General features: G+C 42.1%; 1 protein-coding gene across 2 annotated transcripts; it reads left to right on the top strand.

Annotated features, from left to right (window-relative positions):
- The first annotated feature begins 25,204 nt into the window (after window positions 1-25,204).
- On the top strand, window positions 25,205-70,760 carry LOC106607867 (protein cornichon homolog 3-like). 2 transcript variants are annotated; one of them, XM_045720890.1, is made up of 7 exons: window positions 25,205-25,752; window positions 39,926-39,994; window positions 44,547-44,594; window positions 62,994-63,106; window positions 67,378-67,521; window positions 68,262-68,310; window positions 70,667-70,760. In XM_045720890.1, exons 1-6 carry the CDS (start codon window positions 25,675-25,677, stop codon window positions 68,275-68,277), a joined length of 468 nt encoding a protein of 155 aa, XP_045576846.1. In that variant the 5' UTR covers window positions 25,205-25,674; the 3' UTR covers window positions 68,278-68,310; window positions 70,667-70,760. The 2 variants fall into 2 exon arrangements, with proteins under 2 accessions (XP_045576846.1, XP_014060792.1); XM_014205317.2 differs by lacking the exon at window positions 68,262-68,310.
- Window positions 70,761-72,089: the final 1,329 nt, after the last annotated feature.

The raw sequence follows: 72,089 nt of genomic DNA, 5'->3' as shown, positions 1-72,089 counted from the left end.
GGATCTGGGCCTGGTCGGGTGTCCATAGTATATCCCTCACGTCCGACTCATTGAAGAAGAACCCCTTGTCCAACTTGAGGTGAGTAATCCCAGTTCTGATGTCTAGAAGCTCTTTTCGGTCATAAGAGACGGTAGCAGCAACACTATGTACAAAACAAGTTATGAACAATGCGAAAAAACAAACAAAATAGCACGGTTGGTTAAGAGCCAATAAGACGGCTGCCCTACCCTCTGGCATCGTCTTTAAGACCGAGTCTGCGTCTCTCAAATAGATAGGCAGACAATTTAATAAAAATGTAACTCTATAGGAAAAACCCTGCCTCCAGATGTTTGCTTAGAAATTATTGGGACAATAAGGAGGCCTGCATCTTGTGACTGTAGTGTACATGTAGGTATGTATAGCAGGACCAAATCGGAGAGATACTGTAGGTAGGAGCAAGTCCATGCAATGCTTGTAGGTAAGCAGTAAAACCTTGAAATCAGCAAGTACATCACGGGGGCCAATCTTCTTGTTATCCAGGACCTGTATACCAGGTGGTGTCAGAGGAAGCCCCATAAAAATTGCCAACGACTCCAGCTACCCTAGTCTTAGACTGTTCTCTCTGCTACCGCTCGGCAAGCGGTAACGGAGTGCCAAGTCTAGGTCCAAAAGTCTTCTTAACAGCTTCTACCCCCAAGCCAAAGACTGCTGAACATATAATTAAATGGCTACTCGGATAATTAGCATTGGACCCCGCTTTTTTAAATTTTTTTATATAATACAGTTGAAGTTGGAAGTTTACATAAACTTAGGTTGGTGTCATTAAAACTTCTTATGGCTCAAATCCCGTTAACGAGATCGATTTGACAACATCCGATGAATGGCAGAGCGCCAAATTCACAAAACAATTATTACAAATATTTAACTTTCATACATTCACAAGTGCAATACACCAAATTAAAGCTGAACTTCTTGTTAATCTAGCCACCATGTCAGATTTCAAAAAGGCTTTACGGCGAAAGCAAACCATGCGATTATCTGAGGACAGCACCCCATCAAACAAACACAGACAATCATATTTCATCCCGCCAGGCGCGACATAAAACTCAGAAATAACGATATAATTCATGCCTTACCTTTGACGAGCTTCTTCTGTTGGCACTCCAATATGTCCCATAAACATCTCAAATGGTCCTTTTGTTCGATTAATTCTGTCGTTATATATCCAAAATGTCCACCGGTTCCAACTTGCGCAACATGACTACAAAATCTCTCATAAGTTACCTGTGATCTTTGTCCAAACATTTCAAGCAATTTTCCTAATACAACTTTAGGTATTTTTTTACGTAAATAATTGATAAAATTTAAGACGGGATGAACTGCGTTCAATACTGGAGGAAAACAAAGTGGAGCGCGCTTTTCAGGTCACGCGCCTCTATCAAACAGTACACTTCACTCTACCTACGTTCTGAACAGGGCTACTTCTTCATTACACAAAGGAAAAACATCATCCAATTTCTAAAGACTGTTGACATCCAGTGGAAGCGATAGTAACTGCAAGCAACTGCCTTAGAATTCTAGATTCTCAATGAAAAACCATTGAAAAGACAGTGACCTCAAAAAAAAAATCTTGGATGATTTGTTCTCGAGGTTTCGCCTGCCAAATATGTTTTGTTATACTCACAGACATCATTCAAACAGTTTTAGAAACTTTAGAGTGTTTTCTATCCAAATCTATCTATCTATATATCTATATATATATATATATATATCTATATCTATATATATATCTATATATCTATATATCTATATCTATATATCTATATATTATATTTATATATATTATATATATATATTATATATATATTCTATATATATATTAAATATATATATTTAATATATATATTATATATATTTTATATATATATATCTATATCTATATCTATATATATATATATATATATCCTAGCTTCTGGGCACATTTTTCATCCGGATGTGAAAATAGCACCCCCAAGCCATAAGAAGTTAAAGCAAATTTTTTAACCAATCCACAAATTTCTTGTTAACAAACTATAGTTTAGGCAAGTTGTGCATGACACAAGTAATTTTTCCAAAAATTCTTTGCAGACAGGTTATTTCACTTATAATTCACTGTATCACAATTCCAGTGGGTCAGAAGTTTACATACACTAAGTTGACTGTGCCTTTAAACAGCTTGGAAAATTCCAGAAAATTATGTCATGGCTTTAGAAGCCTCTGATAGGCTAACTTACATCACTTGAGTTAATTGGAGATGTACCTGTGGATGTATTTCAAGGTCTACCTTCAAACTCAATGCCTTTTTGGTTGACATCATTTGAAAATCAAAAGAAATCAGCCATGACCTCAGAAAAACAATTGTAGACCTCCACAAGTCTGGTTCATCCTTGGGAGCAATTTTCAAATGCCGGAACTTACCATGTTCATCTGTACAAACAATAGTACGCAAGTATAAACACCACAGGACCATGCACCCGTCATACAGCACAGGAAGGAGACGTGTTCTGTCTCCTAGAGATGAACGTACTTTAGTGCGAAAAGTGCAAATCAATCCCAGAACAATAGCAAAGGACCTTGTGAAGATGCCGGAGGAAACAGGTACAAAAGTATCTATATCCACAGTAAAACGAGTCCTTTATCGACATAACCTGAAAAGCCGCTCAGCAAGGAAGAAGCCACTGCTCCAAAACCGCCATAAAAAAACCCAGACTACGGTTTGCAACTGCACATGGGGACAAAGATCGTACTTTTTGGAGAAATGTCCTCTGGTCTGATGAAACAAAAATAGAAATGTTTGGCCATAATGACCATCGTTATGTTTAGAGGAAAAAGGGGGAGGCTTGCAAGCTGAAGAACACCATCCCAACCATGAAGCACGGGGGTAGCAGCATCATGTTGTGGGGGTGCTTTGCTGCAGGAGGGACTGGTGTACTTCACAAAATAGATGGCATCATGAGGCAGGAAAATTATGTGGATATATTGAAGCAACATCTCAAGACATCAGTCAGGAAGTTAAAGCTTGGTCGCAAATGGGTCTTCCAAATGGACAATGACCCCAAGCATACTTTCAAAGTTGTGGCAAAATGGCTTAAGGACAACAAAGTCAAGGTATTGGAGTGGTCATCCCAAAGCCCTGACCTCAATCCTATAGAAAATGTGTGGGCAGAACTGAAAAAGCGTGTGTGAGCAAGGAGGCCTATAAACCTGACTTAGTTACACCAGCTCTGTCAGGAGGAATGGGCCAAAATTCACCCAACTTACTGTGAGAAGCTTGTGGAAGGCTAACCGACACGTTTGACCCAAGTTAAACAATTTAAAGGAAATGCTACCAAATACTAATTGAGTGTATGTAAACTTCTTACCCACTGGGAATGTGATGATAGAAATAAAAGCTGAAATAATTCATTCTCTCAACTATTATTCTGACATTTCACATTCTTAAAATAAAGTGGTGATGATAACTGACCTAAGACAATACATTTTTTCTAGGATTAAATGTCAGGAATTGTGAAAAACTGAGTTTAAATGTACTTGGCCTAGGTGTATGTAAACCTTTTATCGTTTTGTAATTATTATATTTATTACATTTTTTGAATTATTATAGATTTTTTTAATCACGTTTTAAAACCTTGAAATCAGCCCTAGCCTTAACAGGAAGTCAGTGTAGAGAGGCTAGCACTGGAGTAATATGCTCACATTTTTGGGTTCTTGTCAAGATTCTAGCAGCTGTATTTAGCACTAACTGAGTTTATTTAGTGCTTCATCCAGGTAGCGGGAGAGTAGAGCATTGCAGTAGTCTAATCTAGAAGTGACAAAAGCATGGATGGTCTTTTTTGGATAATTGTTGGACAAAACGTTTTTTGCAATAAAAATATGGAAAATAGCTACCTATTAAATATTCTTGATATGTTCGTCAAAAGAGAGATCAGGGTCCAGAGTAACGCCAAGGTTCTTCACAGTTTTATTTGAGATGACTGTACAACCATCAAGATTAATATGTCAGGTCAAACAGCAGACCTCCTTGTGTCTTGAGACCTAGAACTAGTATCTCTGTTATGTCAGAGTTTAAAAGTAAAACATTTGTTGCTTTCCACTTCCTTATGTCTGAAACGCAGGCTTCCAAAGTAGGCAATTTTGGTGATTCACCATGTTTCATTGAAATGTACAGCTGTGTGTTGTCCACTTAGCAGTGAAAGTTGACATTATGTTTCTGAATGACATCACCAAGAGGTAGAATATATGGTGAAAACAATAGTGGTCCTAAAACGGAACCTTGAGGAACACCGAAACTGATTAATATATATATTTTTCATTTATTAGGATATCCATTTGCCGATGCGAATGGCGACAGCTAGTCTTACCTGACATACAACAAAAAATACATTACAGACAAAAAACTTTACATACATTTAAAAACATTAACGTGTAGTTTGAGTGTGCATATATCAGTTACACATACATGTCAGTATATACACACAACAAGTAGGTCACATGGGGGAGAAACGTTGTTTTATTCATTTTTTTTAAACCAGGTTTGCTGTTCACTTGCACTAAATAAGATGGAAGGGTGTTCCATGCACTGATTGCTCTCTATAATACTGGGGAAAGGGGGATACCTCGTCAATTGTACAACTGAATGCATTCAACTGAAATGTGTCTTCTGCATTGAACCCAACCCCTCTGAATCAGAGAGGTGCGGGGGGTCTGCCATAATCAACATCCACGTCTTTGTCGCCCAGGGAACAGTGGGTTAACTGCCTTGTTCAGGGGCAGAACGACAGATTTGTTTATTTTGTCAGCTCGGGTATTCGATCCAGCAACCTTTCGGTTACTGGACCAAAGCTCTAACCACTAGGCTACCTGCCGCCCCAGGTAGCCTAGTGTATGTATCTTTGAATTTGTTCTGAACCTGGGGACTGTGAAAAGACCCCTGGTGGCATGTCTGGTGGGGTAAGTGTGTGTGTAAGTTGACTATGCAAACAATTTGGAATTTCCAACACATTAATGTCTCTTATAAAAACAAAAAGTGACGCAGTCAGTCTTTCCTCAACTCTTAGCCAAGAGAGACTGGTGTGCATAGTATTAATATTAGCTCTCTGATTACAATGAAGAGCAAGACGTGCCACTCTGTTCTAGACCAGCTGCAGCTTAACTAGGTCTTTCTTTGCAGCACTTGGCCATATGACTGGACAATAATCACGATAAAAATAGAGCCTGGAGGATTTGCTTTGTGGAGTGTGGTGTCAAAAACCTCTTTATTACGGACAGACCTTTCCACATCTTTACAACCATTGAATCTATATGTTTTGACCATGACAGTTTACAATCTAAGGTAACACCAAGTAATTTAGTCTCCTCAACTTGTTCAACAGCCACACCATTCAATACCAAATTCAGCTGATGTCTAGAACTTAAGGAATTATTTTAACCAAATACAATGCTATTAGTTTTAAGAGATCTTCAGGACCAGTTTATTACTGGCCACCCATTTCAAAACAGACTGCAACTCTTTGTTAAGGGTTTCAATTACTGAATAAGCTGTGGTTGCTGATGTTTGAATCATCAGCATACACGGACACACATGCTTTGTTTACTACCAGTGGCAGGTCATTGGTAAAAATAGAAAAGAGTAGAGGGCCTAGAGAGCTGCCTTGCGGTACACCACACTTTACATGTTTGACGTTATATAAAGCTTCCATAAAAAAAACTCAGTTCTATTAGATAGATAGCTCTGAATCCACAATATGGCAAAGGTTGAAAAGCCATAACACATGTTTTCTCAACAACAGATTATTGTCAATAATATCAAAGGCTGCACTGAAATCTAACAGTACAGCTCCCACAATCTTCTTATTATCAGTTTCTTTCAACCAATCATCAGTAATTGTGTCAGTGCGGTACATGTTGAGTGCTCTTCTCTATACGCATGCTGAAAGTCTGTTGTTAATTTGTTAACAGAGAAATAGCATTGTATTTGGTCAAACACCATTTGTTCCAACAGTTTGCTAAGACCTGGCAGCAAGCTGATAGGTCTGCTGTTAGAACCAGTAAAGGCCGCTTTACCACTCTTGGGTAGCGGAAAGAATTTGGCTTCCTTCCAGGACTGAGGACAAAGACTTAGCTCTAGGCTTAGATTAAAGATATGACAGATAGTAGTGGCCATGGAGTCAGCTACCATTCTCAGTAGCTTTCCATCTAAGTTGACAATGCCAGGAGGTTTGTCATTATTGATCAATAAAAATAATTTTTCCATCTCTCCCACACTAACTTTACAAAATTCAAACTTGCAATGCTTTTCTTTCATTATTAGTTTTTTATATGCAAGAGTATGATGGCTCACTGTTCGTTGTTGGCATTTCCTGCCAAAGTTTGCCCATTTTGCCAATAAAGTAATCATTAAAATAATTGCCAACATCAAATGGTTTTGTGATGAATAAGCCATCTGATTCGATGAAAGAAGGAGTTGAATTTGTCTTTCTGCCCATAATTTAATTTGAACTACTCAAGTTTTTTTTGTATCATTGGTCTTGGCTTCATAATACAGTTTCTTCTTCTTTTTGTTGAGTTTAGTCACATCATTTCTAAATTTGCAGTGAGTCAGCCAGTCAGATGTGCAGCCAGACTTATTGGCCAGTTCTTTTGCCCCATGTAACGTGTGCACTAGGAGTCGGAAAGCAAGGACAGGGAGTGAATATTTAATAAACCAACGAACATAGAACAAAACAAGAAACACAAAAAACGTGATGGTACCCCCTCCCTGACGTGTGGCTCTAGCCGCAGGACGACAACCAGAGCGATGTTCCCGGAGACCAGTAGCGGGCAGATCGCTTCTGCTGAGGTGCGGGAAACTGTCGAGCCGGCTAAGGCATGGGAGCCTGATGAACCGTAACGATGGTGACAGGTGTGCGTAATAATAAGTAGACTGGCGACCTCGAGTGCTGGAGAGGGAGTATTTCACCTATACAGTTTTTCAATTCCTCATCAATCCTTGGAGCCTTAACAGTTCAAACAGTATGTTTCTTAATTAACAAGTGCATGTTTATCAATAACTGGAAGAAGCAATTTCATAAATGCATCAAGTGCAGCATCTGGATGCTCCTTATTAATCACATCAGACCAACAAATATTGTTTTCATCATTCACATAAGAGTCACAACAAAATCTTTTGTAGGATCTCTTATACACTAGTTTAGGGCCAGCTCTTGAAACTTTGTTCTAAAGCTGTATCCGTACCCATTGGATGCAGTGATCACAATAGAGTGGCTATATCCAAGAAAGACAAAGTTCTACAGTATTAGTACAACTGTGATCAATACATGTGGATGATCTTGTTCCTGTAATGTTTGTAAACACCCTGGTAGAATGATTTATAACCTGAACCAGATTACAGGGACTGGTTACGGTAAGAAGCTTCCTCTTGAGCGGACAGCTTGATGAAAAACAGTCAATATTCAGGTCCCCCAAAAAGTATCTGTTTACATCACATTCACTTAGTGGCTTATAGCAACACCCCAAAAGAAAAGGCTTTAGATGTGCCAGGTGAATCTGCAGCCACAACAATTCAATAACACTTGACATAAGATCTTCTCTAAGCATTACAGGGATATGGCTCTGAATTTATACAGCAACGCCTCATCCATAAGCATTCATGTCTCTTCTATAGATATTATATCCTTGTATTGCCACTGCTGTATCATCAAATTAATTATCTAAGTGAGTCTCAGAAATAGCTAAAATATGAATGTTATCTGATGTTAGCAAGTTACTGATTTCATTAACCTTATTTCTAAGGCTACATATATTAATATGGGTTATTTTCATCTCTTTCCTGGGTAGCTTATCAGAGATAGACATAATATGGAAAAGAGCAAACAAAGCAATAGAAAAATAATTTGTTGGTGTGTGTGTATGTGCTGCAGTATTGAAGCTGCAAACCCATAGGTTTGGCTCTCTCATCCTTTCCAGGCTTTTGGGAGGGATGGTGAACAATGAGCCTGTCATAGCAGATGTAAGCAATGTCCCCATGCACTCTGGCAGCTTTCATGGCTGGGATGAGTTATTTCCTCTTCTGGCGTACAGCTTCAGTATAGTCCTCATTGAGGAAGATATATACGTTCCTGTCAAGTTCTTGGCTCTTTCCAGAACAGCTACCTTGTCCTTGAACCTCAGGAACTTGACCACTATCGTCCTGGGCCTGTCACCTGGGCCCATGGTGGGGTTTCTAGTCCTGTGGGCGCGCTCCACCTCAATCTTCCATCTTCAGTTTCTCCGAGATCATTTCCCTCACTTTGTCCTCAGACTCTGTCCAGGTCTCATGTGGAGATTCTGCATTTCCGTCCACAACCATGTTGTTCTGCCTTGATTGTCCCTCGAGATAATCTGTTTTCTCTGTCATTGTTATCGTGGATTATTTTATTAGTTGACTAAACAGGTACTTGGACAAAACACTTGAAGCTATTTTCTTGTTGTAACAACTGCTTGTAGAACTATTTGTGTTTGTTATAAAATATCCTTCTCTTGTGACAGAGAGACACCACTGTCCTCAACTGTACTCCCGCCGTCTTTGGTCTTTGTCATGGTAACAACAGTAGGTTATGCTGTTAATCATCGCAGTTCCAGATAGGACAGGTCGCAGGGAAGATTGAAAACAACAACAACAAAAAGCAGGGGTTTACAGTAGACTGCCACAAGCCCAGACAAACCATCCACAAAGACGAACTGATATCTTTCCAACAGATAAGATCTAAACCAAGCAAGAACTTGTGCGTGTAGACCAATTAGGGTTTCCAATCTCACCAAAATAATTAAAAGGTCATTTATCTCCTTTAAGAGTGCAGTCTCAGTACTATGATGGGGTCTAAAACCAGACTGGAGCATTTTGTATACATTATTTGTCTTCAGGAAGGCAGTGAGTTGCTGTGCAACAGCTTTCTCAAAAATGTTTAAGAGGAATGGGAGATTTTATATACAGTAGGCCAATAGTTGTTTTTTATTTACCGGGTCAAGGTTTGGCATTTTCAGGAGAGGCTTTATTACCGCCACCTTTAGTGAGTTTGGTACACATCCGAAGGATAGGGAGCCGTTTATTATGTTCAACTTAGGAGGGCCACGCACAAGAAGTACCTCTTTCAGTAGTTTAGTTGGAATAGGGTCCAGTAGGCAGCTGGAAGGTTTAGAGGCCATGACTATTTTCATGAATGTGTCGGGAGATACAGGATTAAAAAACTTGAGTGTCTCCATTAATCCTAGGTCCTGGCAGTTCTGTGCAGACTCAGGACAACTAAGTTTTGAAGAACTAAGCAGATTCAAAGAGGAGTCCGTAATTTGCTTTCTCAATGATCATGATCTTTTCGTCGAAGAAGTTATTGAATTCATCTCTGTTGAAGTGAAGGCCATTCTCACTTGGGGAATGCTGCTTTTCAGTTACACTATATATACAAAAGTATGTGGACACCCCTTCAAATGAGTGGATTCGGCTATTTCAGCCACACCTGTTTCTGACAGGTGTATACATTGGCAGTTTAATGGCCTTACTGAAGAGCTCAGTGACTTTCAACATGGCACCGTCATAGAATGCCACCTTTCCAATAAGTCAGTTTGTCAAATGTATGCCCTGTTAGAGCTGCCCCGGTCAACTGTAAGTGCTGTTATTGTGAAGTGGAGACGTCTAGGAGAAACAACAGCTCAGCTGCGAAGTGGTAGGCCACACAAGCTCACAGAACGGGACCGCCGAGTGCTGAAGCGCGTAATCTTCTGTCCTCGGTTGCAACACTCACTACCGACTTCCAAACTGCCTCTGGAAGCAACGTCAGCACAAGAACTGTTTAACTTTATTTCCATTGAACATGCCATACAAATAAAGGCATTTTAATTAGTTATATGAAGAGTGCCTTGGTCCTCCTTTATTTTTGATCTAGTGGAAAGCATTAGCACAAGCATTAGCACAAGCATTAGCCTCTGTCTTCAGACTGTCTTCTGTAAACAAGCGCTGTAACATGGAAATGTGGCAGTGAGGGAACCCTAATTAAGAATGTGTACTAATTTAACTTTTTTTTCTTTATTTTTTTTTAGTTCCAAAATGTTTCCAAAACTGTATCGCAAACGAGGTGTTTAGAATGCGCTTCGGTTTAGCATTGGAGCGTCGGTTCATTTCCCCTCAGCTAATCGAAACGGATGTGGAATCATGAGAAGTGCCTACTGTAAGTTTTACATTTTAAATTCATCCATTGAAAAGGTTAAAAAAAACTCCTACAGTATGCAGCACAGGAAGGCATATGCATGTAAGTGTATATGTAAAATAGCTAATGAAGAAGTAAATAAATGAGAACTGCTAAGCTAAATAAGCTGAAAGAAAAGAGGCATGTATGCTGCAGGGGTATTCAAATGCACTGTGGGAGTCTGTAACAATTTATCCAACATGCCCGTGGCCATTGTTCAAACCCAAAGTCATTACCACTAATACAATTATATTGGCCTTATGGCATCTGAAATATCACAACACAACAACATCAAAACAAAACAACATCTATGATTAATGATATACAGTTTGCATAACAATGCAGTCATACGGCAGTCATTTGTATCCACATTACAAATGTGCTGACAACAAACGGTTTCAGTCAGTAACTTAAGATGAGAGGCTTTCACGTTCAGCCCATTGAAAACATTCAAAAATTGATCTGTTTTTAAAGGCAGCCATGAACGGCAGGCTTGCTTGCTGTGATTAAATCCTAATCAATACAACAACAACCTCTAATGAGGTTGCCAACTTTTTAAGTTGTGCAGACTCCTTATTAGCAAATTCTCTGAAAGAAACTCCCTGGCAAACCGTTTTCCAGAGCATGATGGTGTTTGTGAAAAGGTAAACATGCCTTACCTTATGGTCTTGGTCTTACTCTATGAGCAGGAGGCAAAAGATGGGTCAACATCACAGAACAGTTGAAAATATATGGCAAATAGAAATCAAAACTGGATCGTCTTCAGAGATAGATGGGAGGGGTTGAGGTTGCTGAAGGATGGGACTAAAAACAAACAAAATATAACTCTTGTAAATATACTGTGTCTGTAAAATGTCTATAGTATATACAGTATAAGCTGGAAGTAGAAGCCTAAGGAGGCTGAAGAAATTTGGCTTGTCACCAAAAACACTCACAAACTTTTACAGATGCACAATTGAGAGCATCCTTTCGGGCTGTATCACCGCCTGGTACGGCAACTGCTCCGCCCACAACCGTAAGGCTCTCCAGAGGGTAGTGAGGTCTGCACAACACATCACTGGGGGCAAACTACCTGCCCTCCAGGACACCTACACCACCCAATGTCACAGGAAGGCCAAAAAGATCATCAAGGACAACAACCACCTGAGCCACTGCCTGTTCACCCCGCTAACATCCAGAAGGCGAGGTCAGTACAGGTACATCAAAGCTGGGACCGAGAGACTGAAAAACAGCTTCCATCTCAAGGCCATCAGACTGGTAAACAGCCATCACTAACATTGAGTGGCTGCTGCCAACATACTGACTCAAATCTCTAGCCACTTTAATAATTAAAAATTGGATGTAATAAATGTATCACTAGTCACTTTAAACAATGCCACTTTATATCATGTTTACCTACCCTACATTACTCATCTCATATGTATATACTGTACTCTATACCATCTACTGCATCTTGCCTACGCTGTTCGACCATCGCTCATCCATATATTTATATGTACATATTCTTATTCATTCCTTTACACTTGTGTGTATAAGGTAGTTGTTGTGAAGTTGTTAGATTACTTGTTAGATATTACTGCACGGTCGGAACTAGAAGCACAAGAATTTCGCTACATCTGCTAACCATGTGTATGTGACAAATAAAATTTGATTTGATTTGAAGTGTTGTTGTCCATTAGTTTACTCCACATAGGGGAGGGGTGGTAGGGTTAGGGGAAAATAATAAAGGAAAATATATTTAAAATAACATATATTTTATATATATATATATATATATATATGAGGGATTGGCAATGATGCAGATATCTGCAATATTAAAGCTGATCTACCACTTAAAATGGCCTACAAATTTAAAAAAGGATGGGTTTAACCTTTCTGGTTTTATTCATAAACATAATGGAATAGGCTAGTGGAAGTAGTAAATAATCATTCTGGAGAAATAGGCAAAAAACAAACAATGAACAAAAATAAAAATCTAACTGAAGTCAATCCAAAACGGGATAGAATAAGGTTAGGGGTAGGCCCACTATCAAGACAAAGTATAGTCTAACCACATGGATACTCTCCTGTTCAGAGTTTACAGAAGTTTGGCGGTCAGCTCTAGGAAGAGTCTTGGTGGTTTCAAACTTCTTCCATTTAAGAATTATGGAGGTCACTGTGTTCTTGGGGACCTTCAATGCTGCAGAAATGTTTTGGTACACTTCCCCAGATCTGTGCCTTGACACAATCCTGTCTTGGAGCTCTATGGACAATTCCTTTGACCTCATGGCTTGTTTTTTGCTATGACATACACTTTCAACTGTGGGACCTTATGTAGATAGGTGTGTGCCTTTCCAAATCATGTCCAATCAATTGAATTTACAACAGGTTGACTCCAATCAAGTTGTAGAAACATCTCAGGGATGATCAGTGGAAACAGGATGCACCTGAGCTCAATTTCGAGTCTCAAAGCAAAGGGTCTGAATACTTATGTAAATATGTTTTTGCTTTGTCATTATGGGGTCGTGTGTGTAGATTGATGAGTTAAAAAAAAAATAATCCATTTTAGAATAAGGCTGTAACGTAGCAAAATGTGGAAAAGGGGAAGGGGTCTGAATACTTTCCGAATACACTGTATGTGGTAGTGGTAATTTGTGTTATCTAGATCAAGTTTAGTATATGTGGTCTAAAAAGCTGTTGGAGACAATAGGCAGTGTCAGCCTGTGTTACCTTGTCAAGGAATGTTCCCCTGAAACCCTCAAACTCAACTCTGGACCTCGAAGCAAGTTCCACTGCATTTTTTCATCGTTCCCCTCTAATTATGGACTGATTTAGACCTGGGACACCAGGTGTATGCAATTCATTATTAGGTAGAACAGAAAACCAGCAGTCTCCGGACCTCGTAGGGTAAGAGTTGAGTACCCCTGCCGTAGAAACTTTGTCCAAATATTGATTTCATCAGTGCCCGCTGGAGATCTGAAATCAGCTCGCTCAATCTACTGGTCGCTCTCATGACCAAACACCCTTATTTGCGCTACATGCTTCAGTCAATTTGACACTTTTGCTTTTTCCCTGTTCTTTCTATCAAAGTTGAAAAGACATTCTTGCTTGATTGAAAATACATTGAACAACATTGAACATTGTCCTCTTGAACCTACTTACCCTGTCCCAACCCCTCTCGCTACAGCCTCAGCCTCCGCACCTGGTTTCCTGCAACCCACCCAAGCTTCCCCTGGCCTGCACTCCATCTTCCCCCTGTGTTTCAATAAATACCATGGTTACTTCATCCCACTCTCCTCGTCTGAGTCTGCCCTTGGGTTCCCCTGTTCCACTCCGCGTAACATTATGAAATAGTTAAATATAATTAAACTGCTAACTACAGGGTTGATAAATGTGTCAAAGACTATATTGGGTGATTTAAATGTTTATATCTGAAGGGAAACACATGCTGTTTGAAAAACTGGCTGTCAGATAGTCTTGCTATTGGCTACATACAGTGCCTTCAGAAAGTATTTACACCCCTTGACTTTTTCCACATTTTATTGTGTTGCAAAGTGGGATTAAAATGGATATAATGGTCATTTTTGGTCAATTACCTACACAAAATGCTCTGTAATTTCAAAGTACAAGAAAAATTCTAACGTTTATTTAAGAAAATATGAAAAATAAAACACATCTTGATTTGATAAGTGTTCACCCCCCTGAGACAAAACATGTTATTCTTCTTAAAATTCTTCAAACTTTGTCAAGTTGGTTGTCGATCATTACTAGAAAGCCTTTTTCAAGTCTTGCCATAGATTTTCAAGCAGATTTAAGTCAAAACTGTCAAAACTGTAACTACTGTAACTACTACTAGGAACATTTAATGTCGTCTTGATGCGGCCACCACCATGCTTGAAAATAGGAAGAGTGGTTCTCAGTGATGTGTTGGATTTGCCCCAAACATAACGCTTTGTATTCAGGACAAAAAGTTGATTTCTTTGCCACATTTTTTTGCAGTAATACTTAAGTGCATTGTTACAAACAGGATGCATGTTTTGGAATATTTGTATTATGTATCGTTTGATAGTGTACCGTTTGATAGTGTATTAGCACAATGTTGTTGATCCATCTTCAGTTTTCTCATATCACAACCATTCAATTCTGCAACTGTTTTAAAATTCCCGTAGGACTCGTTGAAATCCCTGAGCAGTTTCCTTCCTCTCTGGCAACTGAGTAAGAAAGGACTCCTGTATATTTATAGTGACTGGGTGTGTTGATAAACCATCTAAAGCCGAATTAAGAACTTTATCTTGCTCAAATGGATATTCAGTATCTGCTTTTTTTCTTTTCACACATCTACCAATTGGTGCCTTTCTTTGACAGGCATTGATTGAAAAACCTCCCTATTCTTTGTGGTTGAATCTGTGCTTGATATTCACTACTCGATTGAGGGACCTTACAGAGAATTGTATGTGTGGGGTAGAGAGATGGGGTAGTCATTCAAAAATCATGTTAACCACTATTATTTAACACAGAATGAGTCCTTGCAACTTATTATGTAATTTGTTAAGCACATTTTTACTCCTGAACTTATTTAGGCTTGCCATAACAAAGGGGTTGAATACTTGACTCTCAGCTTTGAATTTTAAATTAATTTCGAAAAATATCTAGAAACAGTTTTACATTATGGGGTATTGGGTGTAGATCATTGACAAAATCTCTATTTAATCAATTTTAAATTCAGGCTGTAACACAACAAAATGTGGAAAAAGTCAAGGGGTGTGAATACTTTTTGAAGGCATTCTAGGTCTATAAACTATCAAATTGTGAAATGTCATTAAACAGCTCACTATAGGGTTGATAAATGTGTCCAAAACCTTTTGGGGTGATTTTCATGTTTATCTATAATGTGAAACCAATACTGATGGTTAAAGGACCTATCAGATAGTGTTTCTGTTGGCTACAGATGTCTATACACTCTTAAATGGGAAAGGGAAAGGGGGATACCTAGTCAATAATACAACTGAATGCATTCAACTGAAACGTGTCTTCCGCATTTAATCCAACCCTCTGAATCAAATGGTGGATATCATTCAACTGTTCTCTATGGTTGATAAATGTCTCCGAGACCATTTAGGTAGATTTTTATGTTGATTTACAAAGTGAAACCCATACAGATGTATACATGGGCCATCAAATAGTGTTTATGTTGGCTCTAGAGGTGTCAATACACTATCAAATGGTAAAATTCACTATGGGGTTAATACATTTGTCAATGTCCATTTGGGGGATTTTTATGAATCATCATTTCTGAAGGGAAATACATGCTGATAGAAAAAGTGTCTTTCAGATAGTGTTTATATTAAAGAGATACTTCAGGAGTCAGATTAACTTGTGGATACCATTTTTATGTCTCTGTACCCAGTATGAAGAAAGTTAGAGGTAGGTTCGCGAGCCAATGCTAACTAGTGTTAGCGCAATGACTGGAAGTCTATGAATATCTACTAACATGCTAGCAGATACCCATTTAGGACAATTTTGAATTTTTAAATTACTTTCTGACCTTAAAATTGCCAGTAGTCCGTCTCTCTTACAAATCCCAGACCTTAATCAGGAGCATCAAAACAACAAATCTGTTCCTAGACTTGTTCTTAAGGTTATAAGGTACTGTAACTGCAGGGTCTCTGGGGAGCTCATCAGAGATGGGGAGGTAGTTAGGGACAGAGTTTGAACTCCTCAGCCTGGAGGCGCTTTAGGCACACGTTTCGTAGCTTAGTGATGGTTGTCCTGAACTTCCTGGTTCCATTAAGATTTTCTGTAAATAAAAGAAACAGGAGAAAGAGAGTAACAACACTGAACACAGCCAATTAACTGTTTGTGTGTTTCATGATCAGTGTCTGGGGCTAACTTTATCCTACTCCTTCTCACCTGCATAAACATATGGCAGTCCTGTGTGAAAGGTGTAAGTGTGATCTGTTTGAAGAACTCGAACACATTGGTCTGTGAGTCGGCCTGCAGAACCATGGCCTGGTAGTGTCAGTTAATGGCTAGAGCCGCACAGAACGGGTTCTTACAGGCCTCATAGAATCAAGCAGTACCAGATCATCTTCCTATGTCAATACAAAATGTAAAAATCTGATATAGCCCCTGTTTCACTTAGCTCGGCCATAAGGTTCCCCCCCCCCATGTGTTTCGGTGTCTATATGACCGATTCTGTTGGACCAAACCATTGAAAATAGTGAGTTGAAATCGCTTGTTGTCAGAGAGGAAGAAAAGTCATCTTTCATCTTTGCTGTTAGTGGCAGGGGGAGGGGCTTGGTGTGTCTGTAAATGGAAAGGTGGGTGCACAGTCACAGCAGAATGATCATAGGAGACAAGACCAAAAAGACAACATGAGTACAAGCGGACATAAAATGCTAATAAAAAAAGAAAAATATATAAAACCTTGATTCTTGCGATACAGGCATTTGGAATATTGTGCAAAAACATACATTCAAATCAAATCAAATGTTATTTGTCACATGCGCCGAATACAGTGAAATGCTTACTTACAAGCCCTTAACCAACAATGCAGTTTTAAGAAAATACTGATAAAGGTAACAAATAATTCAAGAGCAGCAGTAAAATAACAATAGCGAGGCTTCATAAATGTATTTGATATATCGTGCAGTCCTAATTGATATCTCTATAGCCAACAGAAACAATATCTGACTGGCCCTTTAACCATAAGTGTGCATTTCAAATTAAATCTAATCCAATTGTATTGGTCACATACACATGGTTAGGAGATGTTATTGTGAGTGTAGCGAAATGCTTGTGCTTTTAGTTCCGATAGTGCATCAATATCTAACAAGTAATCTAACAATTCCACAACTACCTAATACACAAATCTAAGTAAAGGAATGGAATAAGAATATATACATATACATATATGGATGAGCAATGACAGACCTGCATAGGCAAGATGCATTTAGATGGTATAAAATACAATATATACATATGAGATGAGTAATGCAAGATATGTAAATATTATTAAAGTGGCATTATTAAAGTGACTAGTGATCCATTTATTATAGTGGCCAATGATTTCAAGTCTATGTAGGCAGCAGCCTCTCTGTGTTAGTGATGGCTGTTTACCAGTCTGATGGCCTTGAGATGGAAGCTGTTTTTCAGTCTCTCAGTCCCAGCTTTGATGCACCTGTACTGACCTCGCCTTCTGGATGATAGCGGGGTGAACAGGCAGTGGCTCGGGTGGTTGTTGTCCTTCATGATCTTTTTGGCCTTCCGGTGACTTCGGGTGTTGTAGGTGTCCTGGAGGGCAGGCAGTGTGCCCCCGGTGATGCGTTGTGCAGACTGCACCACCCTCTGGAGAGCCCTGCGGTTGTGGGCGGTGCAGTTGCCGTACCAGGCGGTGATACGGCCCGAGATTGGAGATGAACATGAAAATCACCACAAACGGTCTTTTGACACATTTATCAACCTTATAGTGAGCTGTTTAATTATATTTCACCATTTCATGGTGTATTGACAGCTCTATAGCCAAACGAAGCACTATCTGATAGGCTCTTAACCATCAGTATGGGTTTCACATTGTAGATAAAGAGGAAAATCTACCCAGTGGTCTTTGGCACATTGGATTTGGGTTTTTCATTGGATTTTGCTCTCCTTTTGTCTTTTACAACCCTGCTGTTCACTTGTGTATGAGAACCTCTAGTGGTATAAATTGGCACTGCTGCATTTCAGCATATTTAAAGCAAGATGGAAAGGAAAGAGAGGAGCTCCATCATGAGTCCAGTACATCAAGAGAGTTTTATTCAACTATAAATCAATCAGTCACTACTATTATAATTTGATAATTAGTAATGGAGTTAATCGGATCTTCTCTGTCCTAATCTCTGCCCCCCTGGCGCCGCTCATGTTAGCTTAGCTAGCTAACTTGCTACAGGGTTTGAGACTAACATTTTTCATCACTGTGTCAGAATCGTCCCAAACCAAAGATGAACCATCCCAAATTGATTTGAATGACCTAGGACCTAGGACCTAGGTCATTCAGAGTGATTTAAAAGACTAATAAGAGTAGCCTACTACTGAAGTAGAAAAATGGGGCTGTCAACTGAGCCAGAAATGCACATACAAAAAATATGAATAGCCTAATTTTAATGAGACTTTTAATTAGGAGTAATATCAGGACTCTTGAACAGAGAAACCCTGCGACTGCACACTTCATGGAGGCTCGTCACAACATCAGGTCTCTGAGATACTGTAACGGCCGTTGCAGGGAGTAGACCAAGGCGCAGCGTGGTTAGTACTCATCATGAATTTATTGAAAGGAACACTGAATCAAAAACCAAAGTGCAACAGCTAAACAGTTCTGTCAGGTAAGATAATACTACAAAACAGAAATTAACCACCCACAAAAGACAATGAGAAAACCCCTACATAAATATGGTCTCTAATCAGAGGCAATGAGATTCAGCTGCCTCCAATTAGAGACCAACCCCAAACAATTCCAACATAGAAACAGAAAAACTAGATATTTAAACATAGAAATAGAATAACATAGATCAACCCAAAAACCCTAAAACACACAAAACAAACACCCCCTGCTACGCCCTGACCAAACTATCATAACAAAATGACCCCTTACTGGTCAGGACGTGACAGATACATTGGTATCAAGCATGTTAAGCCTCCAAGAAAAGGGGGAGATAGATGCTAATCTATTACTGAGAAGAGAATTGTATTGGATTCACTGTTTGTCCACCATGTCTCCTAAAGGTCTGAACCAAGAGTTTGATATCAGACCATTTCTTACATGAATATGTTACAATGTAGCGTTGCGTGGGTAAAATCACTGGGGAAGCCAAGACAGAAAAAAAGCCATATTACAACCTATGTGTTGCAATAATTGAGTTGTTTGCTCTATAACTTGTTAGTTTATATGCCTTGCCACCGTGATATATAGGCCTAAGGCCGAGACAATTAAGAAGACACAGTAGCAGAATAAATTCAACCATTTCTTTGTTTCATCACAAAACAGGAGAGCAATGTGTCCAGTGAAGTCAACAAAACAAATTGCATGTAACAAACAGTTACATGACCTACAGCATGATTAAGCAAGTTAATGTTTCCCACATTTTCGGACTACTAAACAACCATTGATTTAGAACCACGGAGAGTTACCGCAAGTCACAAAGAAAACAAGAGCTGCCTCCACTGTTCCAGCACCATTTCCATTTCAACATCATTAAATCACCAATGCTTAGTCTAATATAGTGACTAAAAGATACCAAAAACAATTTAGTCCAGTCAACGTTAGCTAAATATGATGTGGCTGTCCATGGTTCCGATTTGTGTGTGTGTGTGTGTGTGTGTGTGTGTGTGTGTGTGTGTGTGTGTGTGTGTGTGTGTGTGTGTGCGTGCGTGCGTGCGTGCGTGCGTTCGTGCAAGTAGAAAAACATGTTTACCTACCCTACTTGTTGAGAAATGCCAATGCCATCCTCCTCTCACAGTACACGCTTTGTAACGCCCTGGCCATAGAGAGGGGTTTTTGTTCTCTATTTTGGTTAGGCCAGGGTGTTACATGGGTGGGCGTTCTATGTTTATTTTTCTATGTTGGTTTGTTTCTTTGGTTGGCCGTGTGTGGCTCCCAATCAGGAACAGCTGTAGTACGTTGTTGCTGATTGGGAGTCCTACATAGGCAGCCTGTTTTTCCTTTGGGGTTTGTGGGTGATTGTTTTCTGTTTAGAGTATTTCCTGACCGGACTGTTTTGCTGTCGTCTTTTGTTTATTTTTGTAGTGTTCTCTTTTTCAATTAAATTTCAAGATGAACACACGTCCTCCGCTGCACCTTGGTTTCATTACTACGACAGCCGTTACACGCTTTTATGTTATGTTGTCCTTGGCTACCTGGCTAAAATGCTTGCTCGCTGGACTAACTTACCTTTCATGTGCAACGTTAGCTAGTTAACATTAGCCTTCTACATCTAACTACAGATTGAACTTCCATCCTCTCAGTCCAGGGGCACAATGTATGAATTTATGGTTGAATAAGATTCGTTGTTATAATCATTGGCCAATACGGAGAATTAAGTAAAACCACAAGTCCAAATCCCTATCTCCATCCATGGCTAATTTAGGAAAGGGCCCATGTTAGTTAGCTAGCCACTGGAGGATGACAACACAACAAGATGCAACAATTCAAGTTGTTTCAGTCAATAATGTATTTCTCTCGATGCGATGTGATGGGAGTGAAGCCAAATCCAAACTGGCTTCCCTTAACACTTTTTTGGGGTGCACTAGGACCATTCACAGTTGAGCTCACTCAGTTTAGCTCAACGCTGATTGACTATTATTTTATAATTTTTTTAATCATTCAATGCTGCAGGCGCAAACAATGTCATACTCTTTTTTACCAGACAGCATCAGATAGATGGCCTACACAGAGGGGCGCTGTTTCGCTCGCTTAGATGCTTTTCCGGTGAGATCAATTCGCAAGAGGCTAAATGTAAGGAAAATTATGAAAACACAGAGAGACAAAATATACATTATTTCAATGTTTTTGGGGGGAAGCCTGCCTTCCCTTGGCATCCATGAATACACACCACTGTTGTTACATTGATTTCTCTTGCCATCCAGGTCTCCACTTGGTTACTTTGCACATATGTATACGTTAGGTTATCTGTGCCCATCTCATTGATTTCAAATGATTAGAGGTACACAAGTTGTTTTTGAAATAGGTCACTGTAATTATATCTACAGCCACCATGTGTCCTGTGTATAAAGCATAAATCATAGTCCACAGATGCTAGCTAGGACGGGATAGTCCGCAGGCTCATTGTGACATAGCAACACGTCTCTGAGACCACCATCCATGGGGAACACACAGGCCGAACGCACACCTCCCCACAATTCCCAACCAACGTGTCTCCGGTACTCGTCCTCTATTCATTTGAATGTGTTGACAGTTGGAGAAATTTCTTGAGCTACGCTAAGAATTATATTATATGAAAGCCAATGCTCCAATATTCTAGAAAACTGCTGTGCGCACTGTACACGTTTTGGACTATGATAAATGAGCGGGTATTCCAACAGTTTCCAACTCAATCTTTTTTACTGTTGCCTACGTTTTAACTCTGACCGATTTGTACGTATATAATCCTTTATGACAATATGTACCTCTGTCATTAATTGACTATACGCAAAAGTGAATTGAATCAGGGAGGAAGAGACGAAGTGAGAGGGGTAACTCGGCCCAAAATCTGTCTTCTCCAGCAGGTGGAATGTATTTATTTTTTGCTCACCAAGGAAGGAGATTCTGTATGGAGGTCAATGAGGGTGTCGAATTTTGTCAACAAAAATGTAATGAATGGCTTATTTGCTGAGTGAGGTTAATTTGATTAAATATACTTTTTGTAATTCTTAGGTCTTTAGATCTCCCCTCTTTCTAAATATCTTACTGATATTTTCATCTGTATCACATGAAACCGCTAGCATCAGCAGAGCTCTTTCTAGAACAGTGTGTTCCTGCTTATTGAATTTTGGAACATTCATGCATAGCCTACTGCTGTGTGTGCATTGCTGCGCTTATAATGTGAAGAAATAATAGTTTATCAACATTTTAAGCGAAACGTTCTGATCGGTTGCATTAGCCTCATTGCTTTTTAACCGTTTTAGATGTACTGTAGTTGTACGATTTTGGACCTATTGTCCAAGAACTGTCCGAGAGTCGGTTTGAACTGTCCCAGAAATGATTTATTTTGTATCCCCAGGACGACAGGACGTCCTTAATTTTGAACTCTGGCTACATAGTCTATCCAGAGAGAAAGCACATCTTTCCCTCTCTCTGACTGTTGGATGATCATTTATCAGTTTCTCTCCCTTGCTGTGTTGGCTCTAGTACTGATTGGTAAGACTGGGGGGCGGTCAGGATACAGCGAACGCGGAAAACTAGAATTATGAGGGAGAAGTATGTAGCTAGCTAGTGCTGGTTAATTAAATTGTTGTTCTCACATCATTTGTGATGACTGCCTGCTGAGGCGTCTTTAAACACCAACGACAGTGTCCACACACGCACAAACCCGAGCCTTTCTCTCCCTCCCTACCACTCACTGATTCACTCACTCACTCAGCAGCAGTCTGCCTCACTCCCTGATAGTCAGCAGTAGCAGGTCACAGTGAAATTATCATTTTTTAAAAGAGAAATGCCATGGTGGCCGCAATGTAATTTAGAATTGCCGCAACATCGTTTTCAAAGTTGCTCAATTTGCAGAAAAACTGGACATGTCAACCCTGGGCTAACCTGTCACTCCAAAACCAGTTGACAAATAGAAAGGCATCATCTTAGGCTCCCTTTTTAATAACCCTGCCTACATGGAATGAATGCACCAAATCGTTGCAACCACAAAAAAAGGCAGTGAAAGCAAAGGGCAGGGTAATGTAACCAAAGATTGCAGGCAACGAGGGAAGCGTTTCAACGCAAACGCACTATCATTGAAAAGGTTTCACAGAATTTTTTTGGGGGGGGGTTTCATTTGTTCTTGCTTTTCCAAATTATTTCCTTGCAATTGTATTTATTTTGCTCTCTTTTGGATTCATGTTTTTCTTTCAATATCATTATTTTTGTTTGCAGTTCTAAGAATTTAGTTCTCTAATTCACAAGGTTTGCTTGATATTAAAAGCACAAAAGTAATTCCATAGACTATTCGCTAGAGCCCTGCACGGGCATGTATTTTAAGCCCAGGACCTACCTATGCCGGTGACGTTCAGACCCTACCCTATCCAGGCCCGATTGTTTCTGCAAAATTTAAGGACCGGCCCGACCCTGCCCGAAACCCAAATTCAGAAATAACTTCCTCCATTAGTAAATCCATTAGCTGCTCCTCTCTGTCTGTCACTCGCTCCCTGAGCACTGCTCACTCTGCATGCTCTCTGCTCTGAGTCTGTGAGTATCCATAGCAGCAGCTCCACTTGGTGTCACATCCTGACCATAGAAAGCTTTTATTTTCTATGGTAGAGTAGGTCAGGGCGTGACAGGGGGTTTTGTGTAGTTTATTTATGTCTATGTTGGTTCTAGTTTATTTTTTCTATGTTGGGGGTTTTGTCTAGTTTATGTATTTCTATGTGGAGTTCTAGTTTCTGTATTTCTATGTTGTTGTTTTTTGGGACGATCTCCAATTAGAGGTAGCTGTCTCTAATGAAAAACAGGCCCTACCCAGCCCTAACTCGTTGTATAATGTTGGGGCATGTCGGGCTTGGGTCGGGTATCAGAGCTCTTCTAAGCAGCCGCTAGGGGAACATGACCAAACAAAAACTCAGTCAGGGTCTCAACTTACTGTTAAGAGTTAGAAAAGTAGAATACACAAGGTTCAATTTCGAAATGTAGATTTCTAGGTAAGTTAGTCTAGCCAGCTATCTAAACCTTGTAGTAATCATCACCAAATGACCATCCGGGCGCACAGGGCATGTGCTCAGGGGCCCTGACCTCCAAGGTTTTGTTAGTCACTGTCACTCAGAATTTGAACATGGCATAAGTTGTGATAAAGTGTGAAGATTTGTAGGAAATTAGCTTTAAAACTGCAAAAATATCTTTCTTAGGGCCCCAAAGAGGCTAAAGGTGGCACTGACAATAGGCCTGTAAGAAAAGCTTGTAACCTAGGCTAAAAGGACTCCAGTCACATGCAAGCTGTTGCTAGTGGAAAATTACAAACTTCTCTGAGAGGTATGAAAAGGGTTACTTGTGCAAAGCATAGAAGGGTTAGGCCTATGCTACGTTGGTAAGTGGCAGATGTGTGACCTGTCATAACAGCTTTGACTATGAATTTGCTCAATATTTGTGAAGCATCTATGTTGGTATTTTAAAGGGTTTATAAAGGCTTCAATCATGGAGACATTTTGTACTAATTAAAAACGTCATAATTGTCTTATGTGTCACAACCATAGAGACCACTATTACTAGTTTTTTACTAGTAGTATTCTAATTCCTAATTATATGGTCTGAACATCAAAGTGGCGCTATTATTTGTATGGTCAGACAGTAATCACTAGATGGCGCCAACAGACAAATTACTAGGCCTATATACACAACATGACCAAAAGTATGTGGACGACCTACTCGTCGAACATCTCATTAAAAAATCATTGGCATTAATATAGAGTGGCTCCCCCTTTGCTGCTATAACAGCCTACACATTTCTGGGAAGGCTTTTCACTAGATGTTGGAACATTGCTGCAGGGACTTGCTTCCATTGAGCCACACAAGCATTCGTGAGGTCGGGCACTGATGTTGGCCGATTAGGCCACTTCACAATAACAGGACATACAGTTGACCGAGGCAGCTCTAGCAAGGCAGAGATTTGTTGAACTGACTTGTTGGAAAGGTGGCATCATGTGACAATGCCACGTTGAAAGTCACTGAGCTCTTCAGTAAGACCATTCTACTGCCTATGTTTGTGTATGGAGATTGCATGGATGTGTGCTCGATTTTATACACCTGTCAACAACGGGTGTGGCTGAAATAGCCGAATCCACTAATTTGAAGGGGTGTCCACACACTTTTGTATATATAGTGTATAATTGTGGTAGGCTATTAAACGTTTTTTATAGCCAAGACCTATATGACTTCTTCATAATGGTGCCCTGTCAAATGTCCGTAAATTGGCAAAGGCTTTGGCACAATCTGTAACTCCATCACAATATATCACAATATATCCATCCAAACTATACTCAAAATTTAAATAATCTATGGAATAATTTTAGGCGTTCTTTGATTTTTAAACCCTGTCTATGTGAATGTGTGGCTTATGTGGGATGCTCTGTCTACTATTCACATGACATCCATATAGCCTAGAGTAGCCTATAGTTGTAAAAAACAAAATGAAGCCTAAAAAGCATGTGCTTTTGAATGGGAATTGGGAAGATACAGTTGATAAACCCTACAGCTTGAACGCTGGCCCTTTAAATCCACCTGTTGGGGCGCCAGACTCTGCGCCTTCGGTGTGGTGGAGCTATAGGTTAACTGTGGTTTGAAGACGCTGTTTATTATGCCTAGTGCCAGGATTGTTGGGGAGATACCATCACATAGTAGCCGACAAGATTCTCTTTAGTCACTGTATGGATAACATTTACCTGTCAAAAGCAGTATTCCTAACCTGGATGCTTTTGTGCATCATTTGGATCTCTTGATATCAATTTCAAGACCTCGCTTGGACTTTGCTATTGTGTAACAATGTCTGTCCGTTTTCACCACGTCGAGTCCACTGGTCTAATTTCCAATTAAAACATTTAGCGGCAACACGTTTGGACTTCAAAGTGAGACCGCGGACGAGCGTTTCGTTGGACGTTTGCAACAATTTGTTGCAACATTCAGGGCTAAGTGATGGTGTCATTATCACTTATTTTTGCCATGGCAACATAATCATTTAAAAAAATAATTCAGCCGAGTCCTCTTTTGGGAGATATTCCTCGTGGTATTCAATTATGTTCACTTTCGCTGCCTTCTGCTATATGCTGTCGCTGGTCCTCTGTGCTTCTCTGATCTTCTTTGCGATTTGGCATGTAAGTGGAGTTTTTATTGATATATAATTATTATTTGTGTTATGAGTTAAAAAAATACTGCCTTTTGGGGGATTTTGAATGGTTATGGATAATATTGCGTAATGGTGCGTAGGCTAATGTGTGTATTTACCTGCTCACATCCCCAGTGCCTTGCTCAAGATAATTAATACATTATTTGATGTTTCGAAAGGTGCAGTTTCAATGCCTCCTTCAATGCTTCCTTTGTAAACCCACCCACCAGCTCTAACGGGCAGGGTGAAAAAATAATCCCAAAATTGACAGGTGTGCACCTATATCTCGGACGTTCAGCCCAACACAGAATTCTTGGCTTTCATTTTCACTTCATTCTACTACATGATGGTCATATCGGTTTTATTTTGTTATTGCATATTTTGTTAAATATAGTTTTATCAAAAGGTTTTACAATAATTAGCTTGACTCGGGCATTACGCACCGCTCTAGAATTTTGGTGAAATCTGTTGGAGACGTTGGACACGCTGTTCTGGCCCACTGAGACAAATTCACTCCCTCATATTTGTATCTGGGCGTTATTGTCTTTGTTAAAATCCCTGCAATACAGAAACTCCAATATGAATGCATTACAGTATTTTAATAATCGAAATATTTACTCTCAAAGCCTTCGCGCCCTCCTGCGGCGTTTTATGTGACGGCAGATTTGGGTCAGGTCGCAATGCCCTTGGCCCCCGGCGTGCCTTTGCATAGCAACAGACCTGAGATTGAAGAGCTTCAGGTGTACTACTGAGGCCCAGCAATTACAGGAGGAGGCATGGCACCTGTCTGTCAGGCCCATGTAGGACTACAGAGCAGTGGACAAATCCCATCTAGCATATAATGAGACTGTCTGCAACTCAGGAATTGAAGAACACATTACAGTTACACAGCTTATTACCTAGAACATTATTCTCACACATAGCTGTTTTCATTATGTTTATATCACTGTTATATACTGTAATGTGGTCATTTAACACACTCTTATCCGAAATGACTTACAACTCATACACATTTCAATGTATTTGGGCCATGCGGGAATCAGACCCACAACCCGTGATCTCTTAAAGCACCATGTTCCAAACCAAACTGAGACATATGGGAACCACAATGCTTATGATGGCAGGGTGGAGATATCTCTAGCAGACAGATTCTCATTCACAAACACGGGCATGAGATACAGACAAAGCTACAGTATTCACTGTACAGTAAGTAAGCATAATGGGAATAGCCTGTTATGCAGTCTACCATCACATTTATAGAGAAAAAAAATAGGTTTTAAATTATCAGCCCTTTTCACATTACAGCATGGCTGTCATCTAGACACGATCTGAGTGATTGCAATACATGGTCCCATGCACTTTGACAGTGAAATGTGCCCATACATGCTACAGTGAGGAACAATATTTTTAACTGTCTTTCATCTAATTGTCCTGCCCATTATCTTATCCCTCTACTTGACAGGTTTATTATAGTTCTGCTTGTTTTTAAGTGGACCTGACAGGTTTTAACATGCCCTACATATCCTCCTCTTTCCTCTCCTGACATGCTCTAAACTCCTCTGTCTGAGCTCTCATATTTACAGAGGGAAAGGTACTCAGAAGGAAGGACGTTTGGAATATCAGTACATGTCTTGTCATTAATCGCCGCCTGTTAACAAGCAGCCTCATCTCTCACAGGGCGTGTACTGTACTGGGGGATGACTGATGAGAACCCTGTCAGACACGACGTTGACTGATGTATATGATTTGTTGAGATGTCGTGTCCAAGAAACCATCATTTCAGTCTCAGTGATGACGCTTCTTCACATGTCCAGACCGCACATCACATTTTCATGTTAGTGCCAAAGACAAGCTGACGTTCAGTCGTCAAGTTCTTTGAATGATCTGAAACCCTTGAGTCTATCTACTTTAACGTGTTGTAACAAATGCACTTTAGATGAATCCTAATTGATTAATCCATGGCAAACTAGCTCAAGGTTGATCGACACTCCTACAAGTCACTCCTCACTGGTTAGTTAGCTAGGTTCTGTCCAGATTGAAATATCATTAGTCAATCATGTAATCCCAGTTACACCATCACTACTGGGACTGCTTGTGACAGATTAGAGGGTATTTTAATTAACATACAAGGTTAACTGTGTTCTCCTAAACTCCACACTGCTCCGCACACACAGACACAAAATGGTTGAGTGATTTCCCTCGGTGTACCAGAGCCCCTAATGTAGAGCTGGGTGACAATAAACCGAAAATGATCGATCCCGATCATTTATCGGGGACAATTTACTGATATCGATAATAACGATAAGTAGCCTTTACTAGAAGAATGTGAAGTTTGAAATGAAACGGGCCAATGATAGCCACAACATTCAAAGTAGTAGTGGTAGTAGTAGTAGTAGTAGTAGTAGTAGTAGTAGTTTTAAGGGTGGTATAAAGAAGTAACTGATGCACATTAATGTTATAAACGTATTGTTCAATTGATTGTTATCGTGATAATTCAGTCAATTTTATTTTTGTCCATATCACCCAGGTCTGTCATGATGTATTATGAGTGTCCATTAACAGGTCCATGTGAACAGCTCCAGTGAATTATGGGAAAACCCTCCGTACCCATATGATGTGTTAAGCCCCATTGGCGAAGAGGGCATACGTTAAGTTAACATCATTCAATCTCATGGTGGCCATATGTTGTTTTCATTTTTCTGACATTTAATGGATGCCGGTTAGTAAGCGTAGGTGGGAACTGTGAAGGAGTCATATGTATTAGTGGTTTCCCTCCTGCTGATTCAATGTGTGCCTCATACTGGTGCCTCTAGCAAGTACAGGACATTCACAAGTCTAACGAACCCTCACACTGACTCCTCCACTCAATGCTACTGGCCTCTGAGCATGGTGTTACGTGGGAAGGACATATTGCTTATAATTTCGATCTATGTGCAGTATAATAACATTTATCTTAATCTTGCAGGCTGTGAGTGTACAAAACATTAAGGTCATTCTCATGAAACCATTAAAATACCATGGCAGTAATGATTTTAAATATAAACATGTAATTTAGTAATATAACAAAATATTATAATAAAGATTATAGTGTTCTCTACCTTGCACAAAGAGTCATTGCAATTTAGGAATTAATTATTTTTGTGTTTTGTTGCATTTTCTGCTGAACTTCTCATTACCCCAACGCATCCAGCTCTGTCTGAAGTTGGAAGTTTACATACAACTTAGCCAAATACATTTAAACTCAGTTTTTCACAATTCCTGACTGTTAATCCTAGTAAAAAAGTCACTGTCTTAGGTCAGTTAGGATCACCACTTCATTTTAAGAATGTGAAATATCAGAATAATAGTAGAGAGAATGATTTATTTCAGCTTTTATTTCTTTCATCACATTGCCAGTAGGTCAGAAGTTTACATACACTCAATTAGTATTTGGTAGCATTGCCTTTTAAATGGTTTAACTTGGGTCAAACATTTCGGGTAGCCTTCCACAAGCTTCCCACAATAAGTTGGGTGAATTTTGGCCCATTCCTCCTGACAGAGCTGGTGTAACTGAGTCAGGTTTGTAGGCCTCCTTGCTCACACATGCTTTTTCAGTTCTGCCCACAAATTTTATATGGGATTGAGGTCAGGGCTTTGTGATGACCACTCCAATGCCTTGACTTTGTTGTCCTTAAGCCATTTTGCCACAACTTTGGAAGTATGCTTGGGGTCATTGTCCATTTGGAAGACCCATTTGAGACCAAGCTTTAACTTCCTGACTGATGTCTTGAGATGTTGCTTCAATATATCCACATCATTTTCCTACCTCATGATGCCATCTATTTAGTGAAGTGCAGCAGTCCCTCCTGCAGCAAAGCACCCCCAAAACATGATGCTGCCACCCCCCTGCTTCACGGTTGGGATGGTGTTCTTCAGCTTGCAAGCCTCCGCCTTTTTCCTCCAAACATAATGATGGTCATTATGGCCAAACAGTTCTATTTCTGTTTCATCAGACCAGAGGATATTTCTGGTCCCATGTCCCCATGTGCAGTTGCAAACCATAGTCTGGCTTTTTTATGGCAGTTTTGGAGCAGTAGCTTCTTCCTTGCTGAGCAGCCTTTCAGGTTATGTCGATATAGGACTTGTTTTACTGTGGATATAGATACTTTTGTACCTGTTTCCTCCAGCATCTTCACAAGGTCCAATACAATTTTTTCTGAGGTCTTGGCTGATTTCTTTTGATTTTCCCATGACGTCAAGCAAAGAGGCACTGAGTTTGAAGGTAGGCCTTGAAATACATCCACAGGTACACCTCCAATTGACTCAAATTATGTCAATCAGCCAATTAGAAGCTTCTAAAGCCATGACACAATTTTCTGGAATTTTCCAAGCTGTTTAAAGGCACAGTCATCTTAGTGTATGTAAACTTCTGACCCACTGGAATTGTGATACAGTAAATTATTGTAATTGTCGTGTGTGTAGGTGGCAGGGAAGTCAGGCACAGGAGAAACCAACTTGGTGTAACTGGAGTAGTTTAATTTATATAAAACAAACTCCAACAAACCAACGTACACAAAAATAAACATGAGTAAACATACCAGTCGCACACCTATACAAAATACATGAACACATATCCACAAACAATCTCCGACAAGGACATGAGGGGAAACAGAGGGTTAAATACACAGCATGTAATTAAATTAATTGGAACCAGGTGTGTAGGAAGACAAGACTGTCACGTCCTGACCAGCAGATGGAGCTGTTGTTGTAGTTTTGGGGTCAGGACGTGGCAGTCTTGTGTTCTGTGTTGGTCTTGTGACTCCTGATCAGGAACAGCTGGGGATCGTTGTTCCTGATTGGGAGTCATATATGTAGGAGTATGTTTGTCACTTGGTTTTGTGGGTAGTTGATTTTGCACTGCTGTATGTAAGTACTTAGCCTGTAAAACTGTCGGTCTGTCGTTCTCTTTTGTTTATTGTTTTTCCCGTGTTCACGTTTATTTAATAAATTATCATGATGAACACGCAACCTGCTGCACCTTGGTCCATTTCCGCAGAAGACAGCCGTTACAGAACTACCCACCACCAAAGGACCAAGCAGCAGAAGAGGAGGAAGCCACAGGAGAAGGAAATGGAAGAATGGACCTGGCAGGACGAAAGAAAATTCTGGGCGGACAAGTTAAGGGAGCTAAGGGAACCCGAGAGGCAGCCCCAAGATTTTTTTTTGGGGGGGCACACGGGTAGTTTGGCCAGGCCAGGGAAGAGCCGTAAGCCAGCTACCCGTGACTACAGGGCGGTGCGTACGAGGTGGAGGGCGTCATGTTACGCTGAGGTGCGCACCATCTCGCCTATACGGACGCACAGCCCAGTGCGCCCAGTACCAGCGCCCCGCAGGTGCCAGGGCAAGGGGAGCATCGAGCCGGAAGGGGTGATGCCAACCCTGCACTCAAGACCGCCAGTGCGCCCTTTCAGTCCGGTGTTTCCCGCTAGACACACTAGCATGGAGGTGCGTGTCTCCAGGCTGGTACGTCCAATACCTGCCCCACGCATCAGGAGTCAACAGTCGTCGGAGCTGCCCGCCAGTCAACAGTCGTCGGAGCTGCCCGCCAGTCAACAGTCGTCGGAGCTGCCCGCCAGTCAACAGTCGTCGGAGCTGCCCGCCAGTCAACAGTCGTCAGAGCTGCCCGCCAGTCAACAGTCGTCGGAGCTGCCCGCCAGTCAACAGTCGTCGGAGCTGCCCGCCAGTCAACAGTCGCCGGAGTGGCCGGACTGCGCTGAACTGCCGGAGTGGTCGGACTGCGCTGAACTGCCGGAGTGGCCGGACTGCGCTGTTCTGCCAGAGTGGCCGGACTGCCCTGTTCTGCCAGAGTGGCCGGACTGCCCTGTTCTGCCGGAGTGGCCGGACTGCCCTGTTCTGCCAGAGTGGCCGGACTGCCCTGAACTGCCGGAGTGGCCGGACTGCCCTGAACTGCCGGAGTGGCCGGACTGCCCTGAACTGCCGGAGTGGCCGGACTGCCCTGTTCTGCCGGAGTGGCCGGACTGCCCTGTTCTGCCGGAGTGGCCGGACTGCCCTGTTCTGCCAGAGTGGCCGGACTGCCCTGTTCTGCCAGAGTGGCCGGACTGCCCTGTTCTGCCAGAGTGGCCGGACTGCCCTGTTCTGCCAGAGTGGCCGGACTGCCCTGTTCTGCCAGAGTGGCCGGACTGCCCTGTTCTGCCAGAGTGGCCGGACTGCCCGGTTCTGCCAGAGGTGCCCGCCTGCCCTGATCTGCCAGGGTGCCCGGCCTGTCAGGATCAGCCCGAGGGGTCCTCCTGCCCTTCGGTCCAGCCCGAGTGGTCCTCCTGCCCTCCGGTCCAGCCCGAGTGGTCCTCCAGCCCTCCGGTCCAGCCCGAGTGGCCCGCATGCCTTCCGGTCCAGCCCGAGTGGCCCGCATGCCTTCCGGCCCAGCCCGAGTGGCCCGCATGCCTTCCGGCCCAGCCCGAGTGGCCCGCATGCCTTCCGGCCCAGCCCGAGGGGCCCGCATGCCTTCCGGCCCAGCCCGAGGGGCCCGCATGCCTTCCGGCCCAGCCCGAGGGGCCCGCATGCCTTCCGGCCCAGCCCGAGGGGCCCGCATGCCTTCCGGCCCAGCCCGAGGGGCCCTCCTGCCTTCCGGCCCAGCCCGAGGGGCCCTCCTGCCCCCCGGCCCAGCCCGAGGGGTCCTCCTGTCCTCCGGCCCGGCTCGAGGGGTCCGTCTGCCTGGCGCAGCTATCGGCTCCACCGAAGTGGGCGACGCCGAGGGTGGAGCAGGGTCCACGTCCTGCACCGGAGCCACCTCCAGGATAGGTGGGTTGGGGAGGGAGGGTGTAGCACAGTGCCGTCGTTGACGGCAGCCACCCTCCCTTCCCTCCCTTATTGTTTAGGGGTTATTGTTTATGGGTTTTGTTGGGGATTTTGTTTGTTGGTGTTTTTTCGTTGTTAGGTGCATTCCGGGGTCTGCACCTTGAGGGGGGGGTACTGTCACGTCCTGACCAGCAGATGGAGCTGTTGTTGTAGTTTTGGGGTCAGGACGTGGCAGTCTTGTGTTCTGTGTTGGTCTTGTGACTCCTGATCAGGAACAGCTGGGGATCGTTGTTCCTGATTGGGAGTCATATATGTAGGAGTATGTTTGTCACTTGGTTTTGTGGGTAGTTGATTTTGCACTGCTGTATGTAAGTACTTAGCCTGTAAAACTGTCGGTCTGTCGTTCTCTTTTGTTTATTGTTTTTCCCGTGTTCACGTTTATTTAATAAATTATCATGATGAACACGCAACCTGCTGCACCTTGGTCCATTTCCGCAGAAGACAGCCGTTACAAAGACAAAACCAATGGAAAATGAAAAATGGATCAATGATGGCGAGAAGATCGGTGACGTCAACCGCCGAGCACCACCCGAACAAGGAGGGGCATCAACTTCGGCAGAAGTCATGACAATTATAAGTGAAATAATCTGTCTGTAAATAATTGTTGGAAAAATTACTTGTGTCATGAACAAAGTAGATGTCCTAACCGACTTGCCAAAACTATAGTTTGTTAACAAGAAATTTGTGGAGTGGTTGAAAAACAAGTTTTAATGACTCCAACCTAAGTGTATGTAAACATCCGACTTCAACTGTATGAAATAGTTGTGATCATGAAACCCGTTTAAACATATATGATGTGAGAATATACAGTACCAGTCAAAAGTTTGGACACCTACTCATTCAAGGGTTTTTCTTTATTTTTACTATTTTCTCCATTGTAGAATAATAGTGAAGACATCAACACTATGAAATAACACATATGGAATCATGTAATAACCAAAAAAGTGTTAAAAAAATCTCAATATATTTTAGATATTAGATTCTTCAAGGTAGCCACCCTTTGCCTTGATAACAGCTTTGCACACTCTTGGCATTCTCTCAACCTGGAATGCTTTTCCAACTGTCTTGAAGGAGTTCCCACATATGCTGAGCACATGTTGGCTGCTTTACCTTCACTCTGTGGTCCAACTCATCCCAAATGATCTCAGTTGGGTTTAGGTCAGGTGATTGTGGAGGCCAGATCATCTGATGCAGCACTCCATCACTCTCCTTCTTGGTCAAATAGTCCTTACACAGCCTGGAGGTGTGTTGGATCATTGTCCTGTTGAAAAACAAATTATACTGTAGTCCCACTAAGTGCAAAACCAGATTGGGATGGCGTTTCGCTGCAGAATGCTGTGGTAGCCATGCTGGTTAAGCGTGCCTTGAATTCTGAATAAATCACAGACAGTGTCACCAGTAACGCATCCCCACACCATGACACCTCCTCCTCCATGCTTCACAGTGTGAACCACACATGCGAAGATCATCCGTAACAGTTGATGTTGAGATAGGCCTGTTACTTGCACTCTGTGAAGCATTTATTTGGGCTGCAATCTGAGGTGCAGTTAACTCTAACAAACGTATCCTCTGTAGCAGAGAACTCTGTGTCTTCCTTTCCTGTGGCAGTCCTCATGAGAGCCAGTTTCATTAGAGCGCTCGATGGTTTTTGCGACTGGACTTGTAGAAACTTTCAAAGTTCTCGAAATTTCCCAGATTGACTGACCTTCATGTCTTAAAGTAATGATGAACTGTCGTCTCTCTTTCTCTTTGAGCTGTTCTTGACATAATATGGACTTGGTCTTTTACCAAATAGGGGTGGTATACAGTAGATAGCCCTATCTTGTCACAACACGACTGATTGGCTCAAACACACTAAGAAGTAAAGAAATTCCACAAATTAACTTTTAACAGGGTACACCTGTTAATTGAAATACATTCCAGGTGACTACCTCATGAAGCTGGTTGAGAGACTGCCAAGAGTTTGCAAAACTGTCATCAAGGCAAAGGGTGTCTACTTTGTAGAATCACAAATATAAAATATATTTTGATTTAACACTTTTTTGGTTGCTACATGATTCCATGTGTGTTATTTCATAGTTTTGATTTCTTCACTATTATTCTACAATGTAGAAAATAGTCAAAATAAAGAAAAACCTTTGAATGAGTACTGTAGGTGTGTCCAAATGTTTAACTGTTACTGTATGTGTATGTGATGCTTAAAACATAAGGTGATGCCAAAGAAAAATGTCCCATCCTGAATGGACAATACAGTTTTATTCTATTTAATTTTTCTGGCGAAAGGAGGTAGGGATTTTGTTATTCTGATCTGGGGGAAAGAACAACATTGTCATGCTGGTCTTTGGAGATATACTGTAGGCCTACACAGATGTGAGCATGTAAGGCCAGTCAATCATGAGGAAGCTGAACCATCCCTCCCCACATACGGCGCCATGTCATTTAAATCATTTTGGATAGAAAACTTCAGTAAACGCAAAATAAATAAAAACACAGTATAAAGTCCATTCCCCCCATGTAGCTCTGCTACTGCTGCCGGCTGCCACTTCAAAAAGAGCAGCAATCCCCAAATGGGCAATCGCCACGCACCGAGGAAACGTTTGTGAGGCTTCCAAGCGGTTGCACTGGGCACATGTCACACATGTAGAGCATCAGCCTGCAGTGACTGTGTGCAGTCCAGAACAGACCTTTCAGTCCATGATTACCTTTCCAGTTTTAGAGATGTACTGCACCCAGTCATCAAACCATTTTAATTGTATTCTGCTCAGGGTTGATTAAAAATGTACCTTGAGAAAATGAACCCATCTCAGGCGGTTTAAAATCCTCCTGAATAAGTAGCCATAGCTGCTTAATATTATGAACATGAAACTTGTAGTCTTTTGCATTGGAATTGATGTTTTCTGCATCATGTTAGAGGTGTTATTTTTAATGCAGTATGGCAGTGACATAAGGTAGGGGACGTGTCCAAAGAGGGTCAGGGTCTCCCACAAACAAGCAGACAACAACAGTTGAGTTGCCAGTCAACTGTCTGTGGCCAGTCATGCTCATGAATGGATGTAACGTACACATACACCTGATGTCAACTGTGTGCATCCAAGATGTCTCCTCATATGATGAGGATAATAAGCATGAATACTGTATATGGTGTGTATTTACAGAATATTTCATCCTCTCATCACTAGGGCTGTGGCGGTCACAACATTTTGTCAGCCAGTGATGGTCAAGCAAATAACTGTCGGTCTCACGGTAATTGACCTTTAATTAACATAAACACATTTAGCATCTCCTGGCTTCCACACATAGCCTACAAGACATTTTCAAAGTCAAATAAATCCATGTAATATAGCCTACACCTTCACAATACATCCATTATTTAATTTAGACAGGTCTAAAGAAACATGATATGAAGAAATTGTAGCGTATTTCAGAAGAAAATAATAGCATACTCTGAGTTGTCCTTATGTTAGGTCCTGATGTGGCTATGCCAAATGACTGTGGGCTACACTAGTTCATTTAGCAGACAAACTTGCTTATAATTCTGTGGCATTATTTTATATTATTTTGTAGTATGAATAATACAATTGAACAAAACTGAATAAAATATAAATATTTTCTCCAAACAATATGTCACGTCCTGACCTTAGAAAGCTGTTATTTTCTATGTTAGAGTAGGTCAGGGTGTGACGGGGGGTTTCTAGTTTAGTTTTTCTATGTTGTCAGGTTCTAGTTTTGTATTTCTATGTTGGGTTTTGTTTGGGATGATCTCCAATTAGAGGCAGCTGGTCCTCGTTGTCTCTAATTGGAGATCATACTTAAGTAGGGGTTTTTGCCACCTGGGTTTGTGGGAGATTGTTTCTGAGTTAGTGTATGTTTCTACGCTGTGTCACGGTTTGTTGTTTTTGTTCGTTCAGTTTATTGTGTATGTATTGCAAAGTTTCACAGTGAAAATAAAATGTGGAACGACACACACGCTGCACTTTGGTCCGCTCCTTCCTACGACAACCGTGACACAATTTGAGGGAGTGCGCACATGCGGCTCTTCTGTGTTGAGTAGTTAACAAAGAAATAGGTATTCCTATGTGCTTAATTTAGAGTTATTAATGTAACTTTAGTTGTTCTACAAACGTTGGGCTATATGTTTACACTTTTAATAAATTGTAAGGATGCATGATGACTCTAATGATTTGATAAAAGTTGCTTGAAAGGCATGAGCTCTGCTTTGTTCTTTAAGCAGGATGTACACATTCCAATAGTCTCTCATTCACAATTTTCTCACAGGCTACAGGTGAAGACAAACACAAATGCGCGCATCCTTATCCAATTCCAAGGTACATATTGAAGATATTGGAAAAACTGTCCACATTTACTTTTCATCAGTCAACAAGATGAGTAAGCCTAACGAACAGCAAAAGCACTAGCCTATGTCAATCTATTATCGCCCATAGTACAAAGGTCGACCTATTCTATTCTGTGCAAGAAATATATATTCCAAACATAGTCTGGGACAGTTGTGGGATGCGATAGATCCCAAATGAATACAACCACTAGCATCAAAAAGCATGTTTTATGCAATGTGGCTGACGCAACGTTTATCTTAATGTGGATAAACTATTAGGCTATTTCTTCTCATTATAATAAGTGCAGCAATGTGCACGTGGTAGTAGGCTATAAGCGTGAATGTTCCATTAGCGGAAAACGCCATTATCAAAAGTGACCGCAAATGCAATTATTTTATTATAAAGGTGGATTTTAATGGTAAAAATATTCTTCCCCAAACTTAAAACTCAAGCGATTCTAGGCAGTGTTGCAAAGAAAAAGCCATATGTCAGACTGGCCAATAAAAAGAAAAGATTAAGTTGGGCAAAAGAACACAGACACTGGACAGAGATATGGCTTTTTCTTTGCAACTCTGCTTAGAAGGCCAGCATCCCGGAGTCGCCTCTCCACTGTTGACGTTGAGACTGGTGTTTTGCGGGTACTATTAAATGAAGCTGCCAGTTGAGGACATGCGAGGCGTCTGTTTCTCAAACTAGACACTTGTCCTCTTGTCAGTTGAGCACCGGGGCCTCCCACTCCTCTTTCTATTCTGGTTAGAGCCAGTTTGCGCTGTTCTGTGAAGGGAGTAGTACACAGCGTTGTACGAGATCTTCAGTTTCTTGCCAATTTCTCACATGGAATTATTATGTTAAAAATGATCATCCCCAAACTTGAAAGTCACTCGCTGCTTATATATGCCAGTTACACTCTACACCCCTTGTAAAGGGGATTAATGATTCATGATTAATGTGCTTAACTTTAAGAAGCTATTTGGCCACATTAGTTGTGATACAAACCTTATCAAAACATATAGGCCTATAGGCTAGACTACATGAGGTGTGTGACTATGATTAGAAAAAGTAGAAAAAAAAGGCATTATTTCTTATGCTGGGCATCATTCACAAGTGATAATATATAATTCACAAGTGCTAGGCTAATATTGTCACCCATCAGACTATTCTTGAGTTAATCTTGTCTTTACATGTACTAAATAATATATGTGTGGCATTTGTTTTGATTTAGAATAGACCATTATCATGCACCTGTCTCGCAACAGGGGCATCGTAAAAAAAATGCATGTAATCTTTGCACTTAAATAGCGAATGGAGGACGCATTTGCCCGTGGTTTATTTTCATGCCAGCCAGGTAGGCTATACTCCTGTTGTAAAGAGAAGCAATGTTCTTAATATTAGGAAAGTTGAGAAATAAATATAGTAGGCCTAGCCTATAGAAAGCTGATGAGATCCTCGTCTTTTTATTAGTGGCCATCACTTTGTTTTCTCCCGCAATTGCACAGCTTATAGAAATGTTGCGCAACATGAGCTCATGGGCTCTCATCAAGTGTTTGATTAGATTTTCTAATACATTTGCATTGATGTCAGAGTGATTAGAGGGACAACAGAGTGCTGAGTACCAGGCAATTATCAAGTTTGGTAGGCTACTAATGACCATCAGCAGCATCAGAGCTTGGAGATGTCTAATTACCGTGACTAAACGGTAATGTGGAATTTGACTGCCTTCATGACTTGTGACCGCCGATGTGGCGGTAATACAGTCACCGCAACAGCCCTACTCATCACACCCCACTGCCCCAGGTGTTTACAAACAGTCCATCCATGCTGTCTGCCATCAATGCTCCTTCTACTGTGTGTTGTGGAAGCATCAACACACAGTAGAACAGGACAGAATCCCACCACCGAGAAATATGTCTGGCTGTGTGTGTGTGGACCAGGGGAAATAACCCAGCCCAGCATCATGCTACTGTTCCAGCTGCTCTCTGTCTTCAGTAAAACCCCTCTACCACGCACTTATGCACAAATATTTGCCAATAACCCCACAACAAAGGCATACATACATACACACACACGCACGACCCAGAGGACTCAGCTACATACACACACGAACATATACTGTAGACTCCCTGCCTCTGCCCCTGCTGTGCCTCCGTATGGCCACAGGGATAACACTGTAATAACCACTGTCTCTATAGAGTCCTACTGCTGCTCTGTCTGTCTATCTGTCTAATTGATCCTGCTGGTCACGCTGTGTTGTGAACACTGTGCTATTTCTCAGATGGCCCATACAACCACTGACACAGCCAGTGACACAAACAGTGACACAGGTACTAACACGGCCACTGACACAAACAGTGACACAGGTACTAACACGGCCACTGACAAAAACAGTGACACAGGTACTAACACAGCCACTGACACAGACAGTGACACAGGTACTAACACAGCCACTGACACAGACAGTGACACAGGTACTAACACAGCCACTGACACAGGTACTAACACAACCACTGACACAGACAGTGACACAGGTACTAACACAGCCAGTGACACGGACAGTGACACAGGTACTGACAGCCAGTGACACAAACAGTGACACAGGTACTAACACAGCCAGTGACACAAACAGTGACACAGGTACTAACACAGCCACTGACACAGACAGTGACACAGGTACTAACACAGCCAGTGACACAAACAGTGACACAGGTACTAACACACCAAAAAGTACACAGGTACTAAACGCCTGATACACAGACAGTGACACAGGTACTACAGCCAGTGACACAAAAGTGACAGTACTGAGTGACACAAACAGTGACACAGGTACTAACACAGCCACTGACACAGACAGTGACACAGCCACTGACACAGACAGTGACACAGGTACTAACACAGCCACTGTGACTGATAAAGACTGGTGTTAACAGAGATCTAAAACACGTTTCCCCCCTCTCTCCCGCTCTCACTCTCTCTCAGATAACAGCCTTTGATGAGCTGCAGGCAGACTTTAAGGTCCCCATCGATCAGGGCAATCCACTCCATGCGGTATGTATGTTTCTCTGCTGTGGTAGTACACTCACATGTTACTCATGTATTACTGTCAAACATGCTCTCAGTTCAGCGTGGCGAATGTGTGTGGAATATGTGAGCATGTGACAAGTGTTGTGTATGATGTGTCATGAGTGTATTTTCGGGAATATGTGTGTGTGCGCAGCGTGTTTATTGTGCGTTAGTGTGAGTTTGGGTGTATGTGATGATTGTTTTGGGGAATTATGTGGTGCGTGTGTTTGAATCTGCGTGTGTGTGTCTGCGTGCGTGTGTGTGTCTGCGCATGTGTGCAACTTTGTTGTGTGTGTGTGTGTGTGTGTGTGTGTGTGTGTGTGTGTGTGTGTGTGTGTGTGTGTGTGTGTGTGTGTGTGTGTGTGTGTGTGTGTGTGTGTGTGTGTGTGTGTGTGTGTGTGTGTGTGTGTGTGTATGGGCTTGGCAGAGATGTGTGATCTGCAGCTCTGCATTAATAATACAGGAAGCAGCTGGCTGCATGCTGTTCTGTTCCTCCTTACCTCCTCCTCCGGACTGGGGCTGACTGACTGGTAGATACCTCACATCACAGGTTTAAAGGCTGCAACGCCCTGGCTGCATCTGAAATAACACTCTATTCCCTCTATAGTGCCCACATAGGGCTACCAGGGCCCACATAGGGCTACCAGGGCCCACATAGGGCTATCAGGGCCCACATAGGGCTAACAGGGCCTACATAGGGCTATGGTCAAAAGTGATGCGCTACAGTATGTCGTGCCATTTCAGATGCACACTCTGAATCAATTATCGTTCCTCTCCTTTGATTCCCTCTGGGGTTTGTTGTTTTTTAATCCCTCTGACTCCCTTAGTGATTTGAGCAGTTTATGTATGATGTTCCTGTGACAACATACTGTAGTTTGAAGGTGACTTTGACTTACTGTACTGTCGCAGCACTTGAATTTTGACAGCTGTGTGTCCTTTGAAAAGTTGGATGGAGAGACAACGTACTCATGGACCAGGATTGCTGAGCAGTTTCAAAATGCACATTTATGAATTACTTTTCTTGGAAGTCATTGTCGTAGCTTTGAAAATTATCTCAAATTACAGCAACACTGTCAGATTTTGCCGCATTTGCGTTGCATGTAATCATTAACTGCATCTGGATGCTACACTTGATACAAATCCCTTTGATCTCAGAGAGAGAGAGACTAACAGTAAGTCAAAACGTGTCGTTATCACTGTGCAACTTAAATACTTTGAAATAGAAGGTCTTTAGTGAAGTCCACTGCACAACTTGTCTTTCTCCCCATGGCCTCCGTCCTATCCACTGTGACATGGATACGACCCTCCCTCTTTCTCTCCTTCCTTCCATCTCTCTCCTTCCCACCCTCTCTCCTTCCCACTCTCCACCTCAACCACATCATGAGTCCTGAGGGGAGTGTTGGAGATTGATGGCTTCCTCCCTGGGCACCACCCTGCTCCCCTGCCACCCTTGCCACCTCTGGTACCTCAGCCTCACACCCAGGCAGCAGGCTAATTAGGGGCTGACTGTCATCATCCCCTCCCCCAGGGGGCACTCTGGGAGTCAGGGCTGACCCTGGAGGAACCGCAGGGAGGATCCACCAGGCTCTCACAACACACACACACAGAGAGAGAGAGAGGCAAACACACAAACCACAAACACAAACATACAGCTGTGAGTATCTATGGTTCTGGGGCTACAGGCACAGGTATAAAGACAAGGCCTCTTATTATTGGGACTATAATAGGTAGTAGTACCAACACAGAGAACAGTGGACTGAAAAAAGTAGGTTTATTCCTAGAGTTGGTGTGTGTGTGTGTGTGTGTGTGTGTGTGTGTGTGTGTGTGTGTGTGTGTGTGTGTGTGTGTGTGTGTGTGTGTGTGTGTGTGTGTGTGTGTGTGTGTGTGTGTGCGTGTGTGCGTGTGTGTGTGTGTGTGTGTGCGTGTGCGTGCGTGCGTGCGTGTGTTAGTATACACGTCCTCTGGGTCTTGCAGTTTATGGGGACGCACTCTCGGCCCAGATGTATTTCAGCCCTGTCAATGTTGTTTATTTTGAGGAGATCAGTGCCTAGCTACCTATCTCTTCTGAGACTCTCAGACGACACACCAGTGCTGCGCCTGATGCGAAAACATGATGCTTTAATATTCCCCACAGCGCTCAGGGCCCTGCTTGTCCTTTGTGATGCTGATTACATCTGTTGCTTCTCCAACTCTGGACTAACTTTCTATCAGCTATGATGGCCCGCAGCAAATAATATCATCTTACTCTCGCATTTCAAATCTGACTGATAAAACAGTGAATAAATTAATTCCAGGGAAGGAGTGTCCATAGTTTCATTATCATACAGAGAGAGGAGTATTTCTTGTGTTATGATTGTATTGCCCTAGACTGGTCATGGAATTGCATACTACCCATGTGCTCATACTACTGTATAGGTTACATTTTAATTCATTCTTTAGTAAAATTCTATGTTATTGTTTCCACAAATGGTGAATTAGGACCTGGTGGTTTAGATTACTGTAAGAGTGGGTCCTGGCTAGAATCAGTGGGTTTCTTAACTTGTTTGGACACAGGAAAACTACAAAAGCTTTATAGGTTAGGTAACCACTGGCCCATGTAATTGACCGGATACTGAACTTGGGTTGTTGGCTCACTGCCTTAACTCCACTCCCTTAGAAAACAGGGTTCATAATAAAGGCTTTTTCGGCAGTGTTAGAAGCACGGAGACCTCAGATCTCAAGTCCTCAGTCACAATAGGAAGCGAACTACCTGCACAATACTGACAATACATCAACCTCCCTATTACTGGATCGTCATTTCACCTCTCCTCTCCTGCAGGAAGTGAACCAGTAATTAGCCCATATCCATTCAGTCCTCCGACAAAGTGCTGTGTGTACTTTAGTGTACTCTGTGAAGGTACACTCCAGAGAAGGCCTTCTAACCTGACAAACACTCCTCTTCTTTTCTCAACAGTTCCTTCAGACTTCTCCTTCTCTCCTCTCCCTTCTCAGCCTCAGTTTACATTTGTTTATCATATTTACAGTGCCCCGGCACACTTGCTTGTCAAGCAAATTCTTGCTGAGTAACATTTCAACGCGAACCCAGTCTAATTGCTTGCTAATGAGAAGTGTTGATACGTCGGCAGTTATCTGCCGTCTCCATGGCTGCCACTGGAATATATTAGCATGACCTCGTTCATATTCCTCCTCAAGATGGAGAGAGGAGAGGAAAATTCGGGTTCGCCCCAAATAAGGTGCTGCAGTCTCATAATAGAGCTAATTTACTGTATCTTCTCATAGATGTTGTGGTTTTCTTATGCTGATGTGCTGCAGTGGGTCGTGAGAGGACAGGGGGAGGGAGCAATATCTGTTTGGAGAACATGAAAGTACTCTGCAGATTGAGTTCATGAATGTATATGAGACTACCCGCAGCTCAATTTCATATCTCCTCAACCCCAACCTCTTTCATACTTCTACCTAATAGCACATTTCTCCATTTTAAAGACAGTGGATTGGACTTAAGCTAAAGTGAACATTGAAAGTGAATTTAAAACATGTCAAGACGCTTTGCACTTTTAAAATTGAATAACAGTATAGTAACAGGAGGTAATTTAAGAAATGTTCCACCGTCTTTACCCAAAACAATTTCAAGCAGGCTGAAGTGTAGATAATGTGCCCTATCAGATTTTGAGATGAGAGATAAAAATGGCAGAGACTAACTGTCTGATGCTCAAATCAAGATTAGCACATTTCCCCGACAGAGTGTGCCCGTAGAACCATTACAATGGTCTTAGTTCCAACATACGCTAGGCTGGCTCCTCTACAGTAGTGTTACCTCAGATTACATTATTTAGAGGCGTACAGTGGGCCTCATGATGAATTATATCCACCAGAGGTTATTCTGTAGTGGGGGGCCTTTTCACCAGCACCCCGCAGTGGCTGATAAGCCTGTTTGGACGTCATTCATATACCATTCATCCTCCAGATAGCACATCAACCAAGTCTCTGATAGAGACCAAAATAGGAAACGTTTCTATGTAATCGCCATGTGCCATGCTGCTCAGATGCGCCATTCAATAAGTAGTGCCCGCCTCCTCGCCTCGTCTGGCATTGTTTTTTCTAAATATGGCCCTTGATAGACAAGTGCTTTAAGCATTGCTGGGTTGGCTTGACAAAGTCCCAGCACCACACACAGACAGACACAGGAAAATGCAGCGTCTGCTTAGAGCTCACCAGAGGTGGGGAGGAAGGAACTAGCCTCCTCCATGTCTCACTGTAGGCCTGCACAGCGCAAATCCAGTCTCACAGGCCAGTCAAATCATGCTACCCTGAACACTCCGGAATACCACAGTCATTCTTACCAGCTTGTTACAGATGTACTACAGGCCTTGGTGGCTAGACAGATGGGCTCACTACACTCTCTAGTCTAGTCACTAAGGTCTGTAAAATTCCCCTATTTTGTGGACTGATGCACCTCATTTAGGCAACTGTTGTGTTTCCATATGTATATTTAATGTAAGGATATAACTGTTTCCTGTTTCCTGTTTGGCCCCTTCAGAGAGAGCGACTCCGGAACATTGAGAGGATCTGCTGCCTGCTGAGAAAGGTAAATAGTTACTGAACACTGTCCTATTTAAAACACTTCCATTCATTACTTCATATGATTATGTCATTTAGCCTACATTTTAGAGCCACCAAAGTCTATATCTAGACTTTGCACAGGCGTGAGTACAGTGCTGTACTTACTGTATGTCAAAACATTCATATTCCTGTTTAGTCAACTGACATTATGAATGAGAAACGGTTTTGGTGAAGATTAAAGCTTGTCCTTGCCTTCAGAAAGCTGCCTTGTCTTTATAAAAAGACAGTGTGTGTCCAGTGCCTGTGGTCTGTGAGCCTGAGGTTACCGTCTGGGACTGAGAGACAAAAGGATTCTTTCAGCTCAGTCTCAGCATGACATCTGTTTCAGTGGCCTGTGAGGCTTCATCCTACCTCTGCCCTCTCTCTCTCTGTGTGTGTGTGTGTGTGTGTGTGTGTGTGTGTGTGTGTGTGTGCGCGCGCCTTGGGCTGATGGAGTGGAGGCTGTTGTTGTTCTTTATCTCTGTTGTGGACACTGTGCCTGAGGCTCATCTGTCACCCCTGGAGACTACAGTGTGGAGCTACACCAACACTACATCAGAACAGTGGTTGACTCTTATTGTCCTACCCTGCCTGGAGTCATAGAGCTCATTTGTGCGAGTTCATCGTTTCTAGAAGCTCTTCAACACAGCATGGACAATGTTACTGAAGATATGGTTATTGTTTGCTCCTTGTATGTTCCAAATGTATTCCTTCAGCATTTGCCGATCTGAGCCATATTACTTAAAATACTATATTGATCTTATTTTTGATAGATTGTAGGGTTTATTTTTGATATGGGCTTGTTTTTTTGGCAGCAGGTGCTGTGCGTTGCGATACAGTCTCAGAGAAGCACTAGCTGGAGCCTTTATTTCACACAGTTTGGTTTGAGGGTCACAGCAGCAGAACCAACCATAGAGTGCTGCTCATCTATCTTTCTCTTTTTGATTTTGGTCTCATTCTCCCTCCCCAGTCCCCACACACCTCAGTGAGTACTGAAGTAGAATCATAGCAGCAAGGCCCTGGAACCTGCATCACCGCTTTGTCCTGATCCCAAAATACACAAGAGGACCGTTTTCTCTCTCCTCTTTCGTTGGAGGGAGATAAGAAGGAGAGAGCAATGGAGGTAGATGAGAGAAAGTTATAGAGATGGAGAGAGGGGGGGTAGAAAGAGAAAGGGAGATAGAGAGATGAGGGAGAGCTGCTGCGCACCGGTGATTCAGAGCCAATCAGAGCGGCTGTATGGTGTTGAGTCATGGAGGATTCCACTCCCTCCCACAGCACTTGGCTGGACCCATGCCATGCCACCATGTCTGACTGTACAGACAGCCTCCAGTCCTTCAGGCTGCACTACCACAGACTGAACAGACAGCCTCCAGTCCTTCAGGCTGCACTACCACAGACTGAACAGACAGCCTCCAGTCCTTCAGGCTGCCCTACCACAGACTGAACAGACAGCCTCCAGTCCTTCAGGCTGCACTACCACAGACTGAACAGACAGCCTCCAGTCCTTCAGGCTGCGCTACCACAGACTGAACAGACAGCCTCCAGTCCTTCAGGCTGCACTACCACAGACTGAACAGACAGCCTCCAGTCCTTCAGGCTGCGCTACCACAGACTGAACAGACAGCCTCCAGTCCTTCAGGCTGCGCTACCACAGACTGAGCAGACAGCCTCCAGTCCTTCAGGCTGCACTACCACAGACTGGACAGACAGCCTCCAGTCCTTCAGGCTGCGCTACCACAGACTATTTAACACAGCAAACTAGACTTCTCACAACACTTCAACAGGTTCTTTGGCAAATGGATGGGGAGTGTCATGTTGACCTACTGTTTTACCTCTAAGCACAGTTCAGCTCACGGAGAGTTCTCAGAACACCTCGAATGCAGTTTCCCAGTGTAAGGGGTTATAAAGTGATAAGGAGCGTAATCCTTCTAATCTGTCCTACTATGTGACCACAAGTTTAGCACATCAAGCTGTTTGCACTTCTCTTCTCATGCTGTTTCCTAATGTAATGGGGTAGAAAGTGATAGGTCGTGCCATTACTAGTCAAAGAAGCATATATCCTCTTTGTGTGTGTCTGCATGTTGCAGTTTGTACTATTAACGGAGAACGGTTGTACTGTATGTTGCACACAGATATGATGATGAAATATTCATGTAAATCTATGACACAACCCAGGAGGAGAGGATTACCATGGATTACCATTAGAAAGTCTTGGTAGATAGCCGTGTTTGTGGATCTGTCTTCACGGGATATTGAAAATGGATTTTGAACTGTTAATACTAGACCTCTCTTACTTGACTCTACCTTAGTCCTCTTGCGTTTCTAACAGGTCACCCCAGTTCCCAGAGCCATATTATTACACTACAGTAGGAGATGTAAAAAGAAGTTAAAAAAAAACCAACAACTCTTCCTCAAATCCTGCATGGAAATGTAGCATACTGACAGAACAAACAAATCCTTGTGAGCTCAGCACTGATAAGGAATAGGACTGAGTGTTTCCTCAACACCCTCCCTCTGTCCCTCGCCCAGGTGCGTGAAATTGCATACTTCTCCCCAGCCAGAATAATCAGAGCTTATGCAAAAGAACTGGAGCTCTGATCCCAGGCAGTGGCAGAAAGGGAAAAAACACTCACCTGGCGATTCACAGCCCCCGTTAAGAAATTGAAATGAATAATAATTATGCCAGCGCATTGTGTTGGGAATTGGAAATGGAACCGGGATTTGAGGAGTACAGAACATAGGTGTTGGTGTTGTTTTCTTGCAACCCAGTGGATGTAAAATATAAAGGTAGAATGAGGTTTGCATTCATCTAATAATGAATTTAATACTGCACATTGAATCTTGGATTGATTCATTCATGTTTCCATTTATTATTTCTCCAAGTCATTATCCAAGTTATTCATTGATTTGGGTAACTTATGCAGGAGTTGTTCCTGTAGACTCCAGTATTTTGATTGGGCCGCTGCTTTAGTGCTACTCTGCTCCTCTGCTTTGATGCTCAGGCTGTTGAAGAATAAAAACGTCCCCGGCAGGAAGACTTCTCCAGCACTCATTACACCTCTGTCTCTGCTTCTTATCCCTTGTTCAGTCCTCTTCTCCTCCCTAATGGAGTAAGGTTCATGTCCTGGTCGCACAAAACCTCCTGGATGAAGAAGCCTTGTTTTGTATTTCTTCTCCAATGTGAGTGTCATGGTGAATCTCCCTCACAGCCAATCAGTGCCCAGCGAGCGGAGGAGCACAGAACAGTCCCCGGTGGTTGCCGTAGCGCTGCGTGTTTATTCTTCAAACAAGGAGCTACTTTTGATGTTTCAGTACAAAGGTTTCCGCACTCCCCATAGGATGAGTGCTGCTAGATGGGAAAGAAGATGTTTACCAGGGTACAGACACAAGTGGCGTGTGGCGTAGTCAGATGATATAGCTACAGAGGAGCTGCTAGTTTGATGAAGCTCCTGTAAGGACTGTTGATGTGGAGCAGGAAGTACGACATGGTACACTGCACTGAGGACCTGGGGCTATACTTACTGTGATTCTGGGCTTTCTTGTCACACTGGGACCTTATGTGTGTTATTTCAAGTGTATGATGTCCAAACTGTTGCTGGTTTTCTCCTCACCTTCTATATGGTTGGATAGTGGGATGCATATTCATTCTCACTGTAACACATCAAGTTGTATTTGTCAAAAAAAAATGTAACCTTTATTTAACTAGGTTAGTCATTCAAGAACAAATTCTTATTTGCAATGACGGCCTACCGGGGAACAGTTAGTTAACTGCTGTTGGCAATTTATGTTATTCTTCAATAACACAAACTCCAAAGCAAATCAGGGGGAGAAAAATAGGTTTATTCCGAGAGGACAAATCAAGATGTTGTGCTGGGAGTCAGATGTTCAGTCTTCCCTGTCCTCAGCTTTTCCCCCTCGAACAAAGGAACAGGATGTCATTTATAACCCCCCACCCTAGCCTGGGGTTGACCAATCAGAAGTCCTTGCAGTACAACTTGGCCAATGGCCAAATAACAAGTATCCTGCCCCCGACTCAATGTGCAGACCAATGACAACGTGGCACACGTTGCTCTGAGTTCAGGAGTGACATTCCACAGATCCTAAACAAACTTTCAGTTACTGGCCCAACGCTCTAACCACTAGCCTACCTGCCGCCCCTGCGCCGAATACAGGTGTAGACCTTACAGTGAAATGCTTACTTACAAGCCCTTAACCAACAATGCAGTTTTAAGAAAAAATAAGTGTTAAACAATGAATAAATAAAAATGTAAATGAAAAAATAACAAAATAGAAAAATAACAAATAATTAAAGAGCAACAATAAAATAACAGTATGAGGCTATATACACGGGGTACCGGTACAGTCAATACGGGGGCACAGGTTAGTCGTGGTAATTGAGGTAATATGTACATGTAGGTAGAGGTAAAGTGACTATGCATAGATAATAAACAGAGAGTAGCAACAGCTTAAAAATGGGGGGGTCAATGCAAATAGTCTGTGTAGCCATTTGGTTAGCTGTTCAGGAGTCTTATGGCTTGGGGGTAGAAGCTGTTAAGGAGCCTTTTGGACCTGGAATTGGCGCTCCGGTACCGCTTGCCGTGCGGTAGCAGAGAGAACAGTCTATGACTAGGGTGGCTGGAGTGTTGCAGCTGTAGAACTTTTTGAGGATCTGAGGACCCATGCCAAATATTTTCAGTCTCCTGAGGGGGAATAGGCATTGTCGTGCCCTCTTCACGACTGTCTTGGTGTGTTTGGACCATGACAGTTTGTTGGTGATGTGGACACCAAGAAACTTGAAGCTCTCAACCTGCTCCATTACCGCCCCGTTGATGAGAATGGGGGCGTGCTCTGCCCTCCTTTTCCTCTAGTCCACGATCATCTCCTTCATATATATACAGTATATTAACATATTTGCCCAATTTGAGTTACTATAAAAAATGCATGAAAAATATTTTTGGTGGAGGACCTCGGGCTGCATATATGCTACAGTATGCTGTACTGATAGACAGCCACAGACATAGTTAGACAGAGCGAGACAGTTGTACTGGAAATCCCCCAAATCATCGGTTCAGACTGTTGAGCACATTAACTCACTTTGGCAGATATTGTGAACTGCATAAAATCAGTGCTCATCTCACTGTCATTTCTCTGTGCATGATTTGAATGAGCAGGGCGCATGTTTTTCAATTTTCACCTGAAATGACATACCCAAATCTAGCTGCCTGTAGCTCAGGTCATGATCCAAGGATGTTCTCGCCTTGCCATGATTAAATGCGGTGATATGTGCTTTCAGCTTTGCGCGAATGCTGCCCTCAATCAATGGTTTCTGGTTAGGGTAGGTTTTAGTAGTCACAGTGGGTACAACATCTCCTATACACTTCCTTATAAACTCGCTCACCGAGTCAGTGTATACGTCAATGTTATTATCTGAGGCTACCCGGAACATATCCCAGTCCACGTGATTGAAGCAATCTTGAAGCGTTGAATCCGATTGGTCAGACCAGCATCGAATAGACCTAAGCATGGGCGCTTCCTGTTTTAGTTTCTGCCTATAGGAGGGGAGCAACAAGATGGAGTCATGGTCAGATTTGCCAAAAGGAGGGTGGGGAAGGGCCTTGTATGCATTGCGGAAGTTAGAGTAGCAATGGTCGTGTGTGTTACTCGCTTGTGTACAGCAATTGATATGCTGATAGAATTTAGGTAGCCTTGTTCTCAAATTAGCTTTGTTAAAATCCCCAGCTACAATAAATACAGCCTCAGGATATATGGTTTCCAGTTTGTATAAAGTCCAGTAAAGTTCTTTGATGACCGTCTTGGTATCCGCTTGCGAGGGGATATACACGGCTGTGACGATAACCGAGGAGAGTTCTCTTGGGAGATATTTGATTGTGAGGAATTCTAGGTCCGGTGAACAAAAAGACTTGAGTTCCTGTATGTTGTTAAAATTACACCAAATTGATCATGAAACATACACCCCCGCCATTCTTCTTACCGGAGAGATGTTTGTTCCTGTCGGCATGATGCACTGAAAATCCCATTGGCCGTATAGACTCTGGCAGCATGTCCCCAGCTAGCCATGTTTCCGTGAAACAGAGTATGTTACAATCCCGGATATCTCTTTGGAAAGCAACTCTTGCCCTATCTGGGCTAGCTAAAGCCAACTTCATAAAATTACTACTAGGTGGCTAGTAAATCAAATCAAATCAAATGTATTTATATAGCCCTTCTTAGATCAGCTGATATCTCAAAGTGCTGTACAGAAACCCAGCCTAAAACCCCAAACAGCAAGCAATGCAGGTGTAGAAGCACGTAGTATTACAGAGAAACAACAACAACAACAACAACAAAAAAAAAATAATATATATATCTTGTTTTTTCGCAGGACACATCTGAAGGGGCACGTGCCCCTGTGCCCCCTATGGGCATTACACCTCTGTTCCAACCAGTGTCTTGATCAATACGATCCTCTAGTATAGTCTACACATTGTCAGTCTGCACATTGTCAAGCTACACATTATCAGTCTACACATTGTCAGTCTACACTTTGCCCTTACTTTTTATGTCATTGTATCTTGTTCTACCTCTCTTAGTAGGCTATAAGAGTGAGTAAGGCATGTCTGAGCTTAGTTCATGATCCCATGACTCTTTCAGAAGAGGTGTGAGGAGCAGAGCAGGTCCCTGCATATTTCTGCTTTGTCCCTGGACACTAGACCAAAGGGGCTAGCAGCAGCATACTGCCTAGACATTTGCACTTCGGAGTGTTGATATATCCCTGGATACTCAGGATGAAAGGTCTAGTAGCAGAATATTGCAGAGATACCAGTGGTCTACTTAATTGTCAAGTGTCATCTGAAGTCATGCTAGCTCATGCTATATAGACACAGAGTTTTGATTCTGTTTCATTTCTATTACTCTGGGGTATAGTGGTCATGGCTTTCACCAAAGTGGATTGCAATAGAATTCTAAACCCAAGACATTTCGTACTGTAAAACAAGAGTGGTCAGCAGACTTTGATCTTCAGAACATGGACAATGTTTAACCTGATTAGAAACAGGTTTTCCTGATTTACTCTATCTTCAAGCATGTAAAATATCAGAGGTGCTGAGTTGAAAAAATAATTCAGACAAGACTTTGGAGTTACTGTATGATGGACTATCAAAGCAGTGGCAACTCTATATCTTTATAATGAAAATATACATTTCTGTGAAATCAGTTGGAAATGTATGTATGTGAAGAAATTCGTCTTGGCCCCTAAGACTCTCATGAACTTCTACAGATTGAGAACATCCTGTTGGGCTGTATCACCGCCTGGTACGGCAATTGTAAGATTCGCAACCGCAGGGCTCTCGAGAAGGTGGTGCGGCCAGCCCAGCGCATCATCGAGGGCACACTGCCTGCCCTCCAGGACATCTACAGCACCCGGTGTCACAGGAAGGCCAAGAAGATCATCAATGACCTCTGCATCAAAGCTGGGACTGAGAGACTGATAAACAGCTTCTATCTCCAGGCCATCAGGCTGTTAAACAGTCACCACTAGCCTGCCTCCACCCAGTACTCTACCCAAAACCTTAGTCATTGTTACTAGCCGACTACCACCCAGTACTCTACCCTGCACCTTAGAGGCTGCTGCCCTATGTACATAGTCATTGAACACTGCTCACTTTAATAATGTTAACATACTGTTTTACCACTTTATATATATACTGAACAAAAATATAAATGCAACATGCAACAATTTCAAAGATTTTACTGCGTTACAGTTCATATAAGGAAATCAGTCAATTTAAATAAATTAATTACTTCCTAATCTATGGATTTCACATGACTGGGAATCCGGATATTAATCTGTTGGTCACAGATACCTTAAAAAAAAAGATAGGGGCGTGGATCAGAAAACCAGTCCGAATCTGGTGTGACCACCATTTGCCTCATGCAGCGCGACACATCTCCTTCACATAGACTTGATCAGGCTGTTGATTGTGGCCTGAGGAATGTTGTCCCACTCCTCTTCAATGGCTGTGCGAAGTTTCACATCGATTAGTACACATCGATCCAGAGCTTCCCAAACATACTAAATGTGTGACGTCTGGTGAGTATGCAGGTCATGGAAGAACTGGGGCATTTTCAGCTTCCAGGAATTGTGTACAGATCTTTGCAACATTATCATGCTGAAATATGGGGCGATGGCAGCAGATGAATGGCACGGAAATGTGCCTCAAAATCTCGTCATAGTATCTCTGTGCATTCAAATTGCCATCAATAAAATGCAGTTGTGTTCATTGTCTGTAGCTTATGCCTGCCCATATCATAATCCCACCGCCACCATGGGGCACTCTGATCACAACGTTGACATCAGCAAACCGTTCGCCCACACAACACCATATACGTGGTCTGCGGTTGTGAGGCCGGACGTGTTGCCAAATTCTCTAAAACAACGTTGGAGGCAACTTATGGTAGAGAAATGAACATTCAATTATCTGGCAACAGCTCTGGTGGACATTCCTGCAGTCAGCATGCCAATTGCATGCCACCTCAAAACTTGAGACATCTGTGGCATTGTGTTGTGTGACAAAACACATTTTAGAGTGGCCTTTTAATGTCCTCAGCACAAGGTGCACCTGTGTAATGATCATGCTGTTTAATCAGCTTCTTGATATGCCACACTTGTCAGGTGGATGGGTTATCTTGGCAAATAAGAAATGCTCACTAACAGGGATGTAAACACATTTTTGCACAACATTTGAGAGAAATAAGCTTTTTGTGCGTATGGAACATTTCTGGGATCTTTTATTTCAGTTCATGAAACATGGGACCAACACTTTACATTTCAAGTTTATATTTTTGTTCAGTATACTATATTCTAGTCAAGGCTCATCCTATTTAACTACTGCTATTCACTCTTTTTCTATTCACATACTGTCCATAATGTCTATACACACCATTCACATACATATACTGTATATTATTTATATACCGGGCTAATTTCTTGCAATTTTATAAATTTTGCCATGAGGTTTTGTGCTGTGTATTTATTATTGACATAGCTCATTCTAATATTTCTACTACTGTACATTGCATTTTAGTTAGGCTGTTTATACACACCGCATATTTATTTATGTATTGGATTCTTGGCATAGTTCACTCTAGTATATCTACTGCTGTACATACCATTCCTAGTATATCTGGTGTAAATTCTTCCAGTGTAGATACGTATAGATTGCATTTGGATTACTGTTACACTGTTATTTGGGTTGTTATTGGATTTGTTTAGAAATGTTTTGATTTCTTGTTACGCTTTCTGTTTTTTGTTTTTTTAAAGGTATTATTTGTGTACCTGTTTGACATTTTACTGCAGTCTTAGGAGCTAGTAACATAAGCATTTTGTGCACTCGCTATAACATCTGCTAAACTGTGTAGGTGACCAATAACCTTTGATTTGATTTGACGTGTATGGAGGTGTACACTAATGTCCTACAGAGGCGTTCCAGTCTAGCCTTTGTGGCCAACTTTTCATCTACCCGCAAAATTTGATGAACTAAATGTACTGTGGATTCATCTGCTACCAGGTCTCAGAGGAATACGTATCTTTTAAAGAGAAAATATGTATAATTATTTGCCGCACTTAATTATCGTTGCTGTTGTAAGGGGAGAGACAGTAATTGGAGAGTAGGAGCTCTTTTGATCTCTGGCGACAGCGGAGGACACGTTCTGCTGCTTAAATGAGAGCTATATCCAGGTTAGTCATGAACCCAAAGGCGCTAGGAAGAACAATATTTAATACATGATTGTATATCTGTTACCAGATGACCTTTAGTTAGTTTCAACCCCTTTTCTACATCAAGTTACCTGGAGGAATTGAATGTATTCATTCCATAATGAACATACTGCTACTGTATAATTATGAATATGAATACTGAATATAGGACCTGGCGCTGTCATGGCCCTTGACACGAGATGAGTTTGCTGGGTTTGGTCTTTGGCCTCAGTTAGTAAACCCTGTTTCTTCCCTTTCATGTTTTGTCTGTTTTTAGCCATTGTCTCTCAGCTATGATAGCAGTTAAAACCCAGGCAGGATTTTAGGAGCAGAAGGTATGATCTCTGAAAATGAAACTTAGTCTGTCTAAAACGTATTTTTGGACCGTATGATCCTCTGGTTCCGTTGTACTGGGAGCGTACTGAAGGCTACATCATAAGGGGCCCTTGTCCTGTTGAGGGATGTATAATCACCGTTAAGTGGTGTTAATTGGCTGTTGCAAGCGACCCGCCGTCGAGTGGCATGAAGAAAACTCCACAGCCTAATAACTCCACCATCAGCAAGCAGAGAATGAGTGAAGGACTGTCAAGGAGAGGGAGAAGAGGATGAGAGTGGAGTAGAGGAGAGTGGGTGCTAGCTCTGTAGATCGCCTGAGTGGAGTAGAGTAGCAGCAGTCGGTCCACAGCAGCAGCAGCAGCAGCAGCCCTCTCTCATTAACTGTATGCTGTAGAGAGCCTGCCTCCCCGTGTTGCTCTGCTCTCCCTCCCAGGGGGGCGCCTCAAAAGTCACACTTGAAAAGGACTCTGGCCTCTTGAACTGTGGCTGAATGGGGCCCTCGCAGACATCAGCTCGAATTGGCCAACAGGTTAAACACTGCTTCGCCACTGTCTGGGGCTGTGGAGTGGATTGGCTCTGGCTTGCAGCAGTGCAGGCCCTAGCTGTTATTGGAATATTGGCTTGGCATGTTAGAGGGAAATGTGGGTGTTTGTATTGCATTAGAATGAATGAGATGGAATTAAAAATAATATGTAGTGTGAGGTGTATGTGTAAATGTAAAGAGTGATCTTTGGAAGAAAGAAAACCTTGCAGAAGCTCTGCAGCAGACATGCAATAGGTGTTGCTGGTGTGTATGTGTCACCTTCTGGGGTTCCTCTCCTTTTTGAAGTAAAGATCAGGAGAGAGAGATGCACAAACGGCCTCAGTTAGTTCTTACTTCTTACAGTTAGCTACAAGTTGACTTCTCGTCGAGGAGTGGAGTCGAGGAGGTATCAGAATGTGTCTGTGCCCCGGGGTGGTCAGATGTGGAAGGCAGGGAGGGAGGAACCCTTCAGGGCTCATCGCCCAGAGACAGAGCCCTGATCCTAGCCCTGATCCTTCAGAGCCCTGATCCTTCAGGGCTCATCGCCCAGAGACAGAGCCCTGATCCTAGCCTCGCTCGTCCCAGATGAGCCCCGAGCTCCACAGAGCTGGATCAACCCTATACCCTCTATATTCAGAACCGCATTCCTTTAAAGCTTAGAGAGGATCTCATGTTAAATACTGTTGAAGTCATATGGCTACAGGTTCATCTGCCTCACCTAAAGCCCATTCTGGTGGGAAGCTGATATAGACCACCAAGTGCTAACAGTCAATATCTGGATAATGTGTCGTGGAACTTCTTACACAGGGACACTCGAAGTCAATCCTAAATGAATCATTGTTTATTGTCGCCGTGCTGGAGAGGTTCCAACTAACTTGATGCACCATAGTGAACGTCTGTCAGGAGCTCTAACGGGGCAGTCCCGTTTAGTTCCCTTATATACTGGTTACAAACACGTTACATAGGCATAGTTCATATGGTTGGTTCCGACATGTGTCTGGCACCATCTCCTATCTTAACTTAGAGAACAAACTCTGGGCGTTCAGCCAAATAGTCTGAACACGTTACATAGGCATAGTTCATATGGTTGGTTCCGACATGTGTCTGGCACCATCTCCTATCTTAACTTAGAGAACAAACTCTGGGCATTCAGCCAAATAGTCTGAAGGAGGAGGTCATGACTGCCCTCCCCCCCCCTATATCTTTACCAGGCACAGGCAGGAGGATTGTTTATGACACCAAAGACAAGATGCACAAAATAAACGTTCCTTCGCATGTGTGACATATATTTTCCGGGTGATTTCTATATTGACTGGCTTTCATCAAGCTGCCCACACAAGAAAAAGCTTCAAACTGTAACTAGTGCCTGCAACCTGGTTCAGGATATCAGGGTAGTTACAAATAGCACAGGAATTAAATCATCAACATGTATTTATCACATCTTTACCAATGCTGCAGAAAGAAATGTGCTTTAAAGCAGTATCCAAATCCATAGGATGTACTGTAGTGATCACAATATAGTAGCCATATCTAGGAAAACCAAAGTTCCAAAGGCTGGGCCTAATATAGTGTATAAGAAGTTTTGTAGTGATTCTTATGTTGATGATGAATATTTGCTGGTCTGTGATGTGTAATGAGGAGAAACCAGACGCTGCACTATTCCAGGTACTAATAAGCATGCACCCATTAGGAAAATAACTGTAAAAAATGTTAAATCCCCTTGGATTGGTGAGGAATTGAAATCGTGTTTTGTTGAGAGGGATGAGGGAAAAGGTATGGCAAATAAGTCTGGGCAGCACAACCGATTGGCAAATGTACTGCAAATAAAAAGAAGAAGAAACTATTCTATGAAACAAAAAGGCAAACTCGGCTCTATCATTCATTGAATCAGATGGCTCATTCATCACAAAACCAAGTGATATTGTGAACTACTTTAATTATTTTTTCATTGGCAAGATTAGCAAACTTATGCATGATGCTGTATGCCAGCAACAAATGCTGACACTACACATCCAAGTATATCTGACCAAATTATGAAAGACAAGCATAGTAGTTTTGAATTCCGTAAAGTGAGTGCGAAGAAGTGAAAAAAATGATTGTTGTCTATCAACAATGACAAGCCACCAGGGTCTGACAACCTGGATGGAAAATTACTGAAGGTAATAGAGGATGATATTGCCAATCCTACTTGCCATATTTCAATTGCCTGTTACTAGGGATGTTACTAGGCCTGTGGCTGTCACAACATTCTGTCAGCCGGTCTCACGCTAATTGACCGTTAATTAACATAAACACATTTATGGCACCTGGCTTCCACAGGTGCTGATCTTTGGAACATCTACATGTTAAAAAGTCGAATAAATCCATGTAATATGGCCTACACCTACACAATAAATCCATGTAATATGGCCTACATCTTCACATTACATCCATGTAATATAGCCTACATCTTCACAATAAATCCATGTAATATGGCCTACATCTTCACATTACATCCATGTAATATAGCCTACATCTTCACAATAAATCCATGTAATATGGCCTACATCTTCACATTACATCCATGTAATATAGCCTACACCTACACAATAAATCCATGTAATATGGCCTACATCTTCACATTACATCCATGTAATATAGCCTACATCTTCACAATAAATCCATGTAATATAGCCTACATCTTCACAATAAATCCATGTAATATAGCCTACATCTTCGCAATAAATCCATGTAATATAGCCTACATCTTCACAATAAATCCATGTAATATAGCCTACATCTTCACAATAAATCCATGTAATATAGCCTACATCTTCACAATAAATCCATGTAATATAGCCTACATCTTCACAATAAATCCATGTAATATAGCCTACACCTACACAATAAATCCATGTAATATAGCCTACACCTACACAATAAATCCATGTAATATAGCCTACATCTTCACAATAAATCCATGTAATATAGCCTACATCTTCACAATAAATCCATGTAATATAGCCTACATCTTCACATTACATCCATGTAATATTACCTACATCTTCACATTACATCCATGTAATATAGCCTACACCTACACAATAAATCCATATAATATAGCCTACATCTTCACAATAAATCGATGTAATATAGCCTACACCTACACAATAAATCCATGTAATATAGCCTACATCTTCACAATAAATCCATTATTTATTTTAGACAGGTCTAAAGAAGCATGATATGAAGAAAATGTAGTCTATTTCAGAAGAACAGAATAGCATATCCTTATCCTTATCCTCATACATCCTTATGTTAGGTCCTGATCTGGCTATGCCATATGGCTGTGGGCTACACTAGTTCATTTAGAAGACAAGATTTGCATATAATTCCGTGGCATTATTTTATATTATTTTATAGTATGAAGAATACAATTGAACAAAGCTAAACAAAATACAAAGGATATTTTCTCCAAAGGATTTGAGGGAGTGGACACATGCAGCTATTCTGTTTTGAGCGGTTAACAAAGAAATGGGTATTCCTATATGCATAATTTAGAGTTATTAATGTAACATTAGTTGTTCTACAAACATTGGGCTACATCTTTAGATTTTTTATACATTTATAAGGCTGCGTGATGCGACTCTAATGATGATTTGAAAAAAGTCGCTTGAAAGGCATGAGCTCTGCTTTATTTTTTTGTGCAGGCTGTGCACACTACATCATTCACAATTTGACCAGCACTTGGTAATGCCTAGAATTTCACAGCAGCATCCCCTTTGTGTGGCCATAATGCATCCTAAACAAATCCATGCCTTTTGCGGCCAGTGGCCGTTGTGCCCTTCTCCCTGAGTGCTGCGGCTCCATCATGTGAACTGGTCTTTCTCACAGGCTACAAGTGAAGACAGACACATCGGGGACGCAACTGCGCGCGTCCTTATCCAATTCCGAGGTGCATATTGAAGATATTGGAAAAACTGTCCACATTTACTTTTCATCAGCCAACAAGATGAGTTAGCATAACGAACAGCAAAAGCACTATAACATTGTAATATTGTTGTATGGTGGTATTATATATTTTGTATTGTAGATATGTAGTGGTGTAATAATGTTATATGATGTACTGTTTTATATTTTCTTTTATAAGTAACATAAGTGCCTTAATGTGTTTGGACCCACGAAGAGTAGCTGCTGCCTTGGCAACAGCTAATGGGGATCCCTAATAAATACATATACAGTTCATCAGTTTTGTTACTCTCCCCTCGTTGTTACTGTAGGACTACAGTATCATGTAGCTTTGTTGCTCTGTGTGCCTCTGCCTTGCGACCAAACCCTTTGTCTTATATAATCTCACTGTTTTAGTCATGGTTGATGTGATGACTACTACTCATGTTTTATGTGCTTATAATGTATTTTGTATTGTAGGTTAAATTACGTTATGCCTGGTACATTAGCATGGGAGTGGTTCATAATGTTTGTCTGCGTTCAGCAGGAGTTTAGCCAGTGACAGCGAGGGTAGGGACTTGATGGATGGGGGCTGAGAATTAGCGGGGGTAATGAAAAGGTTAGCGTGATTATTTGTGTTTTAATGAGCGTGGCGGCGTGTCGTGTGTGTATGTGTGTGTATATATAGTTCTGTTTGAGGAGCAGTTTCTCCATCACCTGCTGTTGAAGAGCTCCTCCACTGGGCTCCAATGTATTTTTATGTTATTAGGAAGTATGTAGTGCTGTGAAGAATGTAGTCCAGGTGTTTCAGACAGGGCTCCAGATATGCCTGTAGTGTGTTAAATATACATGAAGGGCTTCGGAATAGCATTAAGCATAGATACAGTTGAAGTCGGAAGTTTACATACACTTTAGCAAAATACATTTAAACTCAGTTTTTCACAATACCTGACATTTAATCCTAGTAAAAATTCCCTGTCTTAGGTCAGTTAGGATCACCACTTTGATTTAAGAATGTGAAATGTCAGAATAATAGTAGAGAGAATGATTAATTTCAGCTTTTATTTCTTTCATCACATTCCCAGTGGGTCAGAAGTTTACATTCACTCAATTAGTATTTGGTAGCATTGCCTTTAAATTGTTTAACTTGGGTCAAACGTTTTGGGTAGCCTTCCACAAGCTTCCCACAATAAGTTGGGTGAATTTTGGCCCATTCCTCCTGACAGAGCTGGTGTAACTGAGTCAGGTTTGTAGGCCTCCTTGCTCGCACACACTTTTTCAGTTCTGCCCACAAATTTTCTATAGGATTGAGGTCAGGGCTTTGTGATGGCCACTCCAATACCTTGACTTCGTTGTCCTTAAGCCATTTTGCCACAACTTTGGAAGTATACTTGGGGTCATTGTCCATTTGGAAGACCCATTTACGACCAAGCTTTAACTTCCTGACTGATGTCTTGAGATGTTGCTTCAATATATCCACATAATTTTCCTCCCAACATGATTTTGTGAAGTACACCAGTCCCTGCAGCAGCAAAGCACCCCCACAACAGGATGCTGCCACCCCCGTGCTTCACGGTTGGGATGGTGTTCTTCGGCTTGCAAGCATCCCCCTTTTTCCTCCAAACGTAACGATGGTCATTATGGCCAAAAAGTTATATTTTTGTTTCATCAGACCAGAGGACATTTCTCCAAAAAGTATGATCTTTGTCCCCATGTGCAGTTGCAAACTGTAGTCTGGCTTTTTTATGGCGGTTTTGGAGCAGTGGCTTCTTCCTTGCTGAGCGGCCTTTCAGGTTATGTCGATATAGGACTCGTTTTACTGTGGATATAGATACTTTTGTACCTGTTTCCTCCAGCATCTTCACAAGGTCCTTTGCTGTTTTTCTGGGATTGATTTGCACTTTTTGCACCAAAGTACATTCATCTCTAGGAGACAGACCGCGTCTTCTTCCTGAGCGGTATGACGGCTACGTGGTCCCATGGTGTTTATACTTGCGTACTATTGTTTGTACAGATGAACGTGGTACCTTCTGGTGTTTGGAAATTGCTCCCAAGGATGAACCAGACTTGTGGAGATCTACAATTATTTTCTAGGGTCTTGGCTGATTTCTTTTGATTTTCCCATGATGTCAAGCAAAGAGGCACTGAGTTTGAAGGTTGGCCTTGAAATACATCCACAGGAACACCTCCAATTGACTCAAATTATGTCAATTATTCTATCAGAAGCTTCTAAAGTCACAATATCATTTTCTGGAATTTTCCAAGCTGTTTAAAGGCACAGTCAACTTAGTGTATATAAACTTCTGACCCACTGGAATTGTGATTTATAAGTAAAATAATCTGTATGTAAACAATTGTTTGAAAAAATGACTTGTGTCATGCACAAAGTAGATATCCTAACCAACTTGCCAAAACTATAATTTGTTAACAAGAAATTTGTGGAGTGGTTGAAAAATGAGTTTTAATGACTTTAACCTAAGTGTATGTAAACTTCCGACTTCAACTGTAGTTTAACTTGGCCTGTGCTTCTCTCCTGCTTCTCTGAAGCTTTTTTTCTTTATGAATGGTTACATATTTTAGAGTTTTTAACAGCTTACATCTGTGCTGCTAAGTAGCACAAATCCTGGTATTGTTGAGCTGCTTTTTGTGGTAACTTTTGTCCCACCGCCTCAGCCTAGGATGAAACCTTCTGTATGAGTCAAACATAATAACCTAAAAACCCTTTCTGTGGGTTCACACAGACACAGAGCTGGAAACAGGACATACACCGTGAGTATTCAGGACTCAAGACATTGTTTTATCAGCTCTGGGGTGGCCATGCATTGAATTTCAGGTTGAATGCACACATGAATACTACCACTAATCGTGTTGTATTAACATATGGATATTGTAAGTCTTCCACCATTAAGGGCCAATATATTCAATGGGATACTTTTATGACTAGCGCATTTGATTCATGTCGTGATCATATCCACAAAGTTCTTTAAATCTCTTCAGAGCAGACGCAATTTAAACCACAGCTTTCATTTTTGACTTGCAACTTTCTTTGGGAAGGCTCCGAGCTGCTTCCAAAATCTTAATTTCACACAGCGTTAATTTCACCACATGAAAGATGAGGCTTGGCGCTGGCTCTTTGGGGAGCGAGATGCTGTATGTGGTGCAGCTGTAATATCGGTGCTCACTCTTTGCCAGACTCTAACCATGTTTGGAGCTCTGCTCTAATGACTATCTGCTGCTGCTGGATTCATTAATGTGACTGATGGAGGTTTGCCATCTTGTGTTTAACCACACTCACTAATCTTCTCTGCTATCTAAAATACAACATTTGGTCTTACTGAGCAATAAATTATGTAGCTTATGTTGAAGGTTTCAAAACCCTGATGATAAGGTTGCTGTGTCACATCTTGCAATTTTGATTACATTTGATAAAACCTAGGTACAGTAATGCTTAGACACATGACATGGCACAATAACAGTTAGTTTAGGATATTTGCCAATGTATTGACATAAGTCCTTATCCATGCTAGCCAGTTGCTCCATGACATCATGAAGCCTTGCGTGTAATTGTCTCAAGCTTTCTATGATTGCCGTAGAGATAGTGTCTTTCAACAGCTGTAGAAGCCTGGCTAGCACGTAAGGTTACCGTAACGATGACCCCTTGTCTATAATGGATTATTATGTATGTTTAATGTCAAATGGTGATGAATAATCTGTGAATGAGAAGATGTAAAATGACCTCTCTCAAGAGCATTTCTCTTTCGATCCCCTCTTCTCCCTCCCTTTCTCTCGGGCTCTCCCACTCTCTCTCTCCCTCCCTCACGCCCTCCTTCTCTCCCTGTCAGTTGGTGCTCCCAGAATACTCTATCCATGGGCTGTTCTGTATCATGTTCCTGTGTGCCCAGGAGTGGCTGACAGTAGGCCTCAACATCCCCCTCCTCTTCTACAACACATGGAGGTAACTATCGAAGCTGGACCAGTCTACTTTGTCTTTCTCTCATTTGTAAGATATCATGAATTCAGTGTGGTGCCCAGAAGATAAGCACTGATATTGAAATATTCATGAGACATTCATAGACAAAGGCCAACATAAAACATTGACATAAATTTGACTGACAAAGTAGAGTTTAGTGGAGTCTGCAGTCATTGTAAATATGAACAGATTGTTTTGTCTCTGCACAACAAAGGGACAAACAGTCTTTCAATACCTTGCGTTTTTGTTAGAAATCCTTTAGAGCTTTTCAAAAGTTACCGCAATAAAGAAAAAGATTGTATTTTTTTAATGAATTGAACACTTCAATAAGTTGAAATTGTAATTATGACTTTGGTTATGATTATCTGATATCACACCCTGAAAATGGGTCACCTGTCACGGCTCCCTCCCATTAACACGTTATATTCTCTTTTCTTTTGGCTTGTTCTTGTTTCGTTATTAGATGTGAATCACTTGCAGAACTCTGTGGTTGTTTTGCTCAGCCGGTTGAAGTTACGCAGCAGTGCTCTCTGACTCATTAATTGCAGACTGCCAGATGCCCAGTGGCTACAGATGCTGTTCTCTCTGCACAGCTGAGAGGAGACAGGGAGAGATGGAGGGGGAGAGATGGAGGGGGAGAGATGGAGGGGAGAGAGAGAGAGAGAGAGAGAGAGAGAGAGAGAGAGAGAGAGAGAGAGAGAGAGAGAGAGAGAGAAAACGGAAGAGAGGTGGAGATATGGGGTGGGAGACACACAGCAGCTATAGATCTGTCCGTCTGATTTCCTTCCCAGTGAGTACAGCTGATGCCTAATGTCTTCAGCTCGTCCCCCTCCTCCTTTATCAGCCCCCACATGCAGCAGGGGCTCAGTGACACACAGCCACATCAACAGGGGAGATTTGTAGACTTAGGTTGAGCAGCAGCAACACAGTGGAACGGAGCATCACTACCTGTGTAAAGCAGACACATACTGTTTATTATTTGTATTTTTTATTTCACCTTTATTTAACCAGGTAGGCCAGTTGAGAACAAGATCTTATTTACAACTGCGACCTGGCCAAGATAAAGCAAAGCAGTGCGACACAAACAACAACACAGAGTTACACATGGAATAAATAAACGTACAGTCAATAACACAATATACAAGTCTATATACAGTGTGTGCAAATGAGGTAAGATTAGGGAGGTAAGGCAATAAATAGGCCATAGTGGCGAAGTAATTACAATTTAGCAGTTAAACACTGGAGTGATAGATGTGCAAGTAGAGATACTGGGGTGCAAAGGATAAAAAAAAAAAAATAACAATATGGGGATGAGGTAGTTGGGTGGGCTATTTACAGATGGGCAATGTACAGGTGCAATGATCTGTAAGCTGCTCTGACAGCTGATGCTTAAAGTTAGTGAGGGAGATATGAGTCTCCAGCTTCAGTGATTTTTGCAATTTGTTCCAGTCACTGGCAGCAGAGAACTGGAAGGAAAGGCGGCCAAAGTAGGAATTGGCTTTGGGGGTGACCAGTGAAATATACCTGCTGGAGCGCCTGCTATGGTGTAACGCCCTGGCCATAGAGAGGGGTTTTTGTTCTTTATTTTGGTTAGGCCAGGGTGTTACATTGGGTGGGCGTTCTATGTTCATTTTCTATGTTGTCTGTTTCATTGATTTTGGCCGTGTGGCTTCCAATCAGGCACAGCTGTTGTTGGTTGTTGCTGATTGGGAGTCACACATAAGTGCCTGTTTTTCCGTTGGGGTTTTGTGGGTAATTTTTTCTGTTTCATTTCGCACCTGACAGGACTGTTTTGGCTGTCGGTTTTCTTGGTTTTTGTATCGTGTTCTTACGTTAATTAAATAACTATGATGAACACTAACTCCGCTGCGCCTTGGTCTACTCTCTCTCCCGACGGCCGTTACATATGGGTGGGTGCTGCTATGGTGACCAGTGAGCTGAGATAAGGCAGGGCTTTACCTAGCAAAGACTTATAGATGACCTGGAGCCAGTGGGTTTGGCGACGAATACGAAGCGAGGGCCAGCCAACGAGAGCATACAGGTCGCAGTGGTGGGTAGTATATGGGGCTTTGGTGACAAAACAAATGGCACTGTGATAAACTGCATCCAATTTGCTGAGTAGAGTGTTGGAGGCTATTTTGCAAATGACATCGCCGAAGTCAAGGATCGGTAGAATAGTCCGTTTTACGAGGGTATGTTTGGCAGCATGAGTGAAGCATGCTTTGTTGTGAAATAGGAAGCCAATTCTAGATTTAATTTTGGATTGGAGATGCTTAATGTGAGTCTGGAAGGAGAGTTTACAGTCTAACCAGGCACCTTGGTATTTGTAGTTGTCCACAACTGAAGTCAGAACCATCCAGAGTAGTGATGCTGGACGGGCGGGCAGATGCGGGCAGCGATCGGTTGAAGAGTATGCATTTAGTTTTACTTGCATTTAAGAGCAATTGGAGGCCACAGAAGGAGAGTTGTATGGCATTGAAGCTCATCTGGAGGTTAGTTAACACAGTGTCCAAAGAAGGGCCAGAAATATACAGAATGGTGTCGTCTGCGTAGAGGTGGATCAGAGAATGACCAGCAGCAAGAGCGACATCATTGATGTATACAGAGAAAAGAGTCAGCCCGAGAATTGAACCCTGTGGCACCCCCATAGAGACTGCCAGAGGTCCAGACAACAAGCCCTCTGATTTGACACACTGAACTCTGTCTGAGAAGTAGTTGGTGAACCAGACGAGGCAGTCATTTGAGAAACCAGTCTGCCGATAAGAATGTGGTGATTGACAGAGTCGAAAGCCTTGGCCAGGTCGATGAATACGGCTGCACAGTATTGTCTTTTATCGATGGCGGTTATGATATCGTTTAGGACCTTGAGCGTGGCTGAGGTGCACCCATAACCAGCTCGGAAACCGGATTGCATAGCGGAGAAAGTACGGTGGGATTCGAAATGGTCGGTGATCTGTTTGTTCACTTGGCTTTCGAAGACCTTAGAAAGGCAGGGTAGAATAGATATAGATCTGTAGCAGTTTGGGTCTAGAGTGTCTCCCCCTTTGAAGTGGGGGATAACCGCGGCAGCTTTCCAATCTTTGGGGATCTCAGACGATACGAAATAGTGGTTGAACAGGCTAGTAATAGGGGTTGCAACAATTGCGGCGGATAATTTTAGAAAGAGAGGGTCCAGATTGTCTAGCCCAGGTGATTTGTAGGGGTCCAGATTTTGCAGCTCTTTCAGAACATCAGCTATCTGGATTTGGGTACTGTACCTGCAGTTGAAAAGCGGTGGCTACATTTCTGTGAAAAATGTCTCAGTTTAAGGCCAATTCCATATAGCCTCATCATAAGAGGACCATTACGCTTTCCCAACAGTGCCTAATGCCTGTGGCTCTTAGTGCCCAGCATAGCACCTCGCTAGTCAGACTGAGCTGGTCCACCCCCCCCCCAAACCCCCAGTGCAGCCATCTCCAGTCTCTGTTACCTGGAGGGTAATGCAGCTGGGTCCACTGGAAGAGCACTGCTACAGTAGAAGGGATCCCTCTGTCTCTCTGTGTTGAGACTGAACTCACCCTGGTAGCAGACACAGACATAGACAACTGCCCCCCCGTCCCCACTATGCCCCCACCATTTCCCCCTCACCGTCTCTCTCTATCAACCTCCACCTGGGTCCCTCTCTCAGTGCCTGTACCTCTCTCTTCTTCAGGTAGTGTGAGAGCTAGTGGAGCTGAGGTTACAGACAGCCCCCCCCCGATGGGAGAGGTACATATGTGTTAATAGTATGGGCAGAATGGTTGTGATTCTGGATTATTTATTATTGACTAACCTTTATTTTACCAGGTACATTAAGCTGACTGAAAACACATTCTCACGCCCATTCTCATTTATACTGTAGCAATCTTGTTCCACACGGATTTTAAAAACCCTGTCATCATTTATTTAAGTCTGTCTATAGTACAAATTACTTATAAACCATTATTTAATAGTTTGTTACCCATTAGCAAACTATTGGTAAATCACTATAAACCATGTGTTCATGTATCTATTCACATAAGTAAATACATGGACCTATGTTCATAAACCATGCATTACAATTACTACTACTACCTGTAGTCATGCACAACTTAATCATACTAATCATGAACAGTCAGATGTTTCATGTAAAGAGGGTGTCCCCCCTACTCATCCTCCATCTCTCCATTCTTCCTTTCATCGTCCCCTCTGTCTCTACGGGTCAACTACCCCTCGTGTGTCGTGTCCCTATTCGGTAGGTACTTCCACAGCCCCACAGACACTAAGGAGCTCCTCTACGACCCAGCCTCGGTCATGAACGGAGACACGCTCAAGTTCTGCCAAAAAGAGGCCTGGTGCAAGATGTCCTTCTTCGTCCTCTCCTTCTTCTACTATCTCTACTGGTGAGTGACGAATGCACTTTCCACTGTGTTTTTTGGTAAGGTGTTAAGATGCAGACAACAATCATCTTTCACCTCAAAGTGACTAACTACAGTATAGTTGTTACTCCTTTTCAGGGCTGTTACATGCTTTTCAGACATGTATATGTATACATGCTGTATTGGCTGTTTAAAGTTTAAAGATCCCAAGTGTAGATTTCTACTGTGCCTAAACCAGCATCTGAATTCACAAGGACATTATGTCCTTTCAGTATGTCATGCAGCCAGCAGTGAGCCTCCTAGATACCTGTTCTTTTTTCACTGTGTCAGTACTTGTTGATGTTTACATAGCCATGCAGTACATTACATAGTATATCCTCAGTATGTCATGCAACCAGCAGTGAGCCTCCTAGATACCTGTTCTTTTTTCACTGTGTCAGTTCTTGTTGATGTTTACATAGCCATGCAGTACATTACATAGTATATCCTCCAGTCACAATGTATTGGCCCTGCAGCCCTAAGGGCAGAGGTAAATTTCAGTTTAGCCAATTCAGGTAATTTTCAGTTTAGCCAATTCAGGTTATGGTTGGGACATTTTCAATTCCTGAACTAAACCGTTTTAAACAATCACTTATATTGACTAAATCTAAATTGAATTGACCCTACAGCTCCTGGTAGTAGTAACATCTCACCAGAGTGAATTTGTAATTGACCAGTCGGAAGTGGTGAATGTGGTCATTTGACTCTCTTTCCCTCGGCTGTAGCGTGTACTGGACCTGACCTGCCATGTGGTGCTCCGCTGGCCTTCTACTAGTGAGTCTCTCTTCAGTGGGTTTGTCACCTTGTGATTCTGACCCCCTCACTGACCCACTGACCCCTGCACACACTCTTTCTCCCCCCTCAGCGATACTGTAACACTGATGCACAACCTTGCCTGGAGAATGGGCCTCTTGAGGGAGATCATCTTTAACCCCTAACCTCTGACCTACATTACTCCTGCCCCCCTGACCTACTGGTGTTTGTCACAGGGGAGGCGGTCACTCTAGTGGAGTCCGATATGGAATATAACATAGCAATATAATAATATGGAGTCCTCCATTGTTTAACCTTGATGAGATGTGTGATCTTTCCTAATGTTTAATCACTGCTAGGGATGTTATGTTACGTTACTGTATATGAATGCTTCCCTCTTTGTCTACTTCTGTAATACTGCTCCAAAGCCTACCCACTCTCACTCACATCTCCACTTGTCTTTGGCATGATCTCTAAACCTTTCCTTACATACATACACACTTACAAACAAATGCAGAGGCACACACTCACTCACTCACTCACACACACACACACACATTCATACTGTACACACACTCACTGCCTGAAACTATCGAGCATCAACTGCATAATGCTCTCCACCTCACAGATTGATGGGAAATCAAAGATTGACTGGAGGCATAACCCTCTCAATTACAATGGCCAGGTTTGCCTCGGCTCATTAGCCCAACATCCGTTTAAATATAATGGAACTAGAAATTACAATGTGGCTTTGATAAGGAAGCCGAGCTCAATATACAAGTTTATTAGCTCAGTGAGGAATATGCTGTATTCGCCTGTGGAAGCCAAACTACTGGGTGAATTAAAACTACCTCAATGACATTCAGACAGATGACAAGCTGACAGCAAGGACATACGTAGCATGTCTGTCCCCTCTACCACGATGAACAGTCTGGAGATGAAATGTGATCTAATTCACATCTCATACTGTAATGTAATATCTAAGGCAATAGTATATTAGTGCAGTTATAGTAACTCTTGACAACATTCCAAGTACAGGGCTTGTTACACTGAAGGTGTTTAACAGTACCCGTAAGTGGGAGATCCAATAGCTAGAGAGTGTCTGTTCCACACATCCCCTCAGCTGTTGTTCAGCTTGCTGTCGCACTGTTTGGAGACTAGGTTTGGTGTTCATCACATGACCAGGGGACTAAACCAGTCTTTTTTCACCTAACAGCTGAGTAATAATGGAGATGTTTGTACAGTAGATTAGGAACAGTGATCCTGTGATGAGATGCAATAAGTAGATGCCGTGGTGAGGAGAAGTAGCTTTGGGCTAAGGCTACTAATTCATCTAGCTACAGCTCTGAGGGGTGATTAAACCTGGGGCTGTTAGAGAGACATCATCTGCCTAATCTGCCTCTGGTTCTCCTAACACTGGGTGTAAGACACCTCCAGGCCACCATACTTATTGTGCCTCCATTACATTAGGAAACATGGATATTGATAACCCAGACCGACAAGAGAGCTCAGGCTTCACCGCAGCAGGGATTAGTGCCTCACATGCCAGAAGATAGCAGGATTCATGCAAATGTCTCAGTTTTGGAGTAGCTAGGTGATCCTGCTTAGTTTAAGCACTAAATGTGCTGTTGTAGCAGACTTAGCTAGGAGGCGATCTTATTTTCGAAGATGTTTATTCGTTTACCTGATGCTAAGAACAAATGTTAAGTGTTGGCATCTTGGAAACCTACACTTGTCTGACCAGTTCACAAAATGTTGTTATGCTAACATGAATCATGGTTTGTGAAGAGCAAAACTGTCCTCATTTGAATAAACCATCAGATTGTGTATTTCATGAGCAGTGTTGTGTGTGCTAGGACATACAGTAGCCCTACCTCTTATTTCGAGCCCAGTTCTTCAAATAAATATTTCATATTTAAGTTTGATTTATCGATAAGATTACTCAAGCAGAACTTTACCGCAGCCTGACATATATTTCTTGCTTATTTAGTGGCTTGTGTTTTAAATAGGCAAAATGTGTATCCTTTCTACTTGAAAAGCCCATATGCACAACATTAAAGGGCTATTTTAATTGCAACTTGAAATAAACAAACACAAACAAAGTCTCAGTGAATCTGGCAGCCACCCAGGCACCCAGCCTGAACACATCAACCACTACTAAACCAAGCATGGATTTATCAGACGTTTCTTAAACACTTTAACACAACGCTTGAATGCTCCTTTCTTGAATGCGTATTAATTCCAGCGGACCAGTTTATAATCAAATAGTTTTTGTCAATGTTGTTTGTAATTGTTGTTGGTTTTACTGTTTGGGCTAATCATATAGTCTCAGTCATTGATTTGGATTCTTGTGTTTTTTCCCTCTCTTGTCTTCCAGTATGGTCTACTCCTTGGTAACCTCATAACAGCAGAACTCTCTGTATTTGAGCCATCCTCCGGATATCAGAGACTGATTTCTGGAATATGATTTAGCTAGCGCAAACAACAACTTTGGAGCAAAAAAGAGCACTTTGTGTCACAGCTTTTCTGTTTCATGAGAAGAAGGACAGTTGTTGAGTCTGGGCTGTGCTGGTCTGGTCTGGGGGGAAAGGAAGGGTTTCAGCACCAGTCCCGATCGTCTCCTCATGTAACGAGACCTTACAGTACTGTTTACAGTACTCTGTAGGTCAACAGCCCATGATGAGTCACAGCGACCACCATATCTACTTTTGTCTGTCACTGCCTGGCCAATGTTTGTACTCACAGCCTGTCCTGGAGAGGTTCAGTAGCACCACCACTACCATAGTAGGACATAGTGGTGTTTTTTTCCCTCGTTTTTTGGGAGTGGATCAGCTTAATATTGCAGATAGATTGTGGCTTCAATCAATGTAATTGTCTGCGTCATTTCCAATCCCTCATATATTTTCGGGGGATAATATGTATTTTTGGGGGGGTTCATATTTATACAGTTCCAGTCAAAAGTTGGGACACACCTACTCATTCAAGGGTTTTTCTTTATCTTTACAATGTTCTACATTGTAGAAAAATAGTGAAGACATCAAAACTATGAAATAACACATATGGAATCATGTAGTAACCACAAAAGTGTCCATCAAAGTAGCTACCCTTTGCCTTGATGACAAATTTGCACACTCTTGACATTCTCTCAACCAGCTTCATGACGTAGTCATCTGGAATGCATTTCAATTAACAGGTGTGCTTTGTTAAAAATGTGTTTCTGGAATTTATTTCCTTCTTAATGCATTTGAGACAATCAATTGTGTTGTGACAAGGTAGGGGTGGTATACAGAAGATAGCCCTATTTGGTAAAAGACAAAGTCCATATTATGGCAAGAACAGCTAAAATAAGCAAAGTGAAACGACAGTCCATCATTACTAAGGTCAGTCAATATGGAACATTTCAATAACTTTTAAAGTTTCTTCAAGTGAAGTCGCAAAAACCATCAAGTGCTATGATGAAACTGGCTCTCATGAAGACCACCACAGGAAAGGAAGACCCAGAGTTACCTCTGCTGCAGAGGATAAGTTCATTAGAGTTACCAGCCTCAGATTGCAGCCCAAATAAATGCTTCACAGAGTTCAAGTAACAGACACATCTCAACATCAACTGTTCAGAGGAGACTGCGTGAATGAGGCCTTCATGATTGAATTGCTGTAAAGAAACCACTACTAAAGGACACCAATAAGAAAAGAGACTTGCTTGGGACAAAGAAACATGAGCAATGGACATTAGACCAGTGGAAATCTGCCCTTTGGTCTGATGAGCCCAAATTTGACATTTTTGGTTCCAACCGCCGTGT

Source organism: Salmo salar, chromosome ssa06 (assembly GCF_905237065.1).
Source record: "Salmo salar chromosome ssa06, Ssal_v3.1, whole genome shotgun sequence".
Classification (NCBI taxonomy): Eukaryota; Metazoa; Chordata; class Actinopteri; order Salmoniformes; family Salmonidae; genus Salmo; species Salmo salar.
Note: the sequence above shows the minus strand (reverse complement) of the source record. Positions and strands in the feature narration are given on the sequence as shown.

What these genes read in the sequence shown, in the direction of transcription:
- LOC106607867 (XM_014205317.2), top strand. Translation starts at nt 25,675, where the DNA reads ATGTTCACTTTCGCTGCCTTCTGCTATATGCTGTCGCTGGTCCTCTGT. An exon ending in AGGGCAATCCACTCCATGCG is followed by an intron (nt 39,995 to 44,546) that starts GTATGTATGTTT and finishes TGGCCCCTTCAG; the next exon opens with AGAGAGCGACTCCGGAACAT. An exon ending in TTCTTCTACTATCTCTACTG is followed by an intron (nt 67,522 to 70,666) that starts GTGAGTGACGAA and finishes CTTGTCTTCCAG; the next exon opens with TATGGTCTACTCCTTGGTAA.